We start from the raw sequence: 64,588 nt of genomic DNA on the forward strand, positions 1-64,588 counted from the left end.
GGTTATGTGGAATTGATAGTGTGTATGCTAGTATTATAATTTGTTTATGTTGATGTATGTTGTGTAATGATGTGACTGCACCACATAACAGTGATACATGGATGGTTCTGCATGGTTAATTCGCATTGGAGAACCATACTATATATGGGTTGCGCCTAGTTAATCAGCATTAGGCAACCCTAGGATTACGCCTAGTTAATCCACATTGGGTGATCCTCATTACCTAGGTATAACCATACGTAGTTTAGGGGTAATCACGCATAGTTAATCCACATTGGGTGATCACTGCCTATCAGTATGTGTAGGAGTGACTCTGCCTGGTTAATTCGCATTTAGGGGTCACTGCCTACTCTATTTGTTTCTATAAGTGGTTCCGCCTGGTTAATCTACGTTAGAGACTACACTATTGGATGATTGCCTACTGTTTTGCCTGGTTAATTTGCATCGGGGGACTATTCGCATACTAGGGGTGATTCCATTTGGTTAATCTACACTGAGGGGTCACTGCCTACTTGATCACATTGGATCTATATGTGATCCTACCTGGTTAATCCGCATTGGGGGATCACACTATCGGATGGAAGCATATGATTCTGCCGGGTTAATCCACATTAGGGAACCATATGCATTCTAAAGCGAGATTCAGTAAATAGTATAGTGCCCTGCTTCGCCTCGATTTCGTTGAGTGATCTGGAATCGTATACTATTCAGGACTTCCGGTGAGTTGTTATGAATTTATAAGGTATCAATAAGATCGTTATTATTATGATCAAATTAGTTAATTAATGCGGCTGGAGAATAGTATTGTGTTTCGTTGGTTTTTTGATATGTTACATGTTGTGAATTGCGATATTCTGTTGAAAACCTAGTGATTTATATGATTGGTGAAATACAAATCTTGGTTGTCATTTGGGTTTGCGATAGAGCCCTGAATTTAGTAATTCATGTTTGTCGAGTTCCAATAATTGTTTAAGAAATGTTAAGCTTTTCTGCTAGAACGTTCTGTGATAAAAGTTGGAGTGTAGTGAGTGGTGAACTATGAATGGCTTGATCCCATCTGAGGTTACATAGGCAGTCTAACGAGGAGGTTAGATGCAACCATAGAGTAAACGAAAAAAAATTACTACACAATTTGCATCTTGAGTTATGCTTTGTCCACATACCGAAGGCAGGGTATGTTAGATATACAGGTACTTGGTGAGGTCACGTGTCAATCCTAGATGTATGTCAGGATCGAGGCATGACACAGCCTCTTGTTCGAATCAAGCTTTGTCATTGAATTATTTTATCTATTCTCTTTAGACTAACGAGTTTGTCCCATTGGGTTTACCTTAGCCAAGTTTTTGGGGAGACTATACTCTTATATGAATCCCTACTTAGAGACTCGCGTATGCATTGTATGTGTCTGATGAAAAGATGTCATCAACTACCTTCACATTTGCCAGAAGACCTAATGCAACTACTTCTTTAGTTCTACACACTCAACGAAAAGTGTTACATATCCAAATATTTTTAGTTTGTGGTTTTCACACAAATATTTATCTACCAAGTTGTTTCCTTCACTAGTTAACTAATACATATATTTAAACTATAAAAGAGAATCAAAGATAGATATCTGCTTGTACGAGACAACTTGTATAGTTTTCTCTTTATTTCTATTTAGGGAAACATATGAGAATTCCATATATGAGGTGGGTTATTTTTTTACATCTCCACTTAGGAGATATTTTAGGGTTCCTTATGGTGCAATTTACAAGCATTAGAGGTTAGTCGTTATGGTGATTATTCATCAATATAAATTAGAGAAGTATGAATCTATATAGGACCATAGACTATGTATGTGTGTCTAATATAGCATGCAGGTGGCAACATCTTGTGGTGTTAGAAGTGCTTACTCATCAATTTATAAGGATGTTAATCATTTGGGCAAGATTCTCTCTAGAATGCCTACTCTATCAAGCTTCCAAATGTTCTAATAAAATGATAGCAAATGCGTTTAAGATGTCAATGCGGACGTAAACAACCAGGTAAAGGAAGGAGAAGAACCAAAAGGAAGGACACCGCCAGCATGAAGTTCTCTCTTCTCATATTACTCCTCCATTATCCAGTTCGTGTAGATTGGAGTCCTTCCACTGTGGGGAAAATTTTTTGGTGTACCCTCACTCATTAGGATTTTTTTGGTGTACAAAAAGTGAGGGTGCACCAAATTTTTTTGGTGCACCCTCACCATTATGAGTGAGGGTACACCAAATTTTTTTGGTGTGCCGGGTACACCGAAAAATCCCTCCCACTGTGGGCAATAACCCTGTGGATAGGCTCCAAATTAAATTCAATCCCCCTCCCAAATCCCTCCAGCCCACATTGGACAATTGGGCTAAGGAGAGCTCAAGCAACAAGTTAGGCAAAAATAGAAGGCTCGAGAGCCACGTCTTAAAATGGCTTTCGGGCTACATTCATGGTATTTTGTAAAGCTCATATGTAGGAAATACAAATACAAACACAACTCTAGTGGATGTAACCGATTTTGTTAAGATATGGCTCACACTCTAATTCATGAATAGTCTTTATTCGTGGATCTCGATGTGACATAAAAACACCTCATATTTACTTTTTTTTTTATTTAACCATTGCTACAACGAAACCTCATATTTACTTTTAAATTAAACATTATTTTAATACACCTTATTTGTATACCTAAACTACCCTCTCACCCACACCCCACATACCCACTCGCCCTACACACATACCAAAATAAATCTCAAGACACCAAAGTTTCTTGGAAATTCTCAAAGTCCTCGTGTTACACCTCATGTTTTGTTAGTTTGTATTGATTCTCAATATGGTCCTGACAAAAATTTTATATTAATCCTGATATAAAGCTAATTATATTCGTTTTTATTGCCTTTATGAATTTTGTTCTAGGCTAGAGGGTGAAAGTTGAGGTGTATTAAAAAAATTTATTTTATTTTAAAACCTTATGGGCCTAAACAATTATTTTATATTAGGGTATATAAGTCGTTTAATGATAAATTTTGAGGCTTGATAAACTCACTCAACTTTCTTATCTTTCAATCCACTTTTTAGTAAAAATTTTGGTACCACTTTTACCCCTTTTGAAAATAACATCCAAGGACCAAAGCGAAAAAGAAAGAGAAAAAAATTGATTCTCTTCTCTATTCACCAGCTTCGTGCAACTATCCCAATTCCGTCAAATAGACATTTTCTTCATTTTCTATTCCTCTAGTTTAATCATAGATAACAGTTGTTCACAAAATAGGGAAGGGAGGCCTTAGCAGTGAGTTGAGGCTTATTAGGAAGGTGGGATTTTTATAGGTTGTGTCAATGATGTGGCCTTGGTGGTGAGTAAAAGGATGGAGACTGTCAACAATGTGGAGGGTGCTATAGAGAAAAACGTTGAATACTCAGTTGAGACTTAAGAAACTAAAAAAAAGATGGTGAGAGTTCAACAACCTAAGCCGTGACTGGTGCTAGTGCATGCTGGTGTCTCATTCCAAAGGGTCTTTACAATGATTCATAAATCACAACCATAAGAAACCGGTATAAATAAGGTACTAAGCAGACTGGTCTGGATGTACAATTTGCAGATGCATATGCATATTTTTGGCGTACCCTTATCCAATTTGCCTAACGTGAATCAATTCTCAGAACCCGAACCATTGGCAGATTCCCCTTCCCCTGCCAGCAGGGAAAAAAAGGGAAAAAGTTACTTAATTTAGAATCTCAAATCCTCTGCCTTGATTTGCCGCCATTTAAAATAAAATCAATCTATCTAAAACTTAGTGCTTTCTTTTCTTAATTGATTTTTTTAATTAATTTTTCTAGAGTTGCTAATTTCTCCTCAGCTTTTCTCTCTGTGTGAGAGCTTTTCTTTATGTGTGAGTGCTTCCAATTTCAGGTTCCAATCTAGCCGCCGACCTTAGCTTCGGCCAAGGTCGGTGGCAGTCCCTTTCATATTGCTTTTCCTATTTCCCCCTTTTGCTTCTCAGCCTCTACACTTCCATTTTAACCGTTCATGGCCCCAACCGGAAGATCTCCTTTTCCAATTCCCTTTTCTTATCCCTATTGCCTTTTCCTCTCCATGTATCCACTATTTCCCTATTCTTCCTCTTCCACTTAGGTTCGGCCTTTTTCAATTTCACTTTTGATTCGATCCATTTCCACCTTGTTCCACCTTATTCAAGGACTTTATTAGAAGGTGCGTAGACCTTCAGTTCGGGTGTTTGCATCATCACCTTCCACCAGTATGTCAATCTTGGCACTATTGTCAGTGGTTCCACTAATTTCATCCCTTGTTTTCTGCCATTGGTGGCAATAGATTGGTTCTTTGTGGGGTTTGATTGAGGACGACAACTTCTCTTTTTGTTGTTGGGGCTTGGTTGGGTTTCACCTCTAGCATAAGATGGGAAGCAGGTTTATGGTAGCCAGGGCATGCTTTGGCAGCGACGGGGGAACCAGGCCCTAGGGTTTAGTCCGTGCTTTTCTTTCAGGGTCAACCCTCAAGTTGGGTTGTTTTGTTATTGTCTTGGAGGCTCATCCTTTGTTTGTTTTTCTTATGTTTATGGATCTTTGTTTATGTATGTAAGTAGTGCTAAAGAAATTTACTTTTCATCCAAAAAAAAAAAAAAGAACTATTCAAAAACTCCCACCTCCCTAAGACCTACTCCAACCCTTAAAGTAAAACTCAAATTTTAGGTTCTAAACTTAACTCAACTTGCTCCAACCTTTGGGGCAAGTATGAGTTTTAATCCAAAATTCATATCTAAGGCAAATTTAGACTAGGATTCCCCCTTGACTTAGTGGGGCTAGCCCACCATATATGTGTATTTTTTTTTATTTTATATTTATAAATTCATTGAGTCAAATGGCTAAGATCTAATATGATCAAATTTAATGGCAAGAAAAAAGATCTAACGGTCCAAATTTAAAAACAATGGCTAAAGTAATAATAAAAAAAAAAAACTTTTATATGTTTCATATCTTTCATAGTGTTCCACAAGTTTTATGGTATTGGTTTAGTGATCTTTTAATATTTATCATAATCTAAATATTTTAAGGTTAAAATGTCGACAAAACTAAATTAGGATCTACATAATTTTTTTTAAAGTTCCTTTACGAAAAAAATTATCCAGAATTCATTCTTTGATAATTTCAGGCTAAAAATTTAACCTAGAAGGATTAGGAAGAAAAATTGTTTGTGGATTAAAACCTAAATTTTCTGGTTTAAAAACTTTAGGGTTTAATCCAAGGGTTTGAGATGATCTATTTAATAAACAAGCAATGGTAAATGGAGAAAATATTCAAAAAAAAAAGGGAGGGGGGGGAAGGGGGTTGCGTTGGGTTTGGAGAGAGGGAATGACGGAGAGTTGCAATCAGCTAGAGATCTAGAAACTAATAGATTTTGAAATTCTAATCGAAATAAAAATCGGGAAGGGAGGCCTTGACAGTGAATGAAGGTTCGACTAGGTTTATTAGATGTTATTTTAGGAATAATACTGGGTTGAAAAATTACTTTTCAATTTTTTAACTTTTTGTGGTGGGTGAGATTATAATGTGGGTGGAGAAATATGTGGGTGCACTCTAAATTTTCATGTCAAATGTATTCAACAATATGTGAGTGCTAATAAAACAATTTTTATTTAAAAATAGGGTAAATTACATAATACCCCTTCAGGTTTGAGGTCTATTACAACTAGGCCTAGCAATTTCTGACACGACCCGATAACCCGACACGACACGACACGAAATTAACAGGTGTTTGGGTCGACACGATAACGAATCGGGTCTTATCGGGTAACCCGATAAGCACCTGTTAAGATAACGGGTCGGGTCGGGTATACACGTGGGTAAACACGATACACGATAAGCAGAATATTATTTTTATAATTTTATAACCCCTAAAAAAATATTGTAATAATTATATACATTAATTTTACAATTTTATACCCCTAAAAATTATAATAAATATATATATATATATTAAATTAACTATAAAATTTATAATAATTATAATAATTATATATACTATAATAATTATACCCCCAAAATATTAAGTCTATCTATACTAATTATATTATATATATATATATATATATATTAAATTTTATAAAAATTATAATGCATATTAATTAATAATTTAATATGCATGATCATGCATTTGCCAACTTGCCGTCCCTTTTGGAAAAAAAAATGGAGGGAAAATGAAAATGTTAAGAAAAGTTGAAAATAAAACAAAAAAGTGAGGGAATTAGGGAAAGATGTTGGAGGGAAAAGTGAAAATGATAAGAAAAAGTTGAAAAGGAAACAAAAAAGAGAGGGAAAAATGAAAATTAATAGAAGTGGTGAGAAATTTTTTTTTTTTTTTTAAGTTATTAACTTTTTATCACACACATGACTGTCATGACATATCTCACTATTTTTATAATGAACACGTGACACGTGATGTATGTACTATTCCGTGTACCAGTCAATTATAATTTATACGTACAAAATAAATAGATTTAAATCTACTTAATAAATATATATATATATACACACACACACACGGAACTTGATTGATGGCATACGAATTCTCCAAAACTAATTTCAACGATCCAAACCGTCAAAATTGTTTGTATATGCTTGGAGATCACATCAACAAAAAATCACAAAAAAAAACATTCAGAGATCAAGTAACGGGACAAAGCTTTTCAACGGTTATAAACGAAAAATCACGATTTAACGGTCATTTTAACTCCGATTTTGATGATTTTTTATAACTACACTTCTTGACCCTATATGAATACAATGAATGAATTCGATCTTCAATTTAAAATATTTACACAAGTGGATACCACAAAATCTTATGTTATACTTAATAAAAGTATAAATAAACTCTAAGTGTTAGTCAATCTATCGTTTTACGAATTCTCCAAAACTAATTTCAACGATCCAAACCGTCAAAATTGTTTGTATATGCTTGGAGATCACATCAGCAAAAAATCACAAAAAAAAAACATTCAAAGATCAAGTAACGGGACAAAGCTTTTCAACGGTTATAAACTAAAAATCACGATTTAACGGTTATTTTAACTCCGATTTTGATGATTTTTTATAACTACACTCCTTGACCCTATATGAATATAATGAATGAATTTGATCTTCAATTTAAAATATTTACACAAGTGGATACCACAAAATCTTATGTTATACTTAATAAAAGTATAAATAAACTCTAAGTGTTAGTCAATCTATCATTTTACGAATTCTCCAAAACTAATTTCAACGATCAAAACCGTCAAAATTGTTTGTATATGCTTGGAGATCACATCAGCAAAAAATCACAAAAAAAAAACATTCAGAGATCAAGTAACGGGACAAAGCTTTTCGACGGTTATAAACGAAAAATCAAGATTTAACGGTTATTTTAACTCCGATTTTGATGATTTTTTATAACTACACTCCTTGACCCTATATGAATACAATGAATGAATTCGATCTTCAATTTAAAATATTTACACAAGTGGATACCACAAAATCTTATGTTATACTTAATAAAAGTATAAATAAACTCTAAGTGTTAGTCAATCTATCATTTTACGAATTCTCCAAAACTAATTTCAACGATCCAAACCGGTAAAATTGTTTGTATATCCAAACCGTCAAGATATAGTACTTGAACGAGAAATGTTTTAATGTTTTCAAGTAATATTTATGTCGTAATGTGTGGTATGTGCAAATTGTAAAAAAATATATTTTTTTCTTAACGGGTCATAACGGGTCATAACGGGTCGGGTCACTTTACCCGTTGGGTAAAGTGACACGACCTGTTAAGGACCCGTTAAGATAATGGGTGTGACACAACACGACCCGTTAAAATAACAGGTGTTACACGAAAACGACACGAACACGACAGACACGACCCGTTTGCCAGGCCTAATTACAACCCTATACAACATCTTTAAAACATTTCACTTTCATACCTCACGTACTATTTTATTTCAAAATAATACCTCTGTTATATTTTCCATCCATTGATCCGTTAAGCACTGACGTGGCTGCTACATTTGTGCCACGTGGCAAAAAAAAATTTAATTTTTTTTTTAAATCTGAATCTTCTAAATAAATTATAAAAATAAAAATAAAAATAAAAATAAAAAAAACCAAAAACAAAAGCTGAAACACACCTCCCCGCAACCCTTAAACCCAGAAACCTTATCCCCCTATGACCCACACAGACGCACCTCTCTCCCCCCCTTCTTCCTCTTTTCTCCCTCTTGCAACCCAGGAAAAAAAAAAAAAAAAAAGAGCCCTTCAGTTCGTCTTCCCCACTCCTCATCCTCCTGCTCATCTCTTCTCCCCCATCTTCATCTTCATTACCCTACAAATAGGTCAAATGGTGATAAATGTGCCTAGGCCATAAATCTAATCAAACTGTCACATCAACCATTTTTCATCCATAGCTTGTCCCCTCCCTCTTGTGCTATTTTTGTCAAATATTTTCTGGGCAATTATATAGAGCATTCACACAAAGAAATGCCTCTTAGTTATATCTCTCATTCGCATACAGATCTTGATTTCGAAAACCCTACAAGAATAAATTGATACAACTAGATAGGAGAGAAATGATAAATTACTAGTAGAAGCACATTCAATATCAGAAACACAGCACCAGTGGCAAACCGAGCGAGATCAACAACAAAACCTTCATACTTTTTAAGCAAAAAAAATAAAAAATAAAAAATACCTCATACTGTTCACAAATAGTTTTTGAAATCAAATGAGAAAAACTCACAAACCATAATCTTCAGAAAAACCATCCGTAAAAAAATTAAAAAAAAAACGGGAAATTGACCACCTTAACAGATGCATACCAAGAAAGAGTGGGACCCAATAACACAACGAAGAAGAAAGGTCCCATATTTTCAATTTGGTGCTTATATTAGCTTGGGCGAGAAAAGTCAAATTGAAGCTCGAAAAGAAATCCTACAGGTGGAGATGAGATTTTTGGTAGTCTTTGTTATGCATAAAATTCACTCATAAATCCTACAAAATCCTTTACTTAAAGAAATTCTTCAAAATCTATGACATTTTGAATGCCTACAAATTTGAATGGGCTTTTTAAAATCTTAATCGATTACTGCTAGATTTGAATGTATTTTTCAAAATCCTCTTGAATTTTAAGTTGACTACACTATGATTTCAAAGTCTTTTAAATTCCTCTTTTAAAACCTAATTAAGTATATATATTTAGATTTTAAAGTCTATTAAAATCTTATCACATTTTAATTTAACTACACCCCCTAAATCTACCGTATTATCGTTTTCCATTCGGCCATAATTTACATGCGGCCATACAACAAAAGTAAAAGGTCGATTCTTACGTAATCCTTTATCCTGACAACGCAATCTGCAAATACTACAATCTAAGTGGACACCTTCATAATATTCCGTATGTGAAGCTTTCCGCGTGGCTGTGGTTCGATGGCCGTCTCAGTTTTAGCCATGCTGCAATGACTATCTAGACTATTCAGATGAGGTTGGTGTCCATGTGGAGACATTTTAGAGGATGTGATGAAGAGCTTGATAACGAGTGGCTGCAAAGAGATGAGATGTACAAATGGTGATTGTGCAACGATGATACTCGAAACCGAGATGTTGTGTGTTGAAGTAAAGATTACATCCAACGCTTACATCTGTACTAAGAGACAACAGTGATGATGATTTGTATAATTGAAACTAGAGTTTCGGATACGCACGTTTTCAATTCCCTAGGTATGATTTCTCGACCACATGCAGACAGAGAATTCTAGATGCTACGGCAAAAACCGCATGTGATTCTTACCATCTCTAACTTTGTTATACACAAGTGAAGCATCTAGTGAGCTGCTCTGCTCACAAAGCTAGAAGCGTAATTGATCAAATTTGTGGGCGGTCTTGTGAAGAAATTCTTCTGATACTAGAACTTATGTTTTATGGAGCATGTTATGCCATTTTAAAATTGATGTAATTGATCAAATTTGTGGATGGTCTTGTGAAGAAACTCTTCTGATACTAGAACTTATATTTTATGGAGCATGTTATGCCAGTTTAAAATTGGTGTAATTGATCAAATTTGTGGATGGTCTTGTGATGAAACTCTTCTGATACTAGAACTTATATTTTATGGAGCATGTTATGCCAGTTTAAAATTGGTCTATTCTGCAACAGCAAATGTTAATCACATTAAGAGTTTGATGAAGACCATTGTACCACTCTGCAGAGATAATTATTTTAACGTTTTCTTTTGGAATAATACCTTCATCCCTTATCAAGAAATACATGTATTTCACTATTTAATTTTTTTTAAAAACATTTTCAAATATTTTTTAAATTTTTTGAAATCTATAACATTTTAAAAGAAGATTACAGTATTTGGTCTAATATTCTAATAAATAGAATGTTAAATTTCTATCTGTGGGTTCTAAGTTCTAAAATTTTCCTTTTGTTGATGCACAAAATCGGCGAGGATTTTGGTACAACAGAAAGTGTCAAGTTTGTGACCTTCGCTAGGTTGTTCTGGTCATTAGTATGGATAAGTATGTAAATGAATAGAGACAGGGAAGCAAACAACACAAGATGTACGTAGTTCACCCAGATTGGCTACATCCACAGAGTAGAGGAGTTCTCATTACAAATACATAGGTTCAAGCTCTCTTTTAGTGAGTTCTAGTGAATAGTTTAGTACAAATGACATTAGGGATTATTGTGGGAGAATGATCCCCTTTTATAGAAGAGAATTTCTAGTTTTGTTCTGACTTTGACACGTGTCGTGTTGTGATTGGCCTCTAATATCGACACGTGTCGCGCTGTGATTGGCTTCTGATACCGACATGTGTCGTGTTGTGATTGGCCTCCTGGTTGGAGGAAAAGTATTGTGGGTCCTTGACAGTATGCTGTTGACCGGTGCTTAGTAGTTTCGGGATTGGTCAAGTATGGTACAAACAGTGCTCCTCTAAGTTCCTGAGTGAGGGAAGCTCCTCGGTTGGGGACTTGCAAGATCCAAGCCATTGAGTAATCATGAAACTTCCAAGTACCGAAGTGTGGTGTTGCCTTCACTTGCCTTCTCTGTCCTGTAAGTAGATGTGGCATCTTCTCTTGGAAGTACTTTTCCTTCATCCAGGAGTGGTATCTTTAGTTGGCGTTGACGCACAAGGTAATGTATCATTTTCATTTGAAGCTTACTTGTAGTTTCGGGTTTGGTCAAGTGCGATACAAACCATATAGTAGGAGTCCCCCAAGTCTCTAAGCGAGGAGATCTGCCGAAGGAGGGGACAGACAAGGTAAGCAATCAGGGTTCCAAGCAATCAGTCTCAGATCGGTAAGTTTATCTTGGGTTCCGGCTGATTGTACTCATTCTCCCTGTTTCTCATTCAGCAACAAGGATAAAGAGAAGAAACAGGGAGAAGAGATGATATGAGGTATTCTTGTTTTTGTAGAAGACGGACGAATCAGCACGTGCTTTGTTGTACTTGACTTTCCACAAGTGTATTCTTGAACTGGGCTGGAGGGTTTTCTGGTTTTCTCCAAAGGAGCGAGCCGACTCCAGAATTTGAGGGTCAAAACAAGTCCGTCAAACCTGGAGTATGTTCGATCCTGATGATATGGGATACTTTTGCTGTTTGACAAAGTAGTAGATGTGGTATGGCGAAGCTTTGTTTTTCGACAACGGTGTTGGCAAATGGCTGTTGAGGCTTCTCGATCTCTTCAATTAGAGCAATGATGCCAAGCCTGGATTTTTTATTTTGTTGAAGTTTGTATGTTGAAACTTTGTGGGTGGACCCTGTAGATTGAAGTAGTGCTCCCTTAATTTCTTGAGTGAGGAAAACTTCTCGGTTGAAAAATCCAAGGCACTGAGTAGTCGCGAAATTTCTGAGTACCAAGGTGTAGGGGTATATGGTAGGAGTCCCCCAAGTCTCCGGTCGAGAGAGTTGACGAGGGAGGTGTCTTGCAAGTAGGCAATTTTCCAAACAAAACTTCACCATTTTCCTTTCTAAGTGGTTGCCCAAAATTCCTCCTTCATATATATTTGGTATGAAAGTTGTTAGACCTAAAGAAGGGGAGGCCTAAGCTCATTTCTTTCTTTCTTTCTTTCTTTCTTTTTTTTTTTTTTTTTTTTTTTAATGGGTGAAGCTTTGTAGGTGAAGCTTTTGTGTTGAAGCTTTTGTATTGAAGCTTTGTGGGTGAAGCTTTGGTGTTGAAGCTTTTGTGTTGAAGGTTTTGTGTTGAAGCTTGTAGGTGAAGCTTTGTAGGTGAAGCTTTTGTGTTGAGGCTTTGTAGGTGAAGCTTTTGTGTTGAAGCTTTGTAGATGAAGCTTTTGTATTGAAGCTTTTGTGTTGAAGCTTTGTAGATGAAGCTTTTGTATTGAAGCTTTTGTATTGAAGCTTTGTTGGGCACCATAACTTGATTTTGCTTCACACTATCTTGATCAAGAGTGTGTGAAGCTTTTGAGAATTGTAGTTGCTCTCCATTAATGAAGCTTTGTAGGTGAAGCTTTTGTGTTGAGGCTTTGTAGGTGAAGCTTTTGTGTTGAAGCTTTGTAGGTGACACTTTTGTGTTGAAGCTTTGTAGGTGAAGCTTTTGTGTTAAAGCTTTGTAGGTGAAGCTCTTGTGTTAAAACTTTGTAGGTGAAGCTTTTGTGTTGAAGCTTTGTAAGTGAAGCTTTTGTGTTGAAGCTTTGTAGGTGACGCTTTTGTGTTGAAGCTTTGTAGGTGAAGCTTTTGTGTTGAAGCTTTGTTGGGCACCATAAATTAATTTTGCTTCACACTATCTTGATCAAAAGTGTGTGAAGCTTTTGAGAATTGTAGTTGCTCTCCATTGATGAAGCTTTGTTGTTAAAACTTTGTTTGATGTTGAAACTTTGTAGGTGAAGCTTTTGTGTTGAAGCTTTGTTGGGCACCATAAATTGATTTTGCTTCAAACTATCTTGATCAAGAGTGTGTGAGGCTTTTGACATTTGTTGTTGCCCTCCATTTGTTGAAGCTCTTGTGGTGAAGCTTTGAGGTTGAAGCTTTGTTGGGCACCATGAATTGATTTTGCTTCACACTATCTTGATCAAGAGTGTGTGAGGCTTTTGACATTTGTTGTTGCCCTCCATTTGTTAAAGCTCTTGTGGTGAAGCTTTTGTGTTGAAACTTTGTGGGTGAAGCTTTGAGGTTGAAGCTTTTGTTGGGCACCATGAATTGATTTTGCTTCACACTATCTTGATCAAGAGTGTGTGAGGCTTTTGACATTTGTTGTTGCCCTCCATTTGTTAAAGCTTTTGTGGTGAAGCTTTTCTGTTGAAGCTTTGTTGGGCACCATAAATTGATTTTGCTTCACACTATTTTAATTAAGAGTGCGTGAAGCTTTTGAGAATTGTTGTTGCCCTTCACTTGTTGAATTTCCCAATTTCCCAATTCCTCTTTTTTTTTTTTTTTTTTTTTTTTTTTTTTTTTTTTTGGGGGGGGGGTGGGAATTAGAAATTTGAAAATGTGGGAGAGACAACATATACAAATTTTGTGGAAGAGAGATAACATATGCAAATTTTGCTTCCACACTGTTGAGCAAGAGATTGTGATGCAAGCCACACCTTGTAGTAGTCGAAGGTTTGGATGAACCATATAAATTGAATTTGCTTCGAACAGTCTTGATCAAGAGTGTGTAAAGCTTTCTACGAGCTGTAGTGTTTGCATTGTTACAAAGGAGAAATGTCTGAAGCAGATGTCAGAGGGCTGAAAAGCTTGATCTTCGTATACCATGCACTGAAGCCGTTGTTGGCTTGCAATAAGACTTTGTTGGTGACTATAACTCTTGTTAGGCATAAGTGCTCCCCTAGTTGAGTTGTAAAGCTTGAGGGTTTTTAATTATTTATGAATGCTAGGAGTTCACATGTACAAGTTGTACCACTCGTCTTTTGGTTGGTGGAATGAATGGTGAGTTGCTTTCATCACTTGGTTAGTGGTACGAATGTGAATTCCTTTATCATCTTTCATCACATTTCACCACCTGGTTAGTGGCACGAAGATGAGTTCCTTCTTCACTTGGTTGGTGGCATGAGTGGCAAATTGCCAAATGATGTTAGAGTACGGGTTGTACATTTTATCACTTGGTGGGTGACACGAAGATGAGTTCCTTCTTCACTTGGTTGGTGGCATGAGTGGCAAGTTGTCAAATGATATTAGAGTACAGATTATACATTTCATCACCTGGTTGGTGGTATGAAAGAGAGTACGAGTTGTACATTTCATCACTTGTTTGGTGGCAGGAAAATAAGTTCCTTCTTCACCTGGTTGGTGGCATGAGTGGCAAGTTGCCAAATGATATTAGAGTACAGGTTGTACATTTTATCACCTAGTTGGTGGCATGAAGGAGAGTGCAGGTTGTACATTTCATCACCTCGTTGGTGACATAAAGATGAGTTCTTTCTTCACATTTCATCACTTGGTTGGTGAGAATAAGGGCGAGGTGTCGAGGCACATTGTAGCAAGTGTCGAATGACACAAAGTATGTTGAACCCTTTCGAAGCCCAGTTGGCTTATGTATGGATATGCTGGAATGTATGATGTTTATGTATGAATTGTTGGAATGTATGATGTTCATGTTTATTGATATGAGTGATGCTTATGAATGTTTTGCTATGCATGAAGGGATCCATGCTTTCGATATGTGAACCATGTTGGTTGTAACACTTCGTATCACATACTTTGTGTCAAAGTACGCATGTTGAAGCTCTGAGTTGGAGTATAGGGGTAGGTCAGTGTAGACCAAGTGTTCTAGTGCTATGAATGCAAAAGACTCAGAATAAGTTGTCTGAATTCCCTCTTCTATAAATATTTGCCGAATGGCTTGTGTTACAAAAGATCTCAAGTGGTTGAGAGTCAAAACATTTGTAATGTGTATGCCTTCTTATAATAGCATTTCCTTCAGTACCCAGTCCTCTACTTTGAAAAAATGAGGCTTGGCCCCATAGTCATAATAGTCAACGGTACGTTCACCCCTGGTTGTCTTGATACGAACTTTTATCCCTCTTGTTATAATAAGCTTGCTGAGAGTAAAAATTCTTCCTCTTACCAAGAGACAAATACGTTTGGTGACTCAGCGAGTAGCTAAATGAGGCAGGAGATGATGCAATGGGTGTCTGAATGGCTAAGATCTCCTCACTTGGTAGAACTTGACTTCCACTTCCCACTTGTTGATAGGGGTTAACCATATGGGGGTTCCCTTGGTATGTCCTTGCTTCGGCAGAGGCATGGTTGTAAGCTTGTGCCATCACCCCAGAGTAAGTCTTCCAAGTGTTAACATTGATCATGTACTTGAAGAAACAATCACATAGGCCTACCGTGAAGGCTTTGAGGGTGGTCTTGTCATTTGCCTCAGCGCAGCGAGAATACTTATGGCTGAAACGGCCGGCATACTTTCGTAGTGGCTCGTCCGGCTTCTGGCGAATAGTGTACAAGTCATCTGCGGAATGCAAGCGATCTGTCTGGAAGATGTGTTGAGAGATAAACAGTTTCCTCAGTTCCTCAAATGAGTCTACTGTCTCAGGTGGAAGATGATAATACCAATTTAGAGCTCCGCCAGAGAAGGTAGAGGGGAAGAAAAGACATCGTTCTTTGTCGGTGTGCATCCGATATGCCATGGTGGACTCAAAGAGGTTAATGTGTTCAATCGAGTCCTCCCTTCCAGTGTAAAGCTGTTAGCCAAGCTTCTGCTTTGTCTTTGCTTGGAGGGGGGTGTCGAGGATCCTCCTTGTAAGAAGGACAAGCCTAGGTTGGTTCCAGTCAGGTATTTCGACCTGACGTTCGGCCTTCAACTTGTTTACTTCCTCAAGGAGTTGTAGGATAAGAGGGTCCTGAGTGGAGTCAGGTACTACTGGATCCTTCTTCCGTAAGTCTCCATCTCCTCTTAGAAGTAGGAAAGCTTGATCAAGGGCATGAGATTTTTCTTTGGACTCACTGTACTGACTTCCAGGGTGAGCTTGTCGAAACGCCCCCGAGTCCCCTGTACCTTCATATTCCTCTAGGACATGTCGCTCATTCCCTAGATTGGCAGTTGGCTTGGGGCATGATAGATGACTGAATCTTTCAGAAACCCTTGGGTTATTAACCTTCTAGCTTATGTGGATGGGGTTCTCTCAACGTTGCCTCAGGAAGTCCCGACAGTCGCGATAAACGGCTTTTGATCCTTCTACTCTTTCTGCAAGAATGTGCTTTTCTCCACTTCTCCAGCTTCGGGTCGAAGCAGTTGGGTCGAGAGAGGTTTCATGTTGATCAACACCTTGATGAGTAACTCGCTCCCCATTAGGGATATCCATGTTGAAGATAGGTGATCCCTCGTGTTGAGGGACACCTAGGTGGTGGTTGACTTCCTCAGGGACGATGAGTTCGTGTGTTTGAGTATGCCTAGCTTCATGGAGCATCCTGAAGAGCTTCTCATACTGCTCTTGGAAGATCTCATTCTATATCGTTATCTTGTTGTTCTAAGCCTCTAGCTTATCGACTTTAGCCTGAATAGCAAACTTCTTTCGTTCCTTCTTTCGTTGCTTCGCACTAAGTGCGAGGGGGGTGTCGTTCTACGTGCTGTGGCTCCCTTCACTTCCCATGTTGGAGAGGGGTGCCTGGTCGAAAAAATGTGTACGAATGGTGGAAACCAGCTTGACAAAGCTAGAGAGAGTAAGAATAAGTGCGATTCCCATAGACGGCGCCAAATGTTGATGCACAAAATTGGCGAGGACTTTGGTACAACATAAAGTGTCAAGTTTGTGTCCTTCGCTAGGTTGTTCTGGTCATTAGTGTGGATAAGTATGTAAATGAATAGAGACAGGGAAGCAAACAACACAAGATGTACGTAGTTCACCCAGATTGGCTACGTCTACGGAGTAGAGGAGTTCTCATTAGTTGTGAAGGGTTTACACAAATACATAGGTTCAAGCTCTCTTTTAGTGAGATCTAATGAATAGTTTAGTACAAATGACATTAGGGATTATTGTGGGAGAATGATCCCCTTTTATAGAAGAGAGTTTCTACCTTTGTTCTAACATTAACACGTGTCGTGTTGTGATTGGCCTCTGATATCGACACATGTTGTGCTGTGATTGGCTTCTGATACCGACATGTGTCGTGTTATGATTGGCCTCCTGGTTGAAGGAAAAGTCTTATGGGTCCTTGACGGTATGTTGTTGACCGGTGCTTAATAGTTTCGGGATTGGTCAAGTATGGTACAAACACGCTTTATAATTTATTGTGATAATTTTGACTCTCTCTCTTAAAATAATAGTTAAGAAAAGGGTTAGAGATTAAAGTCGAAAGTTATTTAAACTAAAAGAAATCATTTCATAGTTGAAAACCAACTTGACAAACCCATGTGTCAGCTGCCAGGGCAGTAGGATTTTATTTTGGAGTTACTTTGTCGTGGGAGCATTTTTTGCTCGTAGGCGTCAGTCGACATTTTGGTCTAGTTGGTTTCAACGTGTCAAAATGTAATAAAGTAACCCTTAGGCCAACAAATAAAACAGAAGTTTGACTAAACTTCTTTTCTTTGCTGTGTCTTTATCGAATGCATCTTCAGCTTAGGAAGTCACACGAAACATATAGGGTCTCTATCAATTATTAAAGCTCCACGTCTCTTCAAAATTCTTGTAGTTTCGTCACCTCTCGATCACACTACCCCCTATATATATGCGTCTCCCCGTGGCTTAAAAATATATAATCATCAGATCACCTCCTTTGGTCAAAACACCAGCCACAAAAAAGAGTCAAATTTGGAAAGAATGGTTTATTCTCAGCAGCACTGAAGCATTAGTATTCTTATGCTTCCATGGCTAGCCCACGGTCACATTTCTCCCTTCCTCGAGCTAGCCAAGAAGCTAACCCACCACAAGAGAAACAATCTTCACTTCCACATTTGTTCCACGCCTGTGAATCTCACCTCCATCAAATCCAAACTCTCTGAAAAATACTCTCACTGCATTGAGTTTGTGGAGCTCCATCTTCCGCACGATGAGTTGCCTGAACTGCCTCCTCACTACCACACCACCAATGGCCTCCCACCCCATCTCATGTCCACTCTCAAAAAGGCATTCGACATGTCCAGCAGCAACTTCTCCAACATCCTCCAAACCCTAAAACCGGATTTGCTAATTTATGATTTTCTCCAACCGTGGGCACCCTCTCTAGCTTTGTCGCACAATATATTCCGGCCGTTGAGTTTTGTACCATTAACGCTGCCACCATTATTTCAATTTTCGCTAACCATTTCCTGAATTCCAGTCTCGAATTTCCTTTTCCAGGAATCCATCTTCGGGATTACGAGATCAGAATGTTCAAAAATCAGGTGGAGTTTTCAACAAATGGCCTAAAGGACGGAGAGCGCATACAGCGGTGCAGTTCTAGTTCTTGCAACATCATTTTGGCGAAGACATCCAGAGAGATTGAAGCAAAATATATCGATAGTCTCTCTGATTTAGTCGGGGAAGAAGATTGTGCCCGTCGGTCCACTAGTTCAAGATCCACTGGACCAAAAAACCGACGAGGAGTCTCCGATCATCCAGTGGCTGAACAAAAGGGAGAAGTCTTCGGTTGTGTATGTTTCCTTTGGGAGTGAGTACTTTTTGTCCAAGAAGGAAATAGAAGAGATAGCTCATAGGTTAGAGCTGAGCAAAGTGAGTTTCATTTGGGTTATTAGATTTCCCAAGGAAGAAAAAACCACAAAAGTTGAAGAAGTATTGCCAAAAGGGTTTGTAGAGAGGGTGGGAGAGAGGGGATTGATAGTGGAGGGTTGGGCACCACAAGCAAAGATATTGCAGCACCCTGGCGTCGGTGGGTTTGTGAGCCACTGTGGATGGAGCTCTGTGTTGGAGAGCATCAAGTTCGGCGTTCCAATTATAGCCATGCCAATGCAACTTGACCAACCAGTAAACGCCATGCTGGTAGAGGAGGTCGGCGTGGGTGTGGAGGCTAAGAGAGCAGAAGGGGGTGGTTTGCAGCGAGAAGCGATTGCGGAGGCGATCGGAGATGTGGTTGTGAAGAAAATTGGAGAGGGCGTGAGAATGAAGGCACTGGAAGTAAGTGACAACATGAAAAAGATTGAGGATGAAGAGATAAATGACGTGCTGGAGCAGCTGGTGCAACTCTGTGCATAGAGCATATGCGAAATGGACACAATATATAAAATTAGCTTACGTACATATATATCAGTTTAATTTGAAAGATTATACAGTACATCTTCTTCTGTTTTGGTGTTTTTTTTTTTTGGTAATGGATAACCTGGAATGCATATGTACAAAACGTAATAATTTTCCAGATTATGCATTTATTCCATGTTGTACCAAATATTGTGTAACGTTATCGTTGTGTAAAAAGAGAATTTCCTTAAATTATTGAGTCTTATAATTACATTAGATATTCATCCATTATATACAAAACTAGTCTCTCCGATAACAAACAACCATTGAGTACCATAATTACATTGGATATTCATCTATTATACACATAGCTAATCTCTCCAATAACAAACAACTTGATAGGATAAGTTGTACACTGATAAAAATGTTTGGTTATTGACTAACAATTTGTTATTGTCACTTGAGTTCTGACTATACCGTGCAATTTTTTATTTTGTACGCAGAACGACTACGTATTTGTATTTCCGTACTCAAAATCTAGTTCAAGAGCCGAATTGTTTTGGAAAAATCAAATTGGGTTTTCGTAAATGTCTAAGTTCATCCAATAAATTTTTACTTTAAATTTCAATAATATCCTCCAATTGAAAACTGAAAACCTTTTCATCCTCCTGTGTCCCCGGAAAAGGATTCTTGCCGAACCCTTTTCTTAATTAGGATCGTTTATCGTACATTGTATGATCATAAATTATTTTAAAATTTAAAATTAAATATAAATAGTAAGATCGCTATTTCCGACCAGGTCTTCTTTCCCATTCTCTACCTTCTCCATCTTTACCCTCATTTCTCTTTTAAGTGCTATTTTGCCCCATCTCTTTAATGATGGTGGTTGGCCACATCTCCCCAAAGATGGTGGTTCACTCCAATCCTCTTTCAATGGCGGTTGTGAGCTCGAGTTTCATCCCAATTTGGGAACTGGACTTTTCCTGTGTTGATTTTCCTCTAATTGCCCACTGTTTCTTGCCAATATACACCAGATTTTCTTTAGCCCCATACCCACAAATCCTTAACCCATACTACAATTTCACCCACACGCTCTCCATCGTCATATGCTGTTTCCCCTTCACCTCCATCCTGGCCCTACTGACTCTCACTTTCTGTCAAATTGGCTGCTTTCGGTTGAGTACTCTAACGAACTCTTGCGTCTACTACCCACCCCGAGAGCGAATCGTCGCTCATTCAGTTGGAGGTGTGTGAAACCAAGACATTGGTTTCAGCGCGGAGGTCTGACCCACCTCCTTTTTTGGTTCTGGATTCATGTTGTGACTTTCTGGCGTTGGAATGATGTTCTTGCTGGTCCCCGGGTGGTGGATTTAGTTGTGAAGTTTGGCTACTCCAATTGGTTTGCAGGTTGTTCGGTGGTGATTTTGAGTTTTGGTTTTGCTATAATGTTGTCTGTTTGTGGTTTAATTTTGTTTATCATTTGGGGCTTTTGAAGATCTCGATATGGTATGATCTAGGGAGCAATCGTTATTTTGTGGTGAAAAATTGGCAGTGTGTGTGGTTAGTGGCCTCTTGGTTCCGAGTTTCTGCAGCTCGCCATCCCTCACATAGGCATCCATGGTTTTCTGTACTAGCCATTTTTGGTCCTCTATTGGTTGAGCCATTTATGCATTTCTGTTATTTACCATTATGCACTCATAGAGAGAAACCATTACTCATGCTTTGTTTGCATTAGTGACGTTTCATTTTGTATGGTGTGTCCTTTTTAAGGCTCGTTGTAAGCTGTTTTATGTTCATTTGAACTTTGTTTAATGAATTACTCTACTTTTGACAAAAATAATATAAAAAATTGAAAACGATAATATTCTCGAACTTTTTTCCTATATGCAGTTTGTTATTCCTTCTTAATATTTGGTATATATGATTGTTAATAAATTCAATTAATTTGTAATGTCATATATTTAAGTTTATGATATCAAATATCAAAACTACTAATGAATTGTATCTAAAACTAAGAATGATCGAATTAAAATACAAAAGTTGATTACTAAATACATAATCTAAAGTAAAAAACTTCTAGAATTTTGGAATATTTCAGAATTCTTTTTGTCGGTATAAGTTTGCAACATTCCAGAAAAATATGGGTTGAAAATTTAGAATTTGTGTATGCGTTATTCAAATTTTCATCCAATATGTTTAAAAACTGTTAATGACCGAATTTAAAATTCTAAACCAACTTGCACCGCTAGGTGTAGACAATTGAGTACATAATTTTTGGCTACTCTCTCCATTTTTCGTTGGATTTAACAGTGTTTGATCAAAGTGGATAGTTTAGAAACAGGCAGTATGGCCCTCATTTAAATTACTTCTTAATATAATGGTTAATTTTTCTTAATTATCGTTTACATGTGTATAATTTTTTTTTACTATTAATTAGCTTTTGTTTTATTATTTATTATTTAGTTTAGAGTTGTATTCTTTTATGTGTTTATTTAGAGTTAAAAATAAAAGGAAAAGGCAGTTGACACACTCAACCCGAATATTCACTTGGACACCTGAATCGAGCAGTGTTGGCTAACACAGCTCAATTTGGATGTCTAATTGGACATTTGGGTCGGAGTGTGTCAACAGCAATAGTAGGCACATGTTATTTTCCCCTTTCTCCTCACCCTTTTCGCATTCCTTTCCTTCTCAATCTCTCTTTACTCTTTTCTTTGTTCTCACTCCGCGACGGAGAAAACTAAAAGAGCAGAGAGGTATCTTCCTCCTATACCATCACTTCTTATCGGCAGTGATTCATCTATCTGGGCAATCAATTTTAGGCTTGGTATTGGGTGCTTTTGGCGGCAGATCATTAGTCTAATAGGCTGATTAAGCTATCCTAGTAGCCGGAGGTGGAGGGTCGAGCCTTAGGGAATAATCATTAGATTTCGTTCCTTTGTAGTTGGTGATGGAAACCCTAATTTGCTATATTGATACTCCACGTATATACCATGTGCTTGTGTTGACTACAGAGAATATTACAAATGATAAGAAATCCTATTGCTACAATTAAGTACAAGATTGAGGGAATGAATATTAATGCTGGACTTACTTGGTAGGATTGATTGTAGTTGCTGTTTTATTCTCGTCATCCACCCTCAAGCGAAACGGAACAAAATCAAGATTTTTCAAAATGATCGTAGTTCATGATGGCGCCAGCATGCTTTTAATTGGTTTTTTTCTTGGCAAAATATAGTCGTGTTGTGCGTGCCGGGTCACATTCTGAGAATTTTGGGGTCCCAGGTAAGTCTTCAAAGTGGGAAGTAAAGTTTTTTTACCTCCGGTTTTTTGTAAATTGATATGTATAAAAAAGAATTTACTAAATACATTATTAAATTTTATTTTTACATCAAATACCTTTAAAATTAGTATCAAGAGAAGATAGATAGACAATCATTACTTAAATATTACACGTATCAAGTTGTTAGATGCAAATGTACTAAATGTTTGCAGTCAAGAGTCTAAGATTGAGAGTGATGAACAATAAAATTTGATTGACGAGTATAATAAATTCACCAACGCCAATTGTTTTTCTTTTGTTATTTCTAAAATCAACATCATACTAACAAATTGAATATTAAAATAATCTATTGAATAATAAATATTGAAAAGCAAAATATAAATTCAAAGTTTTTATTATTTTAAAGTACAATATTCAAGACTATGTGATAATTGATTTAAACATTCGATAGAAATGGAGAGATTGGGAAGTTGAAAGGAAAAAAGGTTGCAAAGGGACTTAAATTTTATAACTTTATATGCATTTGGACATATGAATTGAGAGTAAATTAAAACAAAAAAATAATTTGTGACTAAAAAAGCAACTCTATGTTTCGAACTCAACACTCCAAAGAAAAAAGAAATCAAACATTTGTTAGTTTTTCTTTATTTATATGTCATTAACAAGATATATAAAATTTTTAGAGACCCCTCCAAAGTAGAGGCCCTAGCCAGACGCCTTTATGAACTACCAGCCGGCCCAGTGTGCATGCCATGACTATGCATTCCATGTTGAGAATCAGCTGATCTAGATTAGTTAGATGACGTCGGTGTCCGTGTGGAGACAGTAAGGAGGATGTGATGAAGAGCTTGATAATGAATGGCTGCAAAAGAGAAGATAGACAAAAATGGTGGTGGTGAAAAAAGAAGATTTGAAACCGATACGAATATATTGAATTGAAAAAATAAGATTTTATCTGCAAGAACAATCCCTCACTTACTGTATACTAAGAGACAACATTGAAGATTGAATTAGAAACCAATATTAGTCCTGCACGGTTGATTATTGTTCTAAAAAATATAGCGGAAAGTTGGTCTTTGAATGATTAAAGGTTATCTGATGATTTGTACCATTGAAAGTACATGTGATTCGGACATGCACATTTTTAAATTCATATGATTTTGTCGAACCCATGCAGACAGAATAACAACTCTACATGATTCTTGTTGTAAGTCATGTTGAATGTGGACGGCCATCACTCTACAACTCATCCTATACTGTCATCCTACAACTCATCCCACTACCACTCTACAGCTCATCCCACTACCACTCTACAACTCATCACACTACAACTTTGTCTAAAACTTCACCTATAAATGGAGGAGCATATGGAAGAAATAAATAGGAAGGTAGAGGAAAGGAAAAAGAGGAAACTACGAAGGAATGTAAAGAGAGGAAGAAGAGAGCAAGAGATATGAGAGAATAGAGAGTGTTATATTTGTACATCTATTATTCCATATTATAAATAAAAGTATCATTGCTGCTTTGAGGATATACTTCTGTCACATTGACTGTAGAGGAACCTCGTAAATATTGTGTCTTGTTTCATTTATTCCAGTGCACACATACCGCTGATTTTACAACACGTTATCAGCACGAGAAACTCTCGTGTCAATGGAAAGCACAACACCAAAAATCTGGTGAAGCACTACATACCTCTCATCATTGTCGGCTAGAATCTCACAGATAAGAAAATCTTCTTTACTACTTATTTTCTTGAAGCAACTACATATCTTGTTGTATGACTGTAAATTATCCTTTGCAGAAGCAAAATGGTATATACTCAAAATTAGTAAAAAATCTGACAACCATGTAAACAACCTGTGAACTCCAACTTGCTGACCTTGGATTGAAATACTTTCTTCTTGAAAGTTGTTCGTCTGCCCAGTACTTGTAACATATCAAATTTTCAGAAAACTCCAACGGTGCGATTGTTGCAGATGTCTGAAACACCAACTCAGTTTTCAATTTCCGCAGAAAACTGGACAGCCATCTTATGAGTACCAAAACTCCATTTTCAGTAGCTCAGATTGAAACTATTTCTTCATAAAAGTTGTCCGGTATCCTCTTATCCATATCATACCAAAATTTGAGATAAATCTAACGTTTTGATCTTCTTGCAGATACGACTCTTGACTCCAAAACTTACTGGAACCGTTTCGACTCTTTCAAAACTCATTGAAGGAGGAACACCAATTGAGATTTATTGTTACTATCACTTCTTGGGTAACTAAAAAGACTTAAGGGTTGTAAAAATAAAATGAAATAAAAGGGACGAAACAAAAGGAGGTGTCATACAAAGAAAAAGAAAAAAAAAATGAATGATGACTTAATCATCACTCTTTTTCTAGTATTGCTTTATTTATGTGAATGGTGTTGGTTTAAAACCCTTTCACATGTTTTATTTACTTAAGGGCAATTTATATACTGTGGCTAGAATTACTGCCTAATGCTTTAAGTTTTGATTTATTTATATGAATGGTGTTGAATTAAAGCTCTTGTCACAAGCTTTATTTACTTAAAAGCAATTTATTTACCAAGATTGGAATTACCGGCTATTACTTTAATTTATTTATTGTACTTCTTTTGTTATGATGAGTATATACATGATTCGAAGTTCCTTGTTTAGATCATAACTTGCAGTTTCTTGATCCTCATCACAAAAAATGATTGGACCCGAAGTTCCATCATGTAAAAAGATCGGACATTAATTTCCTTGATCATCATCATACAAAAAGATTAGGCATGAAGTCCCTTGATCCTCAAGATCGAACATGAAATTCCTTGATAAGTATGGTAAGTTTGAAGTGCCGAAGTGCTACAACTTAATTGTAATAAAAGACATAAGAGTCTTAGTCCAGAGACTATTAAATAAGGACTAGAAGTTCCTTGATTCATGTAAATGATGATTATTGCATGTCACTGGGTATAGATGTTAAACACCATGTTCTTCATGTCCATACTCAAAATGGTTTAGTAGAAGCATTTATTAAGCGGATGAAATTGATTACATGCGCTCTGCTCATGAAAACGAAATTGCCTGTTTTTCGACATGGGGACATACCATTTTACATGATGCATTATTAGTTCAGTTGAGACATGTTGCCAACCATCAATACTTCTCAGTATAACTCGTGTTTAAACACCAGCCAAACATTACACATTTACGAGTTTTTGGTTGCGTTATCTATGTGCCTATTGTACTGCCACAATGTACTAAAATGAGTCATCATTGCAGATTGGGAAATTTATGTTGGATTTGATTCACCATCTATCATTCAATATTTAGAATCCTTGATTGGGGATATGTTTACCGCGCGGTTTGCGGACTTTCATTTTGATAAGACAATTTTCGCGCTGTTAGGGGGAGAAAAAATCAATCCATAAGAACTACGAGAATTGTCGTGGGATGTACCCACTTTGTCTTATTTTGAATCACGAACAAATTAGTGTGAAAATGAAGTGAGAATAATTGTTCATCTTCAAAGTATTGCCAAATCAAATGTCATATGCATTTAATGATGCAACGAAAGTGATAAAATCACATATAATAGCTGCAAATGTGCCTGCAAGAATTAATGTCCCTATTAGACAAAATAATGTGGCAGCAAATGATTTATCTGTTACACACTTAAAGCGTGGCATACCTTCAGACTTAAAAGATTCAGTCATTCGAAAGAAGAAGAATATGACACTACTAAACTATGACATTCCCGAAGTATAACTGTTGCATGCCGGAAGCATGACAGTTGCCGCATGGATACACGTCCCAGAAGGACAATCTGCGAACATGAGAATTTTGATGTCTCATGCATGAAGCATGATATATGTATAGGTTTCAATGACTCAACTCCCGAAAGTAGAGATTAAAATCCAAGCTTTATAACACTCAAGATGAGGTTATGATCTGCAATTCTCTAAACTATGATTGTCCTGGAAGAGATAGTGTAATGCCATTGAAGAGACAATGGATATCCAAAGAAATGAAAAGCTTTTATGCATGCACATGCACATGAGAATATGGGATCACAGATTGATGATAACCAATGGTAATTTTGGTTTTTACAAGTAGCTACTAAATTCATTAATGAGCTGTGTTGATATGAAGTCTCGTTCTTTTTTTCGTCAACAAAAGGAAAAATTATTGGCCAAAAATAGAGAAAGGCAATTCCATTACAATTCTGTAAGAACGTGGAAAAAAAAAAAAATATATATATATATATATATGTATGTATATAATACAAATAGCCAAAAGATGTTGAACCAAGGAGGTTACATATGGGCATTTGTAATACAGTGAAATACACTCACATCATATGACACAATGTTACTAATTGAAATCTGAAATTATACTCCTGTAAATGAGTTTATATGAATGGAGAATTGTATATGAAGTGTTGTGAGTCACCCACATCATATCTCCGTAAGTAAATCTCTCAAGTATACATGGGAGCAAATTGCTCTGTATAAATTCCAAAGGAACATATGTCATGAAGGGTAGAAAATTCCTAAATTATTCAAATTGCTTGAAGTAAGCTCTGGAAGGGTAAAACATAAACTATGTACTCAATACCAATGAATGGTATAAATTGCTTTAGTGAGTAGTTTCATTATGATATTATTGTAATATACTAAAATCTCTTGCAAGAGTTGATGATATTAGATTTGAAATCCTGAAGAGTCTAAAAAGATTATAAAGTATTGAAAGAAATATTGTCTTAAGCTACAGATCGAACAATATACCAACACAAATCTTATCCATGATGTTTATGATATTAAGGGACCATATGGTTTGAAGATTATAAGTTGAATACTCAAATAATTAACCAATATTTAGACATTAAGAACGATCATTTATCTTCGTGAGAGAAAATATAAATTGATATTTGGTCCAGAAGTACCACATCTTAGTGAAGTGTATGCTTTATTATATTTAGCACAATATATTGGAATGAAATGAAGCTTATCTATTGATATCTCCGAGAAATTACATACATATGCATGTATTGGAATGAAATGAAGCTTATTTATTGATATCTCTGAGAAATTACATGCATGTGCATACGCATGAGTTACAACTACAAAAATAAACAAACAGGAGGGAGCATTCACAAAGGTTGCTCATGTAAAGCCTCAAATACTTGGCAGAACCCCAGAAGGGGGATGCACTAAAGATTGATCATGTGAAGCCTCAGTACTTGGCAGAACCCTAGAAGGGAGAGACACTGGAGATTGATCATGTGACGCCTCAGTATTTGGCGAAACTTTAGAAAGAATAGGCAACATAGGTTGATTATTTAGAGCCTTAATACTTGGTAAAACTCCAGACAATGAAGGCAATTGGTGCCTTTGGAATAAAGCCACAAACCTCTAATGGTTACTTTGAATCCGATTTCGGATTCCTGCAACTGGTCAAGTTTTATTTTCATGCTCGTTGAATAATTATTTGCAAGCATGTGCAACTCTTTATTTTCGTGCTTAAGCCTTCTGATATCTTGTCTAAGACTTGCCACCTTGGCCATTAATGATTGGACTTGGCAAGTTCAAGCAAGTAGATGTTGGTCCATATTGGATACAGAGTTTGCACACTGAACACTGAAAACCAAAGAGTCTTGAACAACCAATTCATTAGATCGTTTTGAAAGTATCATGTTATCCTTGGGAGTGAGAAGATTCCTAGCTACCACTGTAGCGGTTATGTCATTTTTTATCACATAGTCCCTAATTGTAAGAGAACCATTAATGGATAAGAAGGATGTGTGCCATATATTATCTTCAAAAGACATGTTTGCATCTTCCACAACATTCAAATTGAAACGACGGTCAGATGGGCAAGCCATTTTCAGAATTAATGAAGGAAAATGAGGTAAGATAAATTGAAATCTCATAAATGAAAAAAGGGGAAATTTCTGTAGGCAGCATTTTTCTGAGTGTGCTTTTGAACACAATTGATGCCTCTATAAACGAAGAGGCAACATGGCCACTTGTTCAAAAATCAAAGAGGCATCACTCTAAGAACTTCAAAAGCCAGATTTTCCTGAATAAAGTTCGTTGGCATCAGTATCAAAACCTTATATTGTTTTCTTCAAGAGCAAAAATATCTCATATCATCAGGGTTAAAAGCAAAAGTATCTCATATCATGTTATCCCCTTGTCATTTTCTTTGTCCTTGCTCTTACTTGCAAGACAAGGACAAAGAGAGCAATCAGTCGGAACATGAAATGTCAGGAACTAACTGCCTAGGACCTTTCCCTGATTGCTTACCTAGCATTGCTCTCGAGTAGTCATCTTCAACTATTGTTAGGTCTCGGATTTCCTCAACAAATACCCCAAAATAGTTGGTATGATGTTGGCTCTTTACACTGAAGCTACCAAGCATAGATGAGTTGCTGAGAAGCGATGTTTTGAAGGATAGTTCAAAGGCAAAGGTTGCACACCACTTCTGCTATGCAAGAGATTGAAGAAGAATGATTAACGATGAGCCCACAAAAATTCAAGTATTGCATTGACACGCATCAGCCTAAAGAATTTGAAATCAGGGCATATACTCATCAGGGGAAGCATCCAAAACATATCAAGATTTTAATGAGTCAATCGAAAACTTGTGGCCATCCAATGGGGAGTGTTGTAATTCATATTGAATGTGGATGGCCATCACTTTACAACTCATCCTACTACCACCCTACAATTCATCCCACTACCACTCTACAACTCATCCCACTACACCTTTGTCTAAAGCCTCACCTATAAATGGAGAAGCATATGGAAGAAAGAAATAGGAAGGTAGAGGAAAGAGAAGAGAGGAAATTATGGAGGAATGTAAAGAGAGGAAGAAGATATGAGAGAATATATAGAGTTATGTTAGTACTCCTATTATTCCAAATTATAAATAAAAGCACAATTGATACTCCGAGGACGTACTTCAGTCACACTGACTGTAGAGGAACCTCGTAAATATTATGTTTTATTTCATTTATTTCACTGCACACATACCATTGATTTTACAACAATTTTTACTATTTCTAACTTTTTTTATACAAAAGTAAAATATCTAGTAAGGATCACCCCGATAGAGACAATTATTTTAACATTTTCTTTTAGAACAGTCCCTGATATAAGAAGTACATATACTTGCGAATACGTATTTTTATTGCAAAAAATTTATAATCAAATATGTGTTGTGAAATGATGGATATATATGTCTGCAGCGGAATAGAAAGTAAATAAGAAATAATATTTACAAAGTTAGGTAAATGTGTCTACGTCCTTGGGGCAGTAGCAGATGTTTCTCTCAATATGTCACTTGATGTATTGTACCATATTTCTAACACACTAAAAATATCTTCTTCAAGTCTTTTTTTTTTTTTTTTTTTTAGTATAACATTATATAAGCCGTGCATTGGTCGTATTTCCAACACACTAAAAATATCTTCTTCAAGTCTTCTTTTTTTTTTTTTTTTTTTTTTTTTTTTTTTTTGTGAGTACAACATTATATAAGACGTGCATTGGTCGTAGCATTAGCATTAGATGAACCGTATTATTTAAGAAATTTGGAGTTAACAAAAATAAAAAACAAAAAGGAAAAATGAAAAACTATTGTGTCCCTTCAGTTTTGAATGGGGCATAATTTATATCAGGCCGAACAACAAAAAAGATAGATCCTTACGTAAGCCTTTATGCCCACCACGCAATCTGCAATTACGTGCACACTTACGTAACCCACCTATATCTGTATGAAGCTTTCCATGTGGCTGTATTTCGATGGCGTTTCAGTTTTAGCAGTGCATGCCATGACTATGCCATGCATCTTGCCAATCAACTGATCTAGACTGCTTAGATGAGGTCGGTGTCCGTGTCGAGACACCATGGAGGATGTGATGGAGAGCTAGATACTGAGTGGCTGCAAAGGAGAAGAGGTACACAAATTGTGGTTATGCAAAAATAAGTTTCGAAACTGAGACGTTGGTTAAAGAAGAAGACTATTCAAAAGAATAATTCATCCATTACATACTGAGACAACGTTGAAGATTGAATTAGAACCAATACTCATCCTGTATGGTTGATTATTATTCTCAAAAGTGTTTCGGAAAGTTGGTTTTTGAATGCTTAGGCTTATCTAATGATTCGTATCATTGAAACCAGAGATTGGGGCACTTTTTTTTTTTTTTTTTTTTGAACAAACAATATTATTTACACTAAATAGAGAGGTGATGGGCTTACATTCACACAATGAACTAATAATAATGTGATTCAAAATCGTGTTTGGCAAAAATCAAATATAAGACTTCTCACTTATAAGTAAAAAAAAATAACTAGATCATAATACTAAGTGCCAAAAAATGTACATTTTTAACTGCATGTGATTTCTGTAGCACATGCAGACAAAGTATTTTAAGAGAGTATTTATCGAATATAGCAAAAAATTAACCCTTAATTTCAAAAATATCACTTTTTTTATAAAAACTTTCAAATATATCTAAAATTTCATTTAAGTAGACATAAATATCCTCAAATTTAACAATTAAATAAATTAAAAGTTTTTTAACTACCGTCGCCTCAAGCTCAGGTCCAACTTCATCTTTGCTTCTACACTCCACCACCATAACCATATCCCCTTTGACCCCCTCATCACCAACATTGAGTGTCGCCACGGTTACTGCAAGTGGGGGTAGTAGAAATTCAATCATACCTTCAACGCCTTTTTTCTTACTAATATCATTTTTAGTTTTAAATATAAAAATGGTTTTTAAAGTTAATCTACATGTCGTTATATGATTGAATTTGTGAGACCCACGTGGCACCACATCATCACACTAATAGAGCAATTGACAGATTTTTCAAGAAAAAACTAAAATGATCACGTTGGATAAATTCAACGAAAGGCTAAAATGATTCACGATAGACAAATTCAAGAACACTACTATTGATTATCATTAATTGTTAAGGACCAGATTAATGAGTTATGTTAATGTCACTAACCATTTTGGCTTAAAAGTCTTTAATTTATTTGATTGTTAAATTTGAGGGTGTTTATGTCTATTTAGGTGGAATTATGGATATATTTGAAAGTTTTTATAAAAAGTAATATTTTGGAAATTAAAGGTTAATTTTTGGCTATATTTGATAAAGACTCATTCTAAGATGCCACAGTAATAACTGCATGTGATTCTTGCTCTTTCTACCTTTGTTGTACAAGGGTAAAGCCAACGAATTGAGGACAACCTCGTAGAGACAATTATTTTAACATTTTCGATATGAATAAGGGAAATTTTATTTGAATCCATTTAACCTCTTTCTACATCCAATTTAAACTTTAAATGTGAAATATCTTTATTACCTTATTGCATAATTACTATCAAGTACAAGAAAAATAAGATATTAATAAACCCACAATCAGTAACTAAACTCTAACCATTACGTAACTTTTAACGTGCGTTTTGTTCTAGGAAAAATCTTAAGATGCTTTCATAAAGAAAGAAAAAAAGCTCTTTTTGACGGATGGAGGGTGATTTTGAAATTTTTAATCCTTTATTTATGTGAGAGTTGAATTATTGATTTATTGATTTATATGCCATATACTAATATTCTGAGTATTAGCTGTATAAGTTTACCAAGTATTTGTTGTTCTTTTTGGACACCATTTACCAAAGTCTTCTACTTCTTAATTTACATACAACCATAACATCCTGCTTTTGTTATTGGATTACATATCAATCTGCTACTACTTAATTCGAGAGTTACAGTTAGATAATAGACAGCATTGATTAGCTAAGTTCTTCATGTCTGCGTTCGTATAATATCTTACTGATAATATTAGTCTTTGCTTTGCAATCTAAATTCTAATTAGACAAACCACCAACAGCTACATTCTTTGCATCATTGTTTTCGCATGTTTCCCCGCTCTATTCATTTGATCTTGGTTTTTTATTTTTTAAATGAATGTAAAGATAAATTTACATCATTGAATTGGGTTTGTGAGGATTATTTAGGCAATAAATTTAGGTTTAAAGAGATATTGAAAGTTTAATTAAAAACAATATGGGTGTAAAGAGTAAGCTAAGTGCAGAAAAAGGTTCAACGATTTCAAATAAAATTTTCCTATGAATAAATACATATATCTCATCGGCAAATAATATATTGTTATTGTAAATAATTTTTTATTCAAAACTGTTTAATTTAATTTAGAATTTTAATTTCACTAGTATTACCCAAATCAAAAATCAAAATGATCAACTCATGTATCAGCTGCCAGGACGGTAGGATTTTATTGTGGAGTTACTTTGTCGTTTCTGAAACTCACCCGACATTTAGGTAATTAGGTAATCCTTAAGACCAACAAATAAAAAAGAAGTTTGACTAAACTTCTTTTCTTTGATGTGTCTTTGTCGTATGCATCTTCAGCTTACACGAAACATCTACAGTTTCTAAACTCTATCAATTATTTCAAAATTCTTGTAATCTTGGCCCCTCTCGATCACACTATCCCCTATATATATGTGTCTCCCCGTGACATCAAAATGTAAAATCATCAGAACAGTTCTGTTAGTCAAAAGAATAACCACAAAAGAAGAGTCAAATTTAGAAAGAAAATGGTTTATTCTCAGCAGCACAGAAGCATTAGTATTCTTATGCTTCCATGGCTAGCCCACGGCCACATTTCTCCCTTCCTCGAGCTAGCCAAGAAGCTCACCCATAAGAGAAACAATCTCCACTTCTACATTTGTTCCACCCCTGTGAATCTCACCTCCATCAAACCCAAACTCTCTGAAAAATACTCTCACTGCATTGAGTTTGTGGAGCTCCATCTTTCGCACGATGAGTTTCCTGAACTGCCTCCTCACTACCACACCACCAATGGCCTCCCACCCCATCTCATGTCCACTCTCAAAAAGGCCTTCGACATGTCCAGCAGCAACTTCTCCAACATCCTCCAAACCCTAAAACCAGATTTGCTCATTTACGATTTTCTCCAACCATGGGCACCCTCTCTAGCTTTGTCGCACAATATTCCGTCCGTCGAGTTCTGTACCATGAACGCCGCCACCATTATTTCAACTTTCGTCATCCATTTCAATAATTCCGGTCTCAAATTTCCTTTTCCAGGAATCCATCTTCGGGATTACGAGATCAAAATGTTCAAAAATCAGATGGAGTTTTTGTCAAATGGCCTAAAGGAGGGAGACCGCATACAGCAATGCTGTTCTAGTTCTTGCAACATCATTTTGACGAAAACTTCCAGAGAGATTGAAGCAAAATATATCGATTATCTCTCTGATTTAGTCGGGAAGAAGATTGTGCCCGTCGGTCCACTAGTTCAAGACCCATTGGGCCAAAACACCGACGAGGAGTCTCCGATCATCCAGTGGCTGAACAAAAGGGAGAAGTCTTCCGTTGTGTATGTTTCCTTCGGGAGTGAGTACTTTTTGTCCAAGGAGGACATAGAAGAGATAGCTCATGGGTTAGAGCTCAGCAAAGTGAGTTTCATTTGGGTTATTAGGTTTCCCAAGGAAGACAAAACCACAAAAGTTGAAGAGGTATTGCCAAAATGGTTTGTAGAGAGGGTGGGAGAGAGGGGAATGATAGTGGAGGTTGGGCACCACAAGCAAAGATATTGCAGAACCCTAGCGTCGGTGGGTTCGTGAGTCACTGTGGATGGAGCTCTGTGTTGGAGAGCATCAAGTTCGGCGTTCCAATTATAGCCATGCCCATGCAACTTGACCAACCAGTAAACGCCAAACTGGTAGAGGAGGTCGGCGTGGGTGTGGAGGCTAAGAGAGCAGAAGGTGGTGGTTTGCAGCGAGAAGTGATTGCGGAGGCGATCGGAAAGGTGGTGGTGAAGAAAATTGGAGAGGGCGTGAGAAGAAAGGCACTGGAAGTAAGAGACAACATGAAAAAGATTGAGGATGAAGAGATGGATGACGTTGTGGAGCAGCTGATGCAACTACGTACATAAAGCATATGACAAAATGGACGCACCACATTAAAATAATTTACGTACCCAGGGGAGAATCAGTTTAATTTGAAAGGATTATATTATACATCTTTTATTTATTTATTTATTTATTTATTTATTTTGTATTGGATAAACTGGATTTCCAGATCCAATTATGTATTTACTCCATGTGGATGTGGTATCAATTGTTGTGTAATGTCATCGTTGTAACAAAAGAGGGAGTTTCCTTGAATTACATTGGATATTCATCCATGATTTAGAAAATTAGTCTTTTGGATAACAAACAATGTGCTAGGATAAGTTGTACACAAATTGAGTGTTTGATTATTGACTAACAATTTGTATTGTAATTGAAATTTTGATTATGTGGTGTAATTTTTAGTGTACTTAGAACAAAACTATGTAATTGTATTATTGTACTCAAAATGTTGTTGAAGAACTATATTGTTTTGGAAAAATCAAACTGGGTTTTCTTCGTATATAGCTAAGTTCATTCCATAAACTCTTTTTTAACCTTAAATTTTAATATATCCTCCCAATCAGGTACTAAAATAATAATAATAATAATAATAATAATAATAATAATAATAATAATAATAATAATAATAACATTAATATATAAGCTGAAAACTTTCAACCTCCTGTGTCCCCGACCAGGTCCTCCTTCTTTGGTCAGTCTCTTCCCTCTGGAGTCCAATTTAAACAATAATAATAAAAAATTGAAAACAATATATGCTCTGTTGCGGTCATATTTAGAATAAAAATGTAATTGTGTAAATCTTACTAGATATGATAATGTATCTTACATTCATATTTGGAGTAGATTACCTATTAAAAGTTGTAATCCTAAAGGGTAAGAAATTAACCTTCCCTACTATTATAAATAAAGGCACAATGAGGTGGAATAACACACACTCACAATTACACATCTCTCTCATTCTCTCTCTATGCCGCACCCTCTCTCTCTTTCTAGCCTCCATAATTGTTCAGTAAATTATGCCTACAACACGTTATCAGCACGCTCTTGACACTACGCTAAAGAAGGTTAATTCTTCAATCAAGGGAGTATTACGTTTTAATTATTCTTTTTATGATTAATTTATTATTTTATTGAATTGATCTACATGCTATTGATTCAATTTATTTTTTTCTTTGTTGAACGTGATACATCTCCAACGATCTTCTACAAATTCAAAGGCTTTTGTCGTTTTCTGCTAATCAGGTACGCTTAAAATAAAGAAAGATATTTGAAACGTCCACGAAGCATGAAAACATTCCCCATGATGCATGAACCTCCCTATGTTTACATTTTCCTTCCGATATATATATTGTATATGTTCATATATTTTTCAATATATATATTTGTTTCATACATCGCACAATTAAATTGTTATGTGGAATTTGTGAGTCAAATTATATAAAATAAATTAGAAGCAATTTAGGGTTTTCAAACCCTAATTATATCGAAAAAAATATATGGGCACTTGCAGCACCACCACTGCGGACACCTTGGACCCCACAGCAGCAGCCCTAGGGCCTTGCTGTGCTGACCTAAACTACTAGGCCTTTCGGCCTACCTCTGTTTATAGGGCATGTAGTCCCTAAGTAAAAAAAAACCAGCAGATTTTGGCCCATTGTCCCGCGTCCCTTGGCCCGTGAACTCACTGGGCTTCGCTCCAGTCTCGGCTTGCTTGCCAGAAGCTTTGGCTGCTGGGCTTAGGTTGCCTTGGACCCAAAACATAGAAGCCCAACTTCGGCTGGGCTTATCAAACCTAACCCAGGCTAGCTTTTCGCTGAGCCTGAACCCGTGCCCCTCTCTTGGCCCATTTAACCCAGCAGCTTATTGTTAGGGCCTTTGTCCCTGTCAACCAGTGGGCTGCTCTCATGCAAGCAACCCAAGCTCTTTTGCTCACGGCACCCAGCCCTTCTTTGGGCTATGCTATATTTTTGATCTAATAATATTATTTTAATATTATTTTGCTTCTACGATCAACCTGGTATGGCCCGATTTATTGAATTAATTAAAAGTGACCTGCAGTCCATTAATTTGATAACGAATCCAAAATTATTGACCTGAAGATCATTTTTGGACATTAACGATTCAATAATTTATTTTTATTCTTTGAACTGTTGACATCCTTTCATAGTCCCAAAGCGCTCACACTTTAGTTCCCGAAGAACCTCAAATCCATTACACTTAAATCAGCATATTGCATTCTGTGTTCTTGTAGGACCCTCTCTTTTATGAACTAAACGTTCAGAAACTAAATTAAACCTGTAGTTTCAAATTTAGTGCCTTTGAAACCCGAAGTTTTCATAAAACAAATACACCCATGAAAGGCCGACGTTTTTTTCATGAAAACCATGTCTTAGAACTCGAATGTTCTAACTTTGATGCTTATGGATGATTCATTCTCATAGCACCAATCACAATCTTGTTCCCTTTATTCAGTGGATTGTCGTACCGTAACAAGTTCGATTTTCCTGATTTGGACATTTCTAATAAAAACCACTTTATGTGGGGTACAAGACGTGAATCTCCACTTGACTATTAAAGTAGCTGAGAAACCAAAGCCAACAATGACATGGAAGAGCTGAATAAGCCTCCGCCATGATCTTCATTCGTAGACTTATACCCGAAGCATTACAAATGGAAATACCTCCCGAACGAGGATTTCATGGCTCTTTGGCTCGCTCCTACGGACAGTTTAATCATGAAAGACATTGCCTGAAGCACACCATGATTACGTCCATGAATGAGTACAATTCTGAAGTTTATAAATCTGATCGAATTTTGACTGGAGAATATTTTTCTTGTTCTTCTATGTTTCTAACTCGCCCCTGAAGCAACAATGTGGAAAGCGGAAGTTTACCACATTGTCGGATCTAATTACTACCACAAACATATGGTAGAATCAGGGTCTGCTAAGGTGTGGCATCATGCCCGAAGCGTGATCTTTGGCACTTAAGACCTAAAACTTCAAGAATAAGGGATAATATTCCCAAACCTTAACCTTGCAAAATCTTCTTCCGTCTTGATGGAATAGATCATTGGTTATGCACCTGTTCATGCCCCTACCAATGTTGTTAAGGAGTACCATTCTAGTAGTCAATATGTGAGACTAATTTTTCCTCCACCAAACACCGTTGGAAGAGCCAAATTTTGACATGTATGGCCTTGTTGGCCGAATCCCCTTAGTAAACCATTTACTTTGTGAACATTTTTCTATGTTCTTGGATTCAAGTTTGGTGTATGTTTTACTTATGGATAATCTTACTGATATTGTCCTCGAATATGAGTTAATTGGATCATGTTTCTTAATACATGTGACCGATTCAATTAAACACATGATTAGGTTGGAATGTAGGAAAGTTAGTTGTTTGGATGAATGCGTACTACGCATACTAACTTTACACCTATATCATATCTCTAACAACGACTTCAGGTCTATCCAACTTGATTAAAAGCATTGGCACGCTCCTCGTTGTATGAATGGTACCGAATCACCATTTAAGGGACCTTAAATTCTCCCGGACGTTGAGTTTTTAAGGATATTCGAGATGACAATGATCATAAATGAAACCACTGAAGAAAATATAGTGAAATATCTTTGCACTACCTCCATAAATGAGCCTAAAGCTTTGATTTGTGGCCAATGGGTTGTCTCCCAACTGGGAATACACCATATGTGGCTGGCCTGGAGCCTGGTGATTGAGCAGTTTACTTGCTTTGGCATGACCTTTTTGTTGGAAATGTGCCCTAAAACCAATCATATGATGATACTTTACGGACATTTCAAACTAATGTAGTTCATTTCAAACTAATGTAGTTTAAATGTAAAGGGCAAAGATTATTGTTTGAGCCGTCTAATATAAATGTTATATGCTTAAACGATAAGTCCAAGGAATATGTGATTGGAAGAATGCGATCTAAAGAAGTTAGATTCATGAGACCATTCTTTCGTTGACACATCCTAAACGTTCTTGATCATAGGATTGTCAATTGGGCATTGACAGTCCGTTAAGATCAGTACGTGCTATGTCTTCTCTCAGGGAGAGTGACTAGTCTCGAGTCATTGGTGTGTGTGACATCAAGACAAGTACGTAGGTGCTCAATAGAGAATGAGTTCACTGAACACGATCAACGAAGAGTTCTCATATTCATGTCACATGAGAACTCATGGTTGGGATAATGCAAATTAGTCTTTTGACCTGAGGCATCACAGTTGTCTTGTGGTTAGGTCCTTAATCTTTGATTATGTCAAAGTCACTCTATCAGGGTGTCCACGGCATCGTTGGGGTTAAGCCACTTAGCCATGGAGGCAAGTGAATGCGCAACAAGGGATCTCTAACCTTCAAACTGTTTGAGGGAGAATACTCTATGATATGATTTAGAATCTCTGGCCAGAGTATGAATGAGATGTTGGAATGCGTTCCAGATCACATTCAAGGTAATCATATAAGTACAAGATTCACATTGGATAGTAGACATGAATAAACTATCAAATCAAACAATGTGGTCAAGAGTATTGTATTAGAGAAAGACCGTATTGCATTTGTAATCCTAAACTGAATAGGTTCTCCACCTCTTCTGATTAGCTTGGGTAACCATGATATGCTGCTAGGTGTCACTCATGGTTTGTGGAAGCCCTAAAAGTGTATTATCACTAATGGGAGAATTGAAAGTAAGTTTCAATTCACAATCGATTTGAAAGAGTTTGAATCGCCCACTGCCTCGCTAAAAGGAACCTAATGGATTGTACACCGTGTAAGGTAGAGTTTGAAGATTCAACGGAGATGAGTAAGAATAATTAAATGGTTTAATTATTTATGGCAAGGATTAATTAATATGTTAATTAATCAAACGAATAAGTTCGTTAAAAACCTCGGGTTAGTTTTGGGCCGCAAGGCCCAATGGGATTTGAATGTCAAGCCCATTAACTCAAGTTGTATGACAACTTGAATAAAACAAAGAGCTTGAAAGCCCAATAAACCTATAGGCTAGCCATGTGTAAAAGAATAGGGCTTTTGGTCCATTAGGTCACTTATTTTGAAGGGACTATATAAAGGACTTTATAGCCTAAAATTTACTAAGGGTTATTTTTGGGGGAAAGGATGAGAACACAAGCTCTCCTTTCTCTCTAAAATTTTGGCCAATCTAGAGGGGAATAGCTAGCAATCTTACTTCCTCTAGGTCACTCATTTTCTTCTACAATATACCTTGGTGTGGAGACTTAGAGGTTCTCAATTTTGGGAACTTGGAGAAACCTTTTCATCCATCCAAATCCATGGATCCAAGATGCAAGGAATGAAGGCCCTCTCTTTGGGTGATTAGCCTTTGCTTATGCAAAGAGGAATCTACAAAGGTATTGATTTCTCAACTCACTTTGTTTTGAGTTGAGTCTTGGTTCACCTATCTACTAGGCTTTGAATTTCATGGGTAAATGTTTTGTTTTAAGTGCATACAAGCATGATTCCGCCTTTAATTGTTAATTGCATGCTATTGATGTTGCTTAAATGAACATGTTTTTCACAAATTTTCCTTCAAGTGGTATCAAGAGCCTAAGTCTAGTAGTTGGTGAATCCTTTTGGGTTTTGTAGTTCATAGTTTGTGATTTGAATGTTGTAATTGTTACAAGCTTTATTCTTGCTTCTTTGAATGTAAATTTTGTTAGAAAATTTGCCATCTCAAATGTTGTAGATGTAGTTCATATGAGCATGAATAATGGAACTAAAAGTTGGTGCCAAGTGTTTTGGGATTTTCGGCCAAATCCAAAGGGTGATTTTTTGGGTTCATGTTAGGCTTGTAAAATGGTTTTAAAGTGCTTTTTGGAACCCCTAAGTACCCTAGGATATTAACCCTCTTTTGAGTTGTGAAAATTTGAGTTTTTGATGAAAGAAAACATCCATGGAGCTATTATGAGTTTTCATGTATGTTCTTCATATTTCTTGAAGTTCTTATCAAGCACAAAAAGTTTTGAAGTTTTGATTCAAAAGTTTTATGTTTTACATAAAGTTTTGATTATTAGTTGATGGGTGATGATTATGTCAAAGATATAATTTTGATTATTAGTTGATGGGTGATGATTATGTCAAAGATATAATTTTGAATATTAGTTGATGGATGATGTTTGTTGGTAAGAAATGATTAAATGTTTTTAATTATATCAAAGGTATATTTTCTTTTCAAACCATCCCCACCATCTTTAATCTCACCCACCAAAATCCACTTACAAAATTCTTTTTATCAAAAATCTCTATGTTACTATCCTATGGCCGGCCACCCCTCTAGTGGAGTGCTTTTGTGCAATTAAATAAAGTTTTGATACTTTTGTATATTTGTATTTTGACCCAAAAGTTTGTGTTTTTGCAAAATGGCACAAATAGAATGAGAACAAAAATTGTTTTGTCTCTTTAATGAGAATTGGATTTTCATTATATTTAGTTCCATTTAAATCAATTCTATGGATACAAAAACCAAATGAAAATGTTGCATTCAAGTTTAATTAGTTAAAGCGTTAATTAATTAAAGAAAGGGTGATTATGAACCTTAGCCTACGATAATTGAGCTATGTGAAAGGCCGTTTCAAATTTGTTTGAACCATGGGAATGTGTAGATTAAATTTTGGTTGTAATTTGATATGATCAATTGTTGTAAAAGAGCATAAGCTCTTCTTTACTTTAAAGTAATTTGATTTGATCAATTGTTGTAAAAGAGCATAAGCTCTTATTTACTTTGAAGTACTCCTTTCTTGTTTTATTCGATATGCATGAAATTGGAGTAATTGGGTCCAACGCCCAATAAGACAACACGCCTTAATGTGATTAAACGCGTAACTAAAATCAATCTCCATCCCTAGACCGAGATTCAACACTAGGCTCGTGTTGAATCGAATCAAAGGTTCATAGTCATCCTAAGGCCCTAAGGCAACTATATAGTCCATCAATGAATGCAAACCTCATGTTAGTAGTATCATATACTCTTGCTTTAAAAACCGTTTTAAAAGCTTAGTGGGAGTATTATATACAACTAAATCAATCAAATGGACCAATAGTTGTAATAGGACCAAAATGTTTTAATTAGATTAAAATGTATGTTTATATGTGATGAGACCTAAAACCCTCAACAAATCAATATTAAGTTGATAAGCGAGAGATGCTTTGAATATCTCTTCGTGGCCTTCCACCGTGGTAGGCTCCAATCGTTTGTGACTTGTACACCGGCTTCACCCTATAATGGGGGAGTACAAAGTGCATGCTTACATTCAGGAGGAGTCTATACGCATATGATGAGGTGAGTGTAGACAACGAGTATGACCAACATGATATAATTCTGAGGTTGTGCTTGAACCTCTACATAAACTAAGCATGGTGGGAATAACTTAACTAAGTGCAATGGTGCCAACATGATATAATTCTGAGGCATTCATTCTCTAGAGGCCAAACTAGATGGGTAATTACAAGAGTTGTAAATGAGTAAAGCGTTATTCTCTCATCATTATTTTTGCTAACCAACATCGTATAATCGTGAGGTGGGCTTGGTAATAGTGAGCCTCCCATACCCTACTAAGAGTTTCCTCCAAAACTCTCGAATTCCGATGAGGGATATGGAATTTGCCAAAAATAGTGGGTGGTGCTATGTGATTTAAAGACCCGAATCAAATGGCTTAAAATCAATCAATTTATATTCGTTATGTATTTGTTTACCAATATATTTGCAAACGCTATCCAAAACTTGACAAAGAAAAACCAAACGCTTTAATTTCCGGACTTAGTTCTACAATCCCATAGATTGTCTTTAATGGCTTGTAGATGTAACTAAGTAGTCTCATCCTCACAATCTTCCTATTGATAATGTATCATTGGAAGAATATGTTAGATAAGTCTAACATGAGAAGGACAACACTTTTAATGTCATAATTCTTCAAATACAAATTGTTGTATGAAGAAATAAGAGTTGCTTTGAACAACCCTTAATCAACACAAACTTTAGTGCTTGTCTCTTTGTTACACGAACAAGGAACTTGAGAAGTAAGCACAAGGGCATGGACACTTTATGTGCCATGATTCTTCACTTACAAATTGTTGTATGAAGAAATGAGAGTTGCCTTGAACAACTCTTGAAAGTTTGTTATTATGTTTAGAACATAATGGTTGGTTGACAAAAATAGTCCATTTATATGGACTTATGATGATTTTGAATCATTGAGTGTTGAAGTGTTAAACCACTTAACGAGACGGAAACTAGGCAAGGACTTCACCTTTGTGTCCCTATCCTAATGGTTCACTAAGTTTATTGTAAACTATATAGTGAACAATAACCGCACGCTCTCCAAATCGTTTGATGTGTATAACATATTTGAAATGAGTTTCAAGAGAGATAGTGGGAGTTTAGGGACCATGACTATTGTAATCAAAAGGGAAGTCAAATGAAGAAGGCAAAATAACTCCAAGGGAACAAACTTTCTTTATGAAAGGATGGATATTGGAAGGGGTATTTGCAAGAAATGTCTTGCAAGTGTCAAGAACACACCTTTCGAAGGTGTTGTAATATGTTCTTGAAATAGTTCAAAACAGTTGGTTCTTCTACTTGAATGCTTGATTCCGTATTAGTAACTATGTTTTACAATTATTGTAAAAGTGTGCTAATAAGAAGTAGAAGATTAAATGAGAGAAGAGAAAGTACTTCACATTCCAAACGTGAATCGAATATAGATCTCTGCGAAAGCGGATTGTACTTACTTCCTCATATGAACTAACAAAGAAATTGGAAAATACTAAAGATTGTCTTTACATTCCAATTTTAAGGAACTTAAATCCGTCACTATAGTAGAGATAGATAAATGTTTTGTTTGACAAAAACATTGTTCTTTATTAATCAATAATTAGATTATTGTAATTTAATTGGTTGTCTCTATAGTAGAGATGATGTGGTAGTTTAACTGTTTAGAATACGATGATGCTTAAAACCCAAAAGGTTACAAGGTAGTGACTAATCCCAACTGAGTTGTGATACCTCTAAAACATAAGTTACGAGTTGGTCATAGATGGATGCTTTGGATCGTTAGATCCGGATCCAATACCTTCTTGTTAAAATTGTATAGAGGCGAAATGTTCGAATCTTTATTCTTTTGGAAAGAAGAAAGAATCACAAAGTTGTTGAGGTTAATTCACTTAGATGTTAGTGGCACTTGTCCACAACATAATACTACTCATGTTGTATGACATTCACCGAAGATCACTCTCGGTTGGACTATAGTTTATTTTGAATAAACACAAGTCCGAATACTTTGCAAAAGGTTTCAAAGAATTCAAGAAATGTAAGTAGATGAGTAAGACGTCTAAAGTATTTACCTCCTTAGATTTGATCCAAGGAAAAAGTAACACTTTAGATTAATTTCCTTGAAAAATATCAAGGAAAGTAGCATCATAAGATAATGAATTTCTCCATTAGGAGAAGAATGAACATAAATAAGATTTAATTCGTTGGACATTATCAATTACCCATATATATATGATATATACTTCTAAGACATGTTAGTTGTAGAGATCCATCCATCATAGATCTTAGCAAGCTAGTGGGAGCTATAAGCGTCTTATGAGAAAAGATCAATTGTTTGATTTCTCATAAAGATGTAAATGAATCTTTTGTTTACTAGGTTTACAAAAGATTAGTGGGAGTTGATCATATTCCTAAATTTGAATATATATACATGATATATATTAATTTTGAAAATGAAAGGAATTCTTCATCGTTAAAGTTATGACTTTAAACATTCTATAATGATAGAATGTATATGGGAGACATAGTCTATATACATGGGATGGAAATCTATAATGATAGATTTCAAGATATAATTGGATTATATCAATCCCTAAAATAGAAAATGAGATGCTAGGAAGTTTCTCATATGATGATAAACTTCAAATAGAATGACAATTCTAGTGAGACTAGGAAGTTGTTCTTCTCAAAGGGAATGTACCCTTTGACTCCCAAAGAAACAATGCGTAAATAGAATCCTTTATGCATACGCAGAAAGGTGATTTATGTATTTCATATTGTATGAAAACATTGATATAAGTTGTACCTAGAACGGTACAAGATGATATCAGTTCAAGCCCAGGATCAGAACCATGGCAACTGTCAAGTGAATCCTTAGGTATTTAAGAAATACTAAGGATGGATTCCTCAAGAATGAGGAAGAATTAGAGTAACGTAATGGAAGCGTAAATGTATTAGATTATGAATCTAATCCATCATAGAATATCTCTTCATTATGAATGAAGTGATAATGAGATATCTCTTTATTATGACTAAAGAGATATTTGGGTGGAAACGTTAAAAGTAAATGACTTTAATGTGTTCCATCATGTATGCAAAATATATATTGCCATATAGAAGCTTACAACATTGTTGTTTGGATGGGAAAGTTCATTCATGAACTCTTCATTCGGTTCCAACCAGAAAGTGTATGACACTAATAGGGCGATAGCTCAAGCCAGGGAATCAAGGTCTCATCAAAGTCCGAACTCAAATGAGAGACTGAACCACATGATTGAGAATCATGTATAATGGTGACGTCGTTATTCTCAAGGTTGCTTCTATGGATAACATATAGATATCCATTGTTTAGGCCTACTACTCAGCCATTTATGAAATGAATTACAGAAGAGGTATCATCAATGATGACTAAGCTGATTGGCTCTAGTGCAAGTGGGAGATTGTTGGAAATGTGCCCTAAAACCAATCATATGATGATACTTTACGGACATTTCAAACTAATGTAGTTCATTTCAAACTAATGTAGTTTAAATGTAAAGGGCAAAGATTATTGTTTGAGCCGTCTAATATAAATGTTATATGCTTAAACGATAAGTCCAAGGAATATGTGATTGGAAGAATGCGATCTAAAGAAGTTAGATTCATGAGACCATTCTTTCGTTGACACATCCTAAACGTTCTTGATCATAGGATTGTCAATTGGGCATTGACAGTCCGTTAAGATCAGTACGTGCTATGTCTTCTCTCAGGGAGAGTGACTAGTCTCGAGTCATTGGTGTGTGTGACATCAAGACAAGTACGTAGGTGCTCAATAGAGAATGAGTTCACTGAACACGATCAACGAAGAGTTCTCATATTCATGTCACATGAGAACTCATGGTTGGGATAATGCAAATTAGTCTTTTGACCTGAGGCATCACAGTTGTCTTGTGGTTAGGTCCTTAATCTTTGATTATGTCAAAGTCACTCTATCAGGGTGTCCACGGCATCGTTGGGGTTAAGCCACTTAGCCATGGAGGCAAGTGAATGCGCAACAAGGGATCTCTAACCTTCAAACTGTTTGAGGGAGAATACTCTATGATATGATTTAGAATCTCTGGCCAGAGTATGAATAAGATGTTGGAATGCGTTCCAGATCACATTCAAGGTAATCATATAAGTACAAGATTCACATTGGATAGTAGACATGAATAAACTATCAAACCAAACAATGTGGTCAAGAGTATTGTATTAGAGAAAGACCGTATTGCATTTGTAATCCTAAACTGAATAGGTTCTCCACCTCTTCTGATTAGCTTGGGTAACCATGATATGCTGCTAGGTGTCACTCATGGTTTGTGGAAGCCCTAAAAGTGTATTATCACTAATGGGAGAATTGAAAGTAAGTTTCAATTCACAATCGATTTGAAAGAGTTTGAATCGCCCACTGCCTCGCTAAAAGGAACCTAATGGATCGTACACCGTGTAAGGTAGAGTTTGAAGATTCAACGGAGATGAGTAAGAATAATTAAATGGTTTAATTATTTATGGCAAGGATTAATTAATATGTTAATTAATCAAACGAATAAGTTCGTTAAAAACCTCGGGTTAGTTTTGGGCCGCAAGGCCCAATGGGATTTGAATGTCAAGCCCATTAACTCAAGTTGTATGACAACTTGAATAAAACAAAGGGCTTGAAAGCCCAATAAACCTATAGGCTAGCCATGTGTAAAAGAATAGGGCTTTTGGTCCATTAGGTCACTTATTTTGAAGGGACTATATAAAGGACTTTATAGCCTAAAATTTACTAAGGGTTATTTTTGGGGGAAAGGATGAGAACACAAGCTCTCCTTTCTCTCTAAAATTTTGGCCAATCTAGAGGGGAATAGCTAGCAATCTTACTTCCTCTAGGTCACTCATTTTCTTCTACAATATACCTTGGTGTGGAGACTTAGAGGTTCTCAATTTTGGGAACTTGGAGAAACCTTTTCATCCATCCAAATCCATGGATCCAAGATGCAAGGAATGAAGGCCCTCTCTTTGGGTGATTAGCCTTTGCTTATGCAAAGAGGAATCTACAAAGGTATTGATTTCTCAACTCACTTTGTTTTGAGTTGAGTCTTGGTTCACCTATCTACTAGGCTTTGAATTTCATGGGTAAATGTTTTGTTTTAAGTGCATACAAGCATGATTCCGCCTTTAATTGTTAATTGCATGCTATTGATGTTGCTTAAATGAACATGTTTTTCACAAATTTTCCTTCACTTTTGGGACACTTAGGTCGAACAATGATGCTACAACGCATCTCCTTATCTGAAGTAAGGATATTCTGCCTACAAGCACACTTTGCCAAGCATGCTCATTAAGGAAATTGATTTTCCATATCATTCCTCGCAAAGATACGATACGACTCTCTTTTCACAGTGGATTCAAGGGAATATATGTGGACTAATCCAACCAAAATGCGGACCATATAAATACTATTGGTTTTGGTTGATGAATCGACAAACTGGTCACATGTTTGTCCACACACATTGCTGCTAAATCTTATGGCCGATTAAGGGTTCACCACCTTACTTATCCCTTAAGGTTCGGGAGACTGGATAATGCTGGAGAGTTTATATTGACGGTTTTCGATAAAGTATTGCATGTATTTTGGGTTTATAATTGAACATTGAATTCCCATGTTCACCCTAAAAAGCTTGGCCTAGTGATCATAAAGCGCAATTTAAATGATAGCCTGAATTTTGGTAAACGTACCAAGTTTTTGGTTTCTGCCTAGGGCTATGCAATCCTTCTACATAGTTATGTTGGTCCGCCTTGACGCCCATTCCCACCCAATCTATATGACATTATAGTTGGTTATTGGGTACGAACCTGACGATTTTCGTATTTAAACATTTGGATGTGCATTCTATGTGCCAAGTTGCGCCTCTGCAACGTACCACCATGGGTCCTCAAAGAAGGATGTGTATCTTTTGTCGATCATAATTCTCCTTCACACTAGCTTTCTTAGAGCCCTTGCATGCGATCTCTTTACCGCTCATTTGCGGGTTGTCACTTTAATGAGACAGTTTTCCCACCGTTAGGGGGAGATAAGAACGTCAACATTCTTATAGAACGGTGCGAAGTTACGTGGACGTTACCCACTATGTCTCATCTCGGTCCCCATACTGCACAAGTGTGATAAGCAAGTGCAATGAATTCTAGTTTCCAAAATGTTGCTCTATACGCATTCCTCTGATCTAGCTAAAGTGATGAGCTCATATACCAGCTGCAAACATGCCTGCAAGGATAGACGTACTGAACGGACGTCGAGTCAACATCCCTAGAGGGTATGCCGCCCTTGTTGGATGGTTTGGACGCCCCTGTTGGATAGTTCGGTACACCAACGGATAGCTAATCAATCTGTCTTGGCCTAGAGCATGACAGATCACTTGGTTCGTAGGATTCACTTTCCTAGAAAAGGAAAGCATGGCACAAAAATGAATTTAAACTTGATCGCTGTCTCAAATCATTTCCATCTCATGAGATTAATCCGGATTTCTCCTGAGATTTAAAGTTCTTGGTCCAGTATACTAGTTTGGATGAGCTAAATGGAATTGAAATGAAATTAACATCGATGATGTTTTCACTTATATGGTAGCTACCGACATAAATAAAAAGCGACGATATCGAACCGTGTTCCGTTGATTAAGTGACAATGGAGAACTGATTAGACAACTAAAGTTACAATCTAGGTTAAATTTCTTACCAAAGTGTGTATTGGACCTGTCGTTCCTACACAGCCCAAGGTAACGTTGTTGTGTTACAAGTGGGAAAAGAAACGTTATGAGATGAATGAAATAGTGCGATATGATGTACGCCTTACGACGCAAGGTTTCTCTCAAACGTCCTGTGATTAATAGCAACATTATGAAATATGGTTAGTGTTTTCTCCATGTGGATATAGATACGAAGATTTACATGTAAGTTTCCGAAGAATTACATGGACTGGTTCAAATAGTTCCAAAACCACAAAACACCCTTTTAACTTGTTTTAAGGCGTTCACTTATGGATTAAAAATCCGACAGATGTGGTATACCTGTCTACGTGATTATTTGATCAGTCAGGGATGAATTATGCCCTTACGTGTTAAACTATAAAGTCTTATTCCAAATTGCTAAAGTTACAGTTTATGTCGTTGACACGAATCTCACTAAGACTCCGGAAAAACTTGAGAAAACTGCCTCGCACTTGAAGATGGAATTTGAGATGAAAGATCTTGGGAAAACTTGTCTATGCTTTGACCTGAAGTTCAAGCATTGTTCTGACGGTATTTTGGTCTACCAGTCAAACTACACATCGAATGTGTTACTTTTGAGTATACCTTTGATCGTCCATACGTTATATGCAAATGAGACGCTTGAAGAGGTTATGGAATCCAAAATTCCATATCTAAAGTTTAACTTTGCGCTGCGTTGTACTTAGCTCATTGTATATAGACAGGACGTCTCATTCGATGTTGATCTTGGTAAAGATGCAACACCGTGCCTACACGCAACCACTGAATTGGTATTAAAGATGTACCCTGAAGGTACTACATGGGCAAATCCTAACGCATCTTAGCAGATCCAACCCCTTTGATCCTTGGAATGATGCTTGCCTTGTTTATTATGCTGACGCTAGTTACTTATCAAACCCACACAAGGCAAAATCCCCAAATGGTTATGTCTTTACCGTTAGGGATATCGCAATATCTTGGAGGTCCACGATATGACCTTAGTTGCGAAATCTTTGAATCGTTCCAAGACTCACCTCGCTTCACTATGCCACAAGTGAGACATGGTTAAGAGTTCTTGTTGAGAATTTCGAAGTACTTGCTGTGTTTTCATCCATCGTTGAGTCCCAATGACGATCCATGAAGATTATGCCACATGTATTAACCTGACCAAGCCATGATACATGAACGAAGTCAACGCCAAGACATATTGCGCCTACATCTACATCAACAAAGCATCAGGAGATTAAAGTCATGCAATCCGTTCCCAAGACAACTTGGTCGATCTCTTCACCAAGTCATTGCCCAAGTCTATATTTCAGAAGCTCGTCTAAGGAATCGATATTCGTAAATTATCTGAGTTGAATTGCTTATAGTTCTCTTATTTAGAAGTTATGTCTAACTTAGGGGGGGTATCTTGAAGCATACTCACATGATCTTAATGTACCATTTTTCCTTACGATTAGAAGCATTTTTCCCATTGGGTTTTTGATACCTAACTAGGTTTTAATGAGGCACCCATCCCGGGATGATCATACTCCGTTGAGTTCACTACCTTTGTCTAGTTTGACGAGCGTTTTAGACATTATGCATATTTTTCTTACTTTTATCCTTAGTTTATCGGTTTTGCCCATCCCTTGTGTTTTACCATAGCAAGGTTTTAGTGAGTTTTTACAAATGCATACTTCAAAGTAAATTTAAGACTCGCGATCACCCGTTGTGTCACATCCCGGTCCGGGGCGGAACATTTCCCGGGCCCGCTCAACCACTATAGCACAATATTGTCTGCTTTGGGCTTACCATTCCCTCACGGTTTTGTTTTTTGGGAACTCACGAGCAACTTCCCATTAGGTCACCCATCATGGGATTGCTCTAGCCCCTTTCTCGCTTAACTTCGGAGTTCCTACGGAATCCGAAGCCAGTGAGCTCCCAAAAGGCCTCGTGCTAGGTAGGGATGGGAATATACATATAAGGATCACTCCCTTGGGCGATGTGGGATGTCACACGTTGTGCCGATGACTTCATCAACTATTCTACCTTATCTGTTGAAGAATATGATGCGATGGTTTGTTGAGTATTTACACACTCAAAGGGGAGTGTTGCAGTCATATTTAGAATAGGAATGTGATTCTGTAAATCATAGTAGATATGGGAATGTATCTTACATTCCTATTAGGAGTAGATTACCTATTAAGAGTTGTAATCCTAAAGGGTAAGGAATTAATCTTCCCCACTACTATAAATAAAGACACGATGGGGTGGAATAACACACACCCACAATTACACATCTCTCTCCTTCTCTCTTTATGTCGCACCCTCTTTCTTTCTGGCCTTCATAATTGTTCAGTAAATTATGCCTACAACATGCTCGCACTTTTTCTGTATATGCAATTTTCATTCCTTTTTACTATTTGATATATATATATATATATATATATATATATATATAAAATTGTTAGTAAATTCAATTAATGTTGTAGTGTCATACTTTAAAGATTTATAAGTGTATGATCAAATATCAAAACTATGAATGAATTGTATTCAAAACTAAGATGAACGAATTAAAAGACACAAGTTAATTACTAAATACATTATATTAAAAATTATTAAAAAATGAAATATTTCAAAAAAAAAAAATCCTCGGTATAAATTTGCAACATTTCAAAAAAATTTTGGGTGAAAATTCAGAATTTTATAATTTCTATATGCATTACTCCAATTTTCATCCAATATTTTTAAAAAATGTTAATGACCAATGCGAAAATTTCAAACCAACTTGCATCACTAGGTGTAAACAATTGAGATTTGCCTACTCTCTTTATATAGGCAATGTTGTCTACTTCAAAGTGAATAGGTCGATTGAGCCTCACATGGCCTTTTTTCGTTAGAATTAACAGTGTTTGATAAAAATGGATAGCTTATGACCAAGCAGTAGATTTTTTACCCTTATTTTTTTATAGGATATATGGTTTAACATTATGTGATGTAGTTTACTATATCCATTTGACCACTACCAAAAAAAAAAAAAAAAAAAAAAAAAAACCCTTTTCAGATGAAAATATTTCATCTAGTTAAATAAGGTTTCATCGCTTAAGGCTTTGCCCGATGAAGAGTCGTCTTGCAATATTAGTCGGGCAAAAGTCGTCGAACAACTGTTTGTCCGACAATAATTAAAACTCCGTTGGGCAAATATTGTTCCCCCAACGAAATTACTGACAATAGTTTTGTTGAGCCAAGGTGTTGACCAAATTTGCCCGACGATATTATTTTGTTACTAGAACTCATTGCTGAGCTAGAATAGTATCCTAAACGACGAAAATCAAACAACTTACCAATGAATTTTCCACTATTTCGTCGGGCAAAGTTGTATTTTTGAAAAATAAAAAGTAAGAATAATATTTTGGCTGGCGAAATTGTCGTTGGGCAAGGAATTTAAAGGAAAAACAAAAAAAAACAAAATACATGCTCTTTGTTAGGCAAAAATAGAAAATACATGCTCAATGAAAAGTATTCGTTGGGCAAACATTTTAAGTTTTTTAAATTAGTAATTCAAATTATATTTTAAATATTATTTAGTTTTAATTATATAATCTCAAAAGAATTACAATAAACAAAAATTATTTAATTATACTAAAACTGAAATATTCATACAAATGTACGTATAGAAAATATACTAAACTAATGACTCCTAGAGTTGTTGCTGGGATGGCGGCTATAGGTCACTTGGAGGATTGGGCATGAGAATGACAGATGCAAACATTGCTTGGCCATCTCTCGAATGTACGGCCGAAAGTCATTCTCCCGCTGGCACACAGCTTCTTCCCAAGCTTCTTCTCACTGGCCTATGTCTTCTAAGCCCATCTCTAACTGTTGCAGTCTGGAACAAGCTCCATTTGCAGGTTGAAAGCTAGATAAAGAAGATCCTCCGAGGTCTCGAACGAGACCCCTCCTAGGTCACGGATCTTTTAGCCTTTCCGTTGTCCAACCATGTCCATTAGCAACTCTAGAGACACATTTGGATTAGGTGTTAGCTGCTACAATGCATGTCTGGTTGCTATTGCGAGATATTGGTGTGCTACTCATCCTTTTTTTGCGACATAGAAGCCAACAAAAAAAGGAGAGACTAATTAAGATTATTGTGTTGTGATATTAATTATGACACATGTGTGATTGTGTAAATCACCAGTAGATTGTATTTAGGATGCTAGAAGGCCATATCTCTTTATAATTGTATTACTTACAAGGTAAAGAAACATATCTTGTTTACTATAAATAAAGTCACAAGGCATGAAGAATGACACATAGGATTCCTCAAGTGTTTATTTATCTCTCTCTTTCTCTCTTTGCCGCACCCCTTCAATAAAATAAGCCATAAACCCAGCGAATGAAGTATGAGACTGATGAAGACAAGCCATGACATGGTGATCCGGGGAATTATAATAATTGTACCAATATGCCAATAGAGCACCAAGAATACTAGGAGTAGCTTGAACAGGTGGAGGACCCCAAGGATTCAGGTTTCAGCCACATCGACCACCACAGATATAACCACCACATGGCCACGACCAAAGCCACGGCCAAAATCATGACTACTGATGAGTCCATATTATATTATATATTTTACCCTGATCTTAGTTATAATTTGTTGGCTATTTTTGGTGAATTTTGATACTTTGAATTATATTTCCAATGTAGGACATTCGACTTCCTCTTGAGCAAAAAGTATTCAAACGGATGAATTTTGGAATGATTCTAATTGGAGAATGTTCATGAGTTTTTCAACTTGTTAGTTTTAAAGTTTCGGATTTTTCTACCAAGCAGTTATTTTATGGTAATGAAATAAAGGAGTAGCGCGCAATGCTGTCAAAGTTGATGTCTTTTGGGTTCGAGGCCTTCTGCAATTATGTTCAGAACATCTCAAGATTTAATTCAAGTCATTTTGGGCATGTTTTGGAGCTTTGAAGATCCAGAAACGTGGGATTCTTTGTGGCTGGGCAGATTTCCCAAAGTTAAAATTTGAATGTATTTCCTAATTATCTTATTTTATTATGTTTCCGAGTTTTTAGAAGTCTTTTCTAGGAAGGGTTTTAATTTGTGGTAGTATAAATAAGGTTTTTTAGCCATTAGGGTTTACTACGCACTATTTTGGAGAATTTTAGACTTTTTACTCACAAGGTTGTGAACACGAAAGTTCCTTGAAATAAGAAACAAGAATAACGTGTACAAAATAATATTTTGTGTTTAATGATTTTGGGGTTACGATCTCTCTCAAATTTGGTCATCTGATTCTATCTTCGTAAGGTGTAGGTTTGTGGATGAGTTGTTGATCCAAAGGGCCGTCGGGGCTTGATCTAAGGATGAACAGTTGATGAACGGATGAACACTTTCTTCAAGGGCCGTTGGGGCTTGATCTTGAATAATGGTTGTGTGGATTTCTTCAAGGGCTTTTGGGCTTGATTTTGAAGGTTGATGGATGAGCGGATCTTCAAGGGCTTTTGGGCTTAATCTTGAAGAACGATTGGATGTGTGGATTTGTTGAGGTTGTTGATCCAAAGGGCCGTTGGGGCTTGAGCTTAGGATGAACGGATGATGAATGATGAACGCTTTCTTCAAGGGCCGTTGGGGCTTGATCTTGAATAATGGTGGGAGTTCTTCAAGGGCCGTTGGGGCTTGATCTTGAAGGAGGATTTGACGAAGAACGAAGAGTGCTTTCTTGATCCTTCGGGATTTTCTTGAGAACTTTAGAACTTTAAGGCTTCAAGGTTTTGGTGTCTGTATTTGTTGATGTTGTTGATCCAAAGGGCCGTTGGGGCTTGATCTTAGGATGAACGGATGATGAATGATGGACACTTTCTTCAAGGGCCGTCGGGGCTTGATCTTGAATAATGGTTGTGTGGATTTCTTCAAGGGCTTTTGGGCTTGATCTTGAAGGTTGATGGATGAGCGGATCTTCAAGGGCTTTTGGGCTTAATCTTGAAGAACGATTGGATGTGTGGATTTGTTTGTTGATCCAAGGGGCCGTCGGGGCTTGATCTAAGGATGAACAGTTGATGAATGGATCTTCAAGGGGCGTTGGGCTTGATCTTGAAGAATGGGTGTATGGGTTTGTTGAGGTCGTTGATCCAAAGGGCTGTTGGGGCTTGATCTTAGGATGAACGGATGATGAATGATGAACACTTTCTTCAATGGGCCGTCGGGGCTTGATCTTGAGTTGGTGGAAGTTCTTCATGGGTCGTTGGGGCTTGATCTTGAAGGAGGATTTGACGAAGAACAAAGAGTGCTTTCTTGATTCTTCGGGATTTTCTTGAGAGCTTTAGATCTTTAAGGCTTCAAGGTTTTGGTGTGTGTGGATTTGTTGATGTTGTTGATCCAAAGGGCCGTTGGGGCTTGATCTTAGGATGAACGGATGATGAACAATGAATACTTTCTTCAAGGGCCGTCGGGGCTTGATCTTGAGTTGGTGGAAGTTCTTCAAGGGCCGTTGGGGCTTGATCTTGAGTTGGTGGAAGTTCTTCAAGGGCCGTTGGGGCTTGATCTTGAAGGAAGATTTGACGAAGAACGAAGAGAGCTTTCTTGATCCTTCGGAATTCTTGGGAATTTGGATAGTTGGAAGCTTTGGAGTTTCAAAGCTTCAAGGATTTGGGGAATTCCTCTTCTAATTTTGGAGTAGAGAAATGTATTTGTGAATTCCTTGATGCTTGATACCTTGATGGAGAAGCCTATTTATAGGCTTTGAGAATGAATCACCACCACAAAATATTTTTTTCCTTTCCAAGCACCATTGCCTAATTTTCCCACTTAATGCAATATTGAAATTGAAGTGGTGTAACTTATGGCCTAATTTCCCACTTAATACCATTTTAAACTTGAAGTGGTGTAACTTATGGCCTAATTTCCCACTTAACACCATTTTAAACTTGAAGTGGTGTAACTTATGGCCTAATTTCCCACTTAATACCATTTTAAACTTGTAACTTATGGCCTAATTTCCCACTTAATACCATTTTAAACTTGAAGTGGTGTAACTTATGGCCTAATTTCCCACTTAACACCATTTTAAACTTGAAATGTGTATGCTTTGTCATTGCCCAAATGAGAAAAACTTGCTTTGATCCGTAATGGATTGAAGTGTGCTTGCCTTGTCATTGCCCAACATGAGAAGAAAAACTTGTTTTGATCCTCAATGGATATTTCTTCCTATTTTGTTGAGTCACACGCCATGTGTACAATTTGTACAACACGTGGCGTATGCCATGTATGCCTTGACACGTCAAAACTTTAATGCATAGGTGAACATTTGTTTTTTTTTTTTTTACTGAAATTTCGATGTCTACAAATGCCCCCACTTCAAGGCGCGTCGTAGACATGTGCTTGACACGTGTAGAAGATGCGTTTTGAAGTCCCTTAATGTAGATGTCAACCCAAGGGCCGTCGAGGCTTGATCTTGAATCGGGCTGGAAATTTCTTCAAGGGCCATTGAGGCTTGATCTTGAGTTCGACTGGAAGATTTTCTGGTTTCCTCCAATCGTTGATTTTCCGCAGACTTACTCTTGAACTGGGTGCAGGATTCTTTTGGTCTCCTCCACTCGTTGATTTTCCTTTGTGCTACTCTTGAACTGGGCAGCAGGATTCTTTTGGTCTCCTCCGAAGGTCTGAGCTTACTCCTTTTTTTTGTTTCTTTGTTCAATCTCTCCAATTCGTATTGAAGAGGGTTAGAGGATAGCTCAGCATATGCAATTGTAGCTTGTCTCCACATGCTTCAATGTATCATTTTCACTTGCCTTACTTGCTCCCCTTTGCAGAAGTGGTATTTCCTTATGCAGGTTTAGCATCTTCTCTTGTAGTATTTGTTCCTGATGCAGGAGTTGAATGCAAACCTTGCATTTGAATGGACCATCACTTCTTGGTGGCAGCGCAAGTTTGAGTGGAGGTTCCGACATATTGCTTTCTCTGTCCTTGTCTTGGTAGGTGAGAATAAGGGCAAAGGAAAAGATAGGGGAAAAGCATGATATGAGATACCTTTGCTTTCGCCCTTGATGATATGAGATACTTTTGCCTTGGTGTCATTTGTTTGCAAGGGCATTCCCGGAGAGGAAGAAAACTGAGCATTTTGAGATGCTTTGCTGGGAGTGTACTCTCGGAGGTGAGGAAGAGTTGGGCATATTTTTTTTTTTTTTTTTTTTTTTTTTTTTGCAGGTCTGCCTTGCCATAAAAGATGAAGGTCGACATATATAGGGATTTCCCAATAGCAAGTGGTGGTACTGTTCTTTTACCCTTGTCGACAAATGTTTTGATCCCGTAAATCCGGCTTTTTGAAATAGTGACGACTCTTCGATCTTTGAATACACCTCTTTGATTTCTGAACGACGCCTTTTCGATTTCTGAACGAGCGCCTCTTTTGACAAAGCTGCACGCGTTTTCTGAAAAGCAAAGAAAGCGCCACCGAACTTCGCGCTTGTCGGCTAAAGATGTGTAGCCGCGATGATGACCTCCACGTGATCTTTTGACAAAGTGGCACCCGTGCTCTGAAAAGCCGAGAAAGCGTCGCCAACTTACGCCGGAAAATCCAGCTTTTGAGATTTGCAGAGCGATGTCTCTTCACTTTTGAATAAGCGGCCCTTCGATTTCTGAGCAAGCGCCTCTTCCTTTTTTTATAGAGGTATTGATCACCTCTAACATGCACACTTTGAAGGTTGCTCATTCCTGAAAATCATCTCCGGCCTTTTGAGTTTTAACTCCATCCACCCATCTCTTTTAACACCTTTGAAAAAATGGCTAACCCATCGAACCTTAGCTTAGAATTGAGTCTCAGCAGTGATCCGGTTGCGCCGCGTCAAGGTAATGTATGGTGCCCGTCTTTCTTATCTTCTAACGGTCCTCTTACAGGTGAAGACTCAGTGATGCAGAATGCAACAACAGCTACAATAGTAGCTAGGAACCTCCTCACACCAAAAGATAGTAGGCTGCTTTCAGGACGGTCCGATGAGTTGGCCGTTCAAGAGTCCCTCGCTCTCAGTGTTCAGTGTGCGAGCTCTGTGTCCAACATGGGCCAACGCCTGCTTGCTCGGTCTCGTCAAGTGGAATCATTGATGGCAGAGGTGGAAGATCTTAAGCAGGAGATTAAACAGCTTAAGTACGAGAATAGAAGTTTGCATGTGCTTGCAAATAACTATTCGTCGGGCATGAAGAGGAAGCTTGATGAGATGCAAGAATCTCAAGGTCGAATGCAAAGTGACCGTCAAAGGCTTGCGTCTTTCTTCCAGAGGCACCTTTTTCCTGGATCATCCAGCGTTCCGCCAAGTATTGAGGCCTCGAATGCTCTATCTCCGATGCCTCTTGCTCTGATGCCTCCTGCTCCGATGCCTCCTGCTCCGAGAGTGTTGCCACGTAGTGGGGCTTCACGTACACATCCTTTGTGAAAGCTTCATCTTTTTTTTTTTTTTTTTTTTTTTGTACGCACTTGTAATTTCTCGGAGATCAATGAACATGCTTTATTTTATCAGTGTATTGTGCTAAATACAGATAAAACATATACATCACCAAGATGTGTTATTTCCCTTTTTTTTTTTTTTTTTTTTATTTTGATGATGTGACTGTACTTGAAGTTTTGAAGTTTCAAATTGCCTACGTACCCTTGGTTGAGGAGGGATCAAGTCATGACGTAGTTCAAATGAGTGATGGTTTTGATGATGATTTTGCCGTACACAGTTTATGCTCTTGCGGGCCAGGAGCATGATACATGGAAGACTTGTGCTGCTTGAACTTGTATTTGTCGCAAAGCTCGTCCACGAGTCGGTTGGAGAACTGTTTTCCGTTGTCAGTGATAATGTAGCGAGGCACCCCATATCGGTGGATGATATGCTCCTTGATGAAACGAACAACAGTTTCCTTTTTTACTTCCCTTAAAGGGATGGCTTCAGCCCACTTGGAGAAGTAATCTGTTGCAGCTAGGATGTAAGCTTCCCCTGCAGATGACTTTGGCGTAATTGGTCCTACAACGTCCAATCCCCATGCGTCGAATGGCCATGAAGCAACTGTAGGGTGTAATGGTTCAGGCGGTTGATGTATGAAGTTGGCGTGGAATTGGCAGGCTTGGCACCTTTTGGCATGTTCCAGGCAGTCCTTCACTATGCTCGGCTAGTAGTAACCCATTCTTTTAAGCCAAAAATGTAGCTTTGGTCCAGACTGATGTGCCCCACACACACCTGAATGTGTTTCTTCCATGGCTAGATTAACTTCTTCCTCACCTAGGCATCTCAGGAGCACTCCTTCAAAAGAGCGTCGATAAAGTGTTCATTTGTAGTAAAGGAAGCGAGGTGCTCGTCGACGTATTTCGGAACGGTGTCTGAGATCATCTGGAAGCTTTCCGTGCTCTAAGTAGTCAATCAGCGGCTGTCTCCACTCTTCAACATCGACTGGAAGTACTGAGATGACATTTGTATCATCTAGTGACATTTCATTAACGAGCGGAATCACCCATCTTTGGAAAACTGGCACGTCTGCAACTTCATCTTTTCCTAGTTTCATACTCGAGGCTAGATTGGCGAGAGCGTCTGCCATTTGATTTTCCTTTCTTGGCACATGTTCCAGTGTCACAGCTTCGAACTTTTGTAGCAGTTGGGTCGCTAGCCGGAAGTATGGGACGAGATCATCTTTCCTCACCTCATATTCAGTTAAGAGTTGATTGATTATGAACTTGGAATCGCCATATACCTCAAGAGCTGTGATTTCCATGTTGATCGCCATTTGGAGCCCGATGATCAATGCTTGGTACTCAGCAACATTGTTGGAGCATAGCTCATTCAGTTGGAAGGAGTAAGGTAGTATTTGCCTTTGTGGCGACATGAATACTACTCATGCCCCCGCTCCGTCTGCTCGTGCAGATCCGTCGAAAAACATCATCCATGTTGGGAAGATGTCGATGTAGAACACCTCCTCGTCAGGCAAGTCGTCTGAGATTTTCCAATCAGCCAGGATTGGATGATCGGCAAGGAGCGTTTGGTGCCGTTTGCAGTTTCAGCTCGTGCAGGCAATGAGCGTTTGGTTGTCACATTTTAGGCTCGTGCGAACGAGGAGCTTTTGTTATCACCTTTTAGGCTCGTGCGAACGAGGAGCTTTGGTTGTCGCCTTTTAGGCTCGTGCGAACGAGGAGCTTGGTTGTTGTTGTCAAATGATCTTAGAGAAGCATTCCTTGCAATCTTTATAGCAAGGAGTCTTGACTGAGTGATTGAATAAGTCTTCGAGGAAGAAAAGATCCCGCATGAACGATCTTTGTGTTGAAATTTTCTTATCTTCAACATTTTCACATTGCTTTGGAGGTTGGCGAAAGCTGCTTTCCCCCCTTTCTGATTAGTGCACTTGTGGAGAAGACATGTTTCTCGTGCAGTTTCTTCGAAGCGACATAAGTCCATCCTTCAATTTCACTTGACTTGGAGCATACCCCCAACAGTCGAGGTGAAGACTTTGAGTCGAAAGAGCCAGAAGTGACATCTTTCTTAGGGATTTCATCTTCAGTGCCGTCCTCTTGGGTTTGTTGGCATGAAGATTTGCCAGTGTGGACGATGATGCGCCTCCTTACCTTCAGTGGTCCTTTTGTGTCGACCTCTAGGATTGCTTGACGCTTCATCCTTGAAGGAATCAAGCTTCGAACGTCGCATTTTTCTGCTAACCCATCAAACTTTTCTTCCTTTGGTGTTGTCTTCCTCTTTCTAAAAGGCTTCTCATTATCTTCAAATCTTTTCGAAGCTGATCGTCGCAGAGGAGAGACAGCTGTGTTGCTTTGTTTCTTAGGCTTTAACAACCTTTCAAAAACAGAGCTTTGGGATGTTGGCGCGCTAAGCCTCTTGAAGACAGAGGTTCGGTCTTGACTACCAATGCGATTAAGCACTGAAATTCTGGAGCTTGAATGGCTCATCCTATCGAAGACCGACGTCCAAGGGACAGGTTTAGGCTCTTTTTGGTCTTGTTCAATGCTCACGTTGATGTGTTGAGCGCTAGCTTTCTTCAGTTTGCTTGAAATCTTCACGGGTGCATTTGGTGTGAAGCCAAGTCCGGCTTTGTTGTTGTCAACTCCGTAACCATGCTCCTTCAACTTCTTTTGAGTTTTGGTGAGGTTACGTTCTTTGTCATTGACGGTGTTTGAAACCTTCTTTCCAAGATTTGAAGAGGAAGTAAAGTCATGCCTAGCCTTTGACATGAGTTCGTAGGCATTTGGGTTAAAGCCTTCTTCGGTCTTCTTAGTTGGAAGAGAGCTTGGTTTCATTTTGACGCCATGCTGTGCCTCCAAACGGTTGATGAGTCCGGCGGTTTGCAAGTTTTTCTCCTCTGCAGTCCGTGTGAGCTTTGCGATTGCTTCATTCATCTGAGCTAGCTGCTCCTCGATTGAAGTTACTCCAGTGGTCATGACTTGCATGGTTGTACTGCCGCTCGAATCAGCGTCGGAGAGTAGGGACTCTGAGTATTTCCTCAGGCTTTCCCCTCTTGATGCCCTTAGCGAGGCTAGGTGATCACAGGCTCGTGCCTCAGGTGCTCTTGTTCCTTTGACAAAGTTAATGCAGGGACGGAAGCCGCGGCAAAAAGAGCTCTTGCCTTACTTCGGGTTATGGTGCCCGAAATATCACCACTTGCGGGGATGATGTTCTTGTTCTTTGCTTTGATTGCAGGAACAGCTTGATCCTTTCTTGATGCCATTTGCGTTTTTCGATGATTTGAGGATAGAGATGAGAGGTAGAGATGTCCCACCGGGCGTGCCAAATTTGTGAACACGAAAGTTCCTTGAAATAAGAAACAAGAATAACGTGTACAAAATAATATTTTGTGTTTAATGATTTTGGGGTTACGATCTCTCTCAAATTTGGTCCTCTGATTCTATCTTCGTAAGGTGTAGGTTTGTGGATGAGTTGTTGATCCAAAGGGCCGTCGGGGCTTGATCTAGGGATGAACAGTTGATGAACGGATGAACACTTTCTTCAAGGGCCGTCGGGGCTTGATCTTGAATAATGGTTGTGTGGATTTTTTCAAGGGCTTTTGGGCTTGATTTTGAAGGTTGATGGATGAGCGGATCTTCAAGGGCTTTTGGGCTTAATCTTGAAGAACAATTGGATGTGTGGATTTGTTGAGGTTGTTGATCCAAAGGGCCGTTGGGGCTTGAGCTTAGGATGAACGGATGATGAATGATGAACGCTTTCTTCAAGGGCCGTTGGGGCTTGATCTTGAATAATGGTGGGAGTTCTTCAAGGGCCGTTGGGGCTTGATCTTGAAGGAGGATTTGACGAAGAACGAAGAGTGCTTTCTTGATCCTTCGGGATTTTCTTGAGAACTTTAGAACTTTAAGGCTTCAAGGTTTTGGTGTCTGTATTTGTTGATGTTGTTGATCCAAAGGGCCGTTGGGGCTTGATCTTAGGATGAACGGATGATGAATGATGGACACTTTCTTCAAGGGCCGTCGGGGCTTGATCTTGAATAATGGTTGTGTGGATTTCTTCAAGGGCTTTTGGGCTTGATCTTGAAGGTTGATGGATGAGCGGATCTTCAAGGGATTTTGGGCTTAATCTTGAAGAACGATTGGATGTGTGGATTTGTTTGTTGATCCAAGGGGCCGTCGGGGCTTGATCTAAGGATGAACAGTTGATGAATGGATCTTCAAGGGGCGTTGGGCTTGATCTTGAAGAATGGGTGTATGGGTTTGTTGAGGTCGTTGATCCAAAGGGCTGTTGGGGCTTGATCTTAGGATGAACGGATGATGAATGATGAACACTTTCTTCAATGGGCCGTCGGGGCTTGATCTTGAGTTGGTGGAAGTTCTTCAAGGGTCGTTGGGGCTTGATCTTGAAGGAGGATTTGACGAAGAACAAAGAGTGCTTTCTTGATCCTTCGGGATTTTCTTGAGAGCTTTAGATCTTAAAGGCTTCAAGGTTTTGGTGTGTGTGGATTTGTTGATGTTGTTGATCCAAAGAGCCGTTGGGGCCTGATCTTAGGATGAACGGATGATGAACAATGAATACTTTCTTCAAGGGCCGTCGGGGCTTGATCTTGAGTTGGTGGAAGTTCTTCAAGGGCCGTTGGGGCTTGATCTTGAAGGAGGATTTGACGAAGAACGAAGAGAGCTTTCTTGATCCTTCGGAATTCTTGGGAATTTGGATAGTTGGAAGCTTTGGAGTTTCAAAGCTTCAAGGATTTGAGGAATTCCTCTTCTAATTTTGGAGTAGAGAAATGTATTTGTGAATTCCTTGATGCTTGATACCTTGATGGAGAAGCCTATTTATAGGCTTTGAGAATGAATCACCACCACAAAATATTTTTTTCCTTTCCAAGCACCATTGCCTAATTTTCCCACTTAATGCAATATTGAAATTGAAGTGGTGTAACTTATGGCCTAATTTCCCACTTAATACCATTTTAAACTTGAAGTGGTGTAACTTATGGCCTAATTTCCCACTTAATACCATTTTAAACTTGAAGTGGTGTAACTTATGGCCTAATTTCCCACTTAACACCATTTTAAACTTGAAATGTGTATGCTTTGTCATTGCCCAAATGAGAAAAACTTGCTTTGATCCGTAATGGATTGAAGTGTGCTTGCCTTGTCATTGCCCAACATGAGAAGAAAAACTTGTTTTGATCCTCAATGGATATTTCTTCCTATTTTGTTGAGTCACACGCCATGTGTACAATTTGTACAACACGTGGCGTATGCCATGTATGCCTTGACACGTCAAAACTTTAATGCATTGGTGAACATTTGTTTTTTTTTTTACTGAAATTTCGATGTCTACAAAGGTGTTTTCAATCATTGTTCTAGTTAATGATATTTTCTTTAGTTTTTATTATGATTATGCGTAACTAATCCTTTTGCTAGAGCGAGGCCATGAGCCTTAACATGAATATGTGATTTTATTAATTTGCTTATGAATGGATGCATGCTTGCTTTGAATTATTAATCACCGTGTTTAAACTATCTAATTGTCTTAGTGATTCGCAACCATTAGAGCATTTAGATAAATAATTTGATACAATTTCTGTTGCAACATCACCTTGAAATTGAGGAGGGCTTCCTGTGATTAGTAATTGTAAGTTCACTTAAGGCTAACATCACGCTCTTAAGGGTTGCATGGTTTTTCAAAGGATTTTCACAAAGCTTAATGAGTTTTGCATGTTTATATTTGATTTGAACATCACAGATGGGTTGCAATGTTAGATATACGTTTTCACTTAAACATCACGAGGAAAAACATGTATTAGGAAAACCTAACCTTCAAAGCATGTAAGTGGAAATTAATAAGTAATTGGTAAAATTGCATAGGATTGTTAGTGGTGACGGCGGAACCCTAGTGTTTAAATTACTTTCCAAACTTTCCAAAATCATTTTCTTTTGCTTTCTTTGCTTTGCCAATTATTTAATTGTTTTTAATTAAATTCGTTTTTAATATTTTTGGTCATAAAATCACCCTTTTTCAAACGTTGTTTTCAAATAGTTAATTAAGAATTAGTTTAAATACAAATTATTCATTCAATTCATGTGGAGAACGGTCTTGCTAGAGCCGACTATACTACAATTACCTTGTACTCTTGCAAGCAATTTTAAATGTTTTTATCCCTACTTTTGTAGGTGGTAAAAATCCTATCAACTACCACAATAATCCCCGATAGGGCCTGTATGGACGGTGAGGAGGATGGTCCACGTAGTGGGCCTGATGAGCAGAAGCATCACTTGATGAGGGCCCACGGTAGGAGGTTGGGCCTAAACAACATCAGTAAGGGATGAGTGAGAGATAAACATAGCTTTGCGCATAAGCAGCAGAAGATCAGTTCTGGGCCTCGAAGGAAGGAAGTCTGCAACGCAGGTCAGTGAACGTGGGAAGGGGAAAATTCATCACAACCATGATAAATATAAAATAGTCCCCACCAAGCCTTTTCAAAACTGTAGTCACTAAGTCCTCATTTAAGACGGGGCTATTGATAGCTTCAAGACTATCGGAGATAGATTTGACATGTTAGAGATACTCAGAAATAGTACGAGTGCTCTTTGAAATATCAAGTAACTGAAATTGAAGATTTCTAGCATTTGCATTAGAGGCTTGTGAGAAGTGCTCATAGAGACAATCCCATATTGCCTTTGAAGAGGGTTTGCCGAAAACTAGAGAGAGGATGGACT

General features: G+C 37.4%; 2 pseudogenes; both read left to right on the forward strand.

Annotated features, from left to right (window-relative positions):
* Nucleotides 1–17,785: 17,785 nt before the first annotated feature.
* LOC125480648 lies at nucleotides 17,786–19,247 on the forward strand (annotated as a pseudogene).
* Nucleotides 19,248–33,022: 13,775 nt separating this feature from the next.
* On the forward strand, nucleotides 33,023–34,737 carry LOC125480649 (annotated as a pseudogene).
* The last annotated feature ends 29,851 nt before the right edge of the window (nucleotides 34,738–64,588 follow it).

This window comes from the organism of the source record quoted next, unplaced genomic scaffold, assembly GCF_019419815.1.
Source record: "Pyrus x bretschneideri cultivar Hongxiangsu unplaced genomic scaffold, Pyrus_bretschneideri_v1 Contig35, whole genome shotgun sequence".
In the NCBI taxonomy this organism is placed as follows: domain Eukaryota; kingdom Viridiplantae; phylum Streptophyta; class Magnoliopsida; order Rosales; family Rosaceae; genus Pyrus; species Pyrus x bretschneideri.